This window comes from Mustelus asterias, chromosome 28 (genome assembly GCF_964213995.1).
Source record: "Mustelus asterias chromosome 28, sMusAst1.hap1.1, whole genome shotgun sequence".
Lineage (NCBI taxonomy): Eukaryota > Metazoa > Chordata > Chondrichthyes > Carcharhiniformes > Triakidae > Mustelus > Mustelus asterias.
Window position 1 is genome coordinate 435,397 of NC_135828.1, and position 72,089 is coordinate 507,485.

Consider the following 72,089-nt stretch of genomic DNA (forward strand, 5'->3'; position numbering starts at 1 on the left):
GGGTCTTGCAGAAACTGTGTTGCATCGCTGGTCATTTATAATTTATCACCATTAAATGTAGCATTTGATTTTGGTCTGAGATTGGAGCATTGATATTTCCTGAATGATTTTGTGGTTGATAAAACAGAAGAAGTGCTGCATTTGTTTAATTAATGGACTTGTTCTTAATTTAACATGTGGTTCTGGTACTTTCCATAAGTTTAAAGAGTTAATGTCAAATACTGAGATACAGGGTAGCTTCCTCAAATCAGTCAATTACAAGGGGGAATATCTTCATTTCAGGGAGAGTGTTTTAGTGGAGACAGTGGTGTTGCCACAGGACAAGTAATGCAGAGAATCAGGGTAATTCTCTGGGGACCCAGGTTTGAATCCCACCACGGCAGAGGGTCAAATTTAAATCAATAAAAATCTGGAATTATGACCATGAAACCACCTGTCCTGGCCTATATGTGACTCCAGAACCACAGCAATGTGGTAGAAAATTCGAGGACAATTAGGGATTGGCAATAGGTGCTGGCCAAGCCAGCGACACCAACGTCCCATGAATGAATAAAAGAAAGATGCACATTTGCTGCTGGAGTCACTGTATGGACTCAATCCTTGGTTCACAGGAGTCTGGCCTGGCTAATTCAGAAGTGAGCATGAATCAAAGCTGGAAGCTCTCCTGTAACAGCTATATATCTGGTATCTGAAGCTGTCCATTGCCACCTGAGCAGAGCTCTCAGCAAGCTGTGTTGATGTACCATAGCCTCATAGATCATAGAATCATCATAGAATCCCTACAGTGCAGAAGGAGGCCATTCGGCCCATCGAGTCTGCACCGACCACAATCCCACCCAGGCCCTACCCCCACATATTTTACCCGCTAATCCCTCTAACCTACACATCCCAGGACTCTAAGGGGCCATTTTTAACCTGGCCAATCAACCTAACTCGCACATCTTTGGATTGTGGGAGGAAACCGGAGCACCCGGAGGAAACCCACGCAGACACGAGGAGAATGTGCAAACTCCACACAGACAGTGACCCGAGCCGGGAATCGAACCCGGGACCCTGGAGCTGTGAAGCAGCAGTGCTAACCACTGTGCTACCATGCCGCCCCAGAGGAAAGTTGTCAACAGACAAACCAGAAACTCAGCGATCTCTAAAATTCCCAAGAAATTAAAGTCGAGGATCAAGAGCAAATTTCCCACAGCAGGAATTAACTGCTCGTTGAGTTTAAAATTCTTTCAGTCTACATTTCCTGTGTATGAAATAATATTAATTAACCTCCCCAAGATCAAAGGCTGGATTGCAAATATTTATTTTGATTCATGAGGAACAACAGGATAAAAAAATAAGAGTGGCGGGCACCTCAGGGAACATCAAACTGCACGGTTCCACTGGAATCTTAACAATTTAAACAATACATCCAGTTCCGCAACCCGAGTCCTCTCATTCTCCACCTTTTACCCCAACCACTAAAAACCACATTTTATATAAACTGATCCAGGCCTTCACCAAGCTAGGCAATTTAGAATTATTAAAGCTACAACTTTGCATGCTTGGACACAGGAGTGAGGAAAATTCAATTATTAAACATTCACAGCAGCAACTCAATAAACAATCTTCTCTTCATTGGGCAGAAGAAATACAGTTCATCTCAGACCAAGTCCAACTTGTTCTCAAGTTACACAGGAAGGTTATTCAGCCCATTTCATTTATCTTAGAATGACAACTTGAATATTCCTCATTCTGCTTGGAGTCTCCTTTGAGTATCATGCCCTGCCTGAAAAATCTCCTAATATTATAGTTGCACCCAGTATAATAGTTACACCCTAAAAGCTTTGCGCCTTAATGCGCAGAGCATTTGCAATAAAGTGGGTGAATTAATCATGCAAATAGATGTAAAAGGGTATGATATAGTTGGGAATACGGAGGCATGACTGCAGAGTGACTAAGGATGAGAACTGAACACCTGGGGGTATTCAGTATTGAGGATGGACAGAGAGAAAGGTAAAGGTGGTGGAGATGCATTGCTAGTTAAAGAGGAAATTAACACCATATTGAGGAAGGATATTAGCTCCGACAATGTGGAACGGTGGCACAGTGGTTAGCACTGCTGGCTCACAGCGCCAGGGACCCAGGTTCGATTCCCAGCTTGGGTCACTGTCTGTGTGGAGCTTGCACATTCTCCTCGTGTCTGCATGGGTTTCCTCCGAGTGCTTAGGTTTCCTCCCACAGTCCAAGGATGTGTGGGTTAGGTGGATTAGCCATTCTAAATTGCCCCTTAGTATCAGGGGACTAGCTCGGGTAAATGCATACGGTTATGGGGATAGGTCTGGGTGGGACTGTGGTCAGTGCAGACGCAATGGACCGAATGGCCTCTTTCTGCACTGTATGATTCTATGAAGCTAGATGGGTAGAGCTAGGAAATACCACGGGGCAAACAAAGTTAATAGGAGTTATATATAGAATTCCAAACCGTAGTGATGTTGCTAGGAATGACATTAAACAGAACATAAGAAATGCATGTGATAAATTATGAGTGATTTTAATTTACATTGGGTAAATCAAATTGGTCACAGTACCATAGAAGAGGAATTCCTGGGGTAAGTATGGACCAATACATCGAGGAACCAACTAGAGAGCAGGCCATTCTAGACTGGGTGTTGTGCAATGAGAAAGGAATAATTGACAATCTAGTTGTGCAAGACCCCTTAGAACATAGAACATAGAACATTACAGCGCAGTACAGGCCCTTCGGCCCTCGATGTTGCGCTGACCAGTGAAACCAATCTAAAGCCCCTCTAATCTACACTATTCCAATATCATCCATATGTTTATCCAATAACCATATGAATGCTCTTAATGTTGACGAGTCCACTACTGCTGCAGGCAGGGCATTCCACACCCTTACTACTCTCTGAGTAAAGAACCTACCTCTAACATCTGTCCTATATCTCTCACCCCTCAATTTAAAGCTATGTCCCCTCGTGTTAGCCATCACCATCCGAGGAAAAAGGCTCTCACTATCCACCCTATCTAATGCTCTGATCATCTTATATGCCTCTATTAAGTCACCTCTTGACCTTCTTCTCTCTAACGAAAACAACCTCAAGTCCCTCAGCCTTTCCTTATACGATTTTCCCACCATACCAGGCAACATCCTGGTAAATCTCCTCTGCACCCTTTCCAGCACTTCCACATCTTTCCTATAATGCGGCGACCAGAACTGTACGCAATACTCCAAGTGCGGCCGCACCAGAGTTTTGTACAGTTGCAGCATGACCTCCAGGCTCCAAAACTCAATCCCTCTCCCAATAAAAGCTAACACACCGTACGCCTTCTTAACAACCCTATCAACCTGGGTGCCAACTTTCAGGGATCTATGCACATGGACCCCCAGATCCCTCTGTTCATCCACACTACCAAGTATCTTACCATTAGCCCAGTACTCTGTATTCCTGTTATTCCTTCCAAAGTGAATCACCTCACACTTTTCCGCATTAAACTCCATTTGCCACCTCTCAGCCCAGCTCTGCAGCTTATCTGTGTCCTTCTGTAACCTGCCACTTCCCTCCGCATTGTCTACAACTCCACCAACTTTCGTGTCATCCGCAAATTTACTAATCCATCCTTCTACGCCCTCATCCAGGTCATTAATAAAAATGACAAACAGCAGTGGCCCCAAAACAGATCCTTGCGGTACACCACTAGTAACTGAACTCCAGGATGAACATTTCCCATTAACCACCACCCTCTGTTTTCTTACAGCTAGCCAATTCCTGATCCAAACCACTAACTCACCCTCAATCCCATGTGTCCGTATTTTCTGCCAAAGCTTACCATGGGGAACCTTATCAAACGCTTTGCTGAAATCCATATACATCACATCAATCGCTTTACCCTCATCCACCTCTTTGGTCACCTTCTCAAAGAACTCAATAAGGTTTGTGAGGCACGACCTACCCTTCACAAAACTGTGCTGACTATCCCTAATCAAATTATTCCTTTCTAGGTGATTATAAATCCTATCTCTTATAATCCTTTCCAAAACTTTGCCCACAACAGAAGTAAGGCTCACCGGTCTATAATTACCAGGGTTGTCGCTACTCCCCTTCTTGAACATTTGCTATCCTCCAGTCTTCTGGCACTGTTCCTGTAGACAATGACGACACAAAGATCAAAGCCAAAGGCTCTGCAATCTCCTCTCTCGCCTCCCAAAAAAATCCTAGGATAAATCCCATCCGGTCCAGGGGACTTATCTATTTTTACCCTTTCCAAAATTGCTAACACCTCCTCCTTATGAACCTCAATCCCATCCAGTCCAACAGCCTACATCTCAGTACTCCCCTCGACAACACTATCCCTCTCCTGTGTGAATACCGACAAAAAATATTTATTTAGTGCCTCTCCTATCTCTTCAGACTCCACGCAAAACTTCCCACGACTGTCCTTGACTGGCCCTAATCTTACCCTAGTCATTCCTTTACTCCTGACATACCTATAGAAAGCTTTAGGGTTTTCCTTGATCCTACCTGCCAAAGACTTCTCATGTCCCCTCCTGGCTCTTCTTAACTCTTTCTTTAGGTCCTTCCTGGCTAACCTGTAACTCTCAAGTGCCCTAACTGAGCCTTCACGTCTCATCTTAACATAAGTCTCCTTCTTCCTCTTCACAAGAGATTCAACCTCCTTAGTAAACCACGGTTCCCTCACACGTCTGCTTCCTCCCTGCCTGACAGGTACATATTTATCAAGGACGTGTAGTAGCTGTTCCTTGAACAAGTTCCACATTACAATTGTGTCCATCCCCTGCAGTTTCCTTCCCCAACCTATGCCACCTAAATCTCGCCTAATCGCATCATAATTTCCTTTCCCCCAGCTATAACTCTTGCCCTTTGGTATATACCTTGGGGACATGTGACCAATAGAATTTTTCATCAAGATGGAGACTGACGTAGTTGATTCTGAGACTTGGGTTCTGAATCTTAATAAAGGAAACTACGATGATTGAGGCGTGAGTTGGCGGTGATAGATTGCGAAATGTTGCTTAAAGGGATGATGGTGGATCGTCAATGGCAAACATTCAAGGAGCGTAAGGTGAACTTGTTTATTCCTGTCTGGTGCAAAAGTAAAACTGGAAAGGTGGCCAAACCATGGCTTTCAAGGGAAATTAGAGAGAGTATTAGATCCAAGGGAGAGGCTTACAAATTAGCCAAGGAAAACAACAGACCTGAGGACTGGGAGCAGTTTAGAATTCAGCAAAGGAGGACCAGGGGACTGATTAAGAAGGGGAAAATAGAGTACAAGGGTAAGCGTGTGGGGAACATAAAAGCTGACTGTAAAAGTTTCTGTCGGTATGTGAGGAGAAAAAGATTGGTGAAGACAAATGTAGGTCCCTTACAGTCAGAAACAGAGGAATTTATAATGGGGAACAAAGAAATGGCTGACCAACTGAATATATACTTGGGTTCTGTCTTCACAAAGGAGGACACAAATAAGACACCGGAAATGTTGAGGAACACAGTTTAGTGAGAGGGAGGAACTGAAGAGAATCAGAATTAGTGGAATGACGTTGGGGAAATTGATGAGATTGAAGGTCAATAAATCCCCAGGGCCTGATAATCTACATCCCAGGGTACTTAAGGAAATGGCTCCAGAAATTGTGTTTGCATTAGTGGTCATCTTCCAAGATTCTGTAGACTCTGGAACAGTTCCTACAGATTAGAGGGTAGCTAATGTAACTCCAATATTTAAAAAGGGAGGTAGAGAGAAAAGAGGGAGTTATAGACCTGACGTCAGTAGGTGGGGAAAACTAGAATCCATTATCAAAGATTTTATAGATTTGGAAAACAGTGCCAGGATTGGGCAGGGTCAGCATGGATTTATAAAAGGGAAATCACGATTGGCAAATCTACTGGAATTCTTCGAGGATGTAACTGGTAGAGTTGATGAGAGGGAGCCAGTGGATGTGGTTTATTTGATCTTTCAGAAAGCTTTCGACAAAGTGCCACATAAGAAATTAGCGTGTAAAATTAAAGCGCAAAGAGTTGGGGTGGTGTATTGAGATGGATAGAAAACTGGTTGGCAGACACGAAAGAAGGAGTAGGAATAAAAGGGTCTTTTTCCAAGTGGCAGGCAGTGACTATTGGGATCAGTGCTAGGACCCCAGCTATTCACAATATATATTAATGATTCAGATGAGGGAACTTAATGTAATATCTCCAAATTTGGAGCTGACACAAAGCTGGTTGGGAGGATGAGCTGTGAGGAGGATGCAGAGATCCATCAGTGTGATTTGGACAGGTTGGGTGAGTGGGCAAATCAATGGCAGATGCAGTATAATGTGGATAAATGTGAGGTTATTCACTTTGGTAGCAAAAACAGGAAGGCAGATTACTACCTGAGTGGCCATAAATTAGGAGAGGGGAGTGTGCAATGAGACCCGGGTCCTTGTGCACCAGTCACTGAAGGTAAGCATGCAGGTGCAGCAGGCGGTAAAGAAGGCAACTGGCATGTTGGCTTTCATTGCGAGAGGTTTCGAGTACAGGAGCAGGGATGTGTTGTTGCAATTATGCAGCGCTTTGGTGAGGCCACACCTCGAGAATTGTGTGCTGTTTTGGTCTCCTTCTCTGAGTAAGGATGTTCTTGCTCTGGAGGGAGTGCAAAGAACCAGACTGATTCTTGGGATGGCGGGACTGATGTTTGAGGAGAGATTAAGTCAGTTAGGATTATATTCTCTGGAGTTCAATCATAGATCATAGAAACCCTACAGTGCAGAAAGAGGCCATTTGGCCCATTGAGTCTGCACCGACCACAATCCCACCCAGGCCCTACCCCCATATCCCTACATATTTACCCGCTAATCCCTCGAACCTACACACCTCAGTACACTAAGGGGCAATTTTTTTTTAGCATGGCCAATCAACCTAACCCGCACATCTTTGGACTGTGGGAGGAAACCGGAGCACCCAGAGGAAACCCACGCAGACACGAGGAGAATGTGCAAACTCCACACAGACATTGACCCAAGCCGGGAATCGAACCCAGGTCCCTGGAGCTGTGAAGCAGCACTGATAACCACTGTGCTACCGTGCCGCCCTAGTTCAGAAGAATAAAGGGGGATCTCATCGAAAACTATAAAATTCTAACAGGATTAGAGAGGGTAGATCAAGAATGATGTTCCCAATGATGGGGGTGTCCAGACCAGGGGCCACAGATAGATGGATGACCGCTAGAAGGGGCAGGCAGTCAGTGCAGGAATCCCCTGTGGTCGTCCCCCCTTCTAACAAGTATACCACTTTGGATACTGTTGGGGCGGATGGCCTACAGGAGATAACAGCAGCAGCAGCCAAAGCAGTGTCACCACAGCTGGCTTTGGTGTTAAGCAGGGAGGGATAAAGAGGATTAGAGCAAGAGTTATAGGGGACTCTATAGTTAGGAGTGCAGATAGGAGCTTCCGTGGACATGAAAGAGACTCCAGGATGTTACGTTGCGTCCCTGGTGCCAGGGTCCAGGATGTCTCTGAACGGACAGAAAGCATTCTGAAGGGAGAGGGTGAACAGCTGGAAGTCGTGGTACATATTGGTACGAATGACATAGGCAGGAAGAGTGATGAGATCCTGAAGCAGCAGTTTAGGGAGTTAGGTAGAAAGTTAAAAAGCAGGACTTCGAGGGTTGTAATCTCAGGATTACTCCCTGTGCCACATGCCAGCGAGGCTAGGAATAGGAAGATAGTGCAGCTCAACACGTGGCTAAACAGCTGGTGTAGGAGGGAGGGTTTCAGATATCTGGACCATTGGGATCACTTCCGGGGCAGGTGGAACCTGTACAAGAAGGATGGATTGCATCTAAACTGGAGGGGCAGAAGCTGGCCAGGAGGTTTGTCAGTGTTACAAAGAACAAAGAGAACAAAGAACAAAGAAACAATACAGCACAGGGACAGACCCTTCGGCCCTCCAAGCCTGCGCTGCTCATGTGTCCACTAGACCATTCTTTTGTATCCCTCTATTCCCAGTCTGTTCATGTGGCTATCAGTCTCAAACGATCCCAGCGTGTCCGCCTCAATCACCTTGCTTGGCAGTGCATTCCAGGCCCCCACCACCCTCTGTGTAAAATACGTCCCCCTGACATCTGTGTTGAACCTTGCCCCCCTCACCTTGAACCCATGACCCCTTGTGTTCGTCACCTCCGACCTGGGAAAAAGCTTCCCACTGTTCACCCTATCTATGCCCCTCATAATTTTATACATCTCTATTAGGTCGCCCCTCATCTTCCGTCTTTCCAAGGAGAACAACCCCAGTTTACCCAATCTCTCCTCATAGCTAAGACCCTCCATACCAGGCAACATCCTGGTAAACCTTCTCTGTACTCTCTCCAAAGCCTCCACGTCCTTCTGGTAGTGTGGCGACCAGAACTGGACGCAGTATTCCAAATGTGGCCTAACCATCGTTCTATACAGCTGCAACATCATATGCCAACTTTTATATTCTATGCCCCGTCCAATAAAGGCAAGCATGCTATATGCCTTCTTCACCACCCTCTCCAACTATGCTGCCACCTATAAGGATCTGTGCATTTGTACACCCAGGTCCCTCTGTGTGTCTATACTCCTGATGGTTTTGCCATTTATTGTATAGCTCCCCCTTACATTAGATCTACCAAAATGCATCACTTTGCATTTATCTGGATTAAATTCCATCTGCCATTTCTCCGCCCAATGTTCCAGCCTATCTATATCCTGTTGTATTCTCTGACAATGTTCATCACTATCCGCAACTCCAGCAATCTTCGTGTCGTCCGCAAACTTACTGATCACACCAGTTACATCTTCCTCCAAATCATTTATATATATCACAAACAGCAGAGGTCCCAGTACAGAGCCCTCCGGTCACAGACTTCCAACCGGAAAAAGACCCCTCCACTGCTACCCTCTGTCTTCTATGGCTAAGCCAGTTCTCCACCAATCTAGCTCGCTCACCTTTTATCCCGTGAGATTTAACCTTTTGCACCAGCCTGCCATGAGGGACCTTGTCAAACGCTTTACTAAAATCCATATAGACGACATCCACGGCCCTTCCCTCGTCAATCGTTTTTGTCACCTCCTTAAAAAACTCAATCAAATTTGTGAGGCATGACCTCCCTTATACAAAACCATGCTGTCTATCGCTAATGAGATTATTCAGTTCTAAATGCGCATATATCCTATCTCTAAGAATCTTCTCCAACAACTTCCCTACCACGGACGCTAAGCTCACCGGCCTATAATTGCCCGCGTTATCCTTGCTACCCTTCTTAAATAACGGGCCCACATTTGCTATCCTCCAATCCTCTGGGACCTCACCTGTGTCCAGTGAAGAGACAAAGATTTCTGTTAGAGGCCCAGCAATTTCATCTCTCGCCTCCCTGAGGAGTCTAGGATAGATGCCATCCGGCCCTGGGGATTTGTCTGTCTTAATGTTTCCTAAAAAACCTAACACTTCCTCCCTTGTAATTGAGATTTTTTCTAACGGGTCAACACATCTCTCTGAGACAATACCTGTTCACATGTCCCTCTCCTTTGTGAATACTGATGCAAAGTATTCGTTTAGGGTCTCACCTACTTCCTTTGGTTCTAAGCATAATTCCCCTCCTTTGTCCCTGAGAGGTCCGGTTCTTTCCCTAACAACCCTCTTGTTCCTAACGTATGTACAAAATGCCTTAGGATTCTCCTTAATCCTGTGTGCCAAGAACATTTCGTGACCCCTTTTTGCCCTTCTAAGTCCCTGTTTGAGTTCTTTCCTACTTTCTCTGTATTCCTCCAGAGCTCCATCTGTTTTTAGCTGCCTTGACCTCATGTATGCCTCTTTTTTCTTTTTGATTAGACCCACAATTTCACTGGTTATCCACAGCACTCGAATCCTACCTTTCCTATCCTTCCTCTTTACAGGCACATGCCTGTCCTGCAGTCCTATCAACTGCTCCTTAAAAGACTCCCACATGCCAGATGTGGATTTACCCTCGAACAGCCTCTCCTAATGAACAGCCACCAAATCCTGCCTAATCTGACTGTAGTTAGTCTTCCTCCAATTCAGTATCTTACCTATAGGACAACGCTCATCTTTTTCCATTTCTATCCTAAAGTTTACAGAATTGTGGTCACTATTTGCCACATGTTCCCCTACTGCAACTTTGATGACCTGACCGGGCTCATTCCCCAGGACTAGGTCCAGTATAGCCCCCTCTCTAGTTGGACTGTCAACATATTGTTCCAAAGAACCTTACTGTACACATTTTATAAATTCTTCCCCGTCCAGGCCCCCAGCCCTAAGCGATTTCCAGTCTATGCGAGGGAAATTAAAGTCTCCCACTACAACAACTCTATTTTTTCTGCACCTGTCCAGAATCTCCTTACATATCCGTTCCTCAACTTCCTGTGGGCTGTTGGGAGGCCTGTAGTATACCCCCAGCATAGTGACTGCGCCCTTCCTGTTTCTGAGCTCCACCCACAGTGACTTGTTACCTGACCCTTCCATGTTGTCCACCCTCTGTACCGCTGTAATATGCTCTCGAACCAGCATTGCTACTCCCCCACCTCTCCTCGCCCCTCCTCTGTCTCGCCTAAAACACTTGTACCCCGGAATATTCAGCTGCCTGTCCTGTCCTTCTTTTAACCAAGTCTCCGTCACTGCAACCACATCCAAGTTCCGCGCAAGCATTAAGGCTCTAAGCTCGTCTGTCTTGCCCGTGACGCTCCTTGCATTGAAGCAGATGCACCCCAGACCTCCAGGCCCACTGAGGTCATCCTCCCCCAGAATGCCCTTCCTCTTGGATAGCCTTGTCTTGGCCCCAAACCTTGTCCCCAGCCTCGATGCTTATTGACCTATTGTTCTGATCCCCACCCCCCTGCCACATTAGTTTAAACCCACCCGAACCACACTCGCAAAACTCCCAGCTAGGATATTCGTGCCCCTCCAGTTTAGGTGCAACCCGTCCTTCTTGTACAGGTGCCATCCTCTCTTGAAGACTTCCCAGTGATCCACGAATTCGAAAACGTCCCTCCTGCACCAGTCCTTTAGCCACACGTTCAGCTGTACAATCTCCCTGTTCCTAGCCTCACTAGCACGTGGCACTGGGAGTAGTCCAGAGATCGCTACCCGAGAGGCCCTGCTTTTCAGCCTACTACCCAACTCCCTGAATTGCTCTCGCAGGACCTCCCTGCTCTTTCTGCCTACGTCATTTGCACCAATGTGGACAGTGACATCTGTCTGGTTACCCGTCTTTTTTAGGACGCTTCCTACCCGCTCAGAGACATCCAGGACCCCAGCACCAGGGAGGCAGACTACCATCCTGGAGTCTCATTCGCGCCCACAGAACCGCCTGTCTGTGCCTCTAACCATTTCATCCCCCACTACTATTGCTCTCCTGGTTCCCCTCTTTCCCTTCTGAGCCACAGAGCCCGATTCCGTGCCAGTGACCTGGTTATCGTGGCTTACCCCTGGAGGGTCATCCCCTCCCACAGTATCCAAAACAGTATACTTATTTTGGAGGGGGACAACCACAGGGGACCCCATCACTGACTGCTCTCTCCCCTCCTCTCTCCCGTCTGACACCCATCCCTTACTGTGAAGGGGGACAACCACCGGGGTACTCTCTGGTATGTGACCTTTACCCTTCCTAACCGTGACCCATGTGTCTTCCTCCCGTGGCCCCGGTGTGACGACCTGCCTGTAACTTCTCTCTATTAACTTCTCATTTTCCCTGACTAGACTAAGGTCATCGAGCCGCAGCTCCAGTTCCATAACGCGGTCTCTCAGGAGCTGCAGTTCAACGCACCTGGTGCAGATATGGACTTCCGGGTGGCTAGGCAACTGCCTAGCCTCCCGGAAGTCCATATCTGCACCAGGTGCGTCGAACTGCAGTTCCTGAGAGACCGCGTTATGGAACTGGAGCTGCGGCTCGATGACCTTAGTCTAGTCAGGGAAAATGAGGGTGGGGGAATTGCACTACTGGTTCAGGAGAATATCACAGCTATACTGCAGGAGGACAGCTCATACAGCGAGGCAATATGGATGGAGTTCAGGAATAGGAAGGGTGTAGTCACAATGTTGGAGGTTCACTATAGGCCACTCAACTGCCAGTGGGAGATAGAGGAACAGATATGTCGGCAGATTCTGGCAAGGTGTATAAGTAACAGGGTTGTTGTGGTGGGAGATTTTAACTTCCCCTATATTGACTGGGACTCATGGGACTTAGTGCAAGGGGCGTGAAAGGGGCAGAGTTTGTAAGGAGCATTCAGGAGGGCTTATTGAAACAGTATGTAGATAGTCCAACTAGGGAAGGGGCCATACTGGACCTGGTATTGGGGAATGAGCCCGGCCAGGTGGTTGATGTTTCAGTAGGGGAGCAGTTCAGGAACAGTGACCACAATTCAGTAAGCTTTAAGGTACTGATTGATAAAGGTAAGTGTAGTCCTCAGGTGAAGGCGCTAAATTGGGGGAAGGCTAATTACAACAATATTAGGCAGGAACTGAAGAATGTAGATTGGGGGCAGAAGTTTGAGGGAAAATCAACATCTGGCATGTGGGAGGCTTCCAAGTGTAAGTTGATAGGGATTCAGGACCAGCACATTCCTGTAAGGATGAAGGATAAGTATGGCAAGTTTTGGGAACCTTGGAAAGTGAGAGATATTGTGAGCCTAGTCAAAGAGAAAAAGGAAGCATTTCTCAAAGCTAGGAGGCTGGGAACACACGAAGCAAGTGTGGAATACAAGGAAAGTAGAAAGAAACTTACGCAAGGAGTCAGGAGGACTAAAAAGGATCACGAAAAGTCATTGGCCAGCAGGATTAAGGAAAATCCCAAGGCTTTTTATACATATATAAAGAGCAAGAGGGTAGCCAGGGAGAGGGTTGGCCCACACAAGGACAGGGGAGGGAATCTATGCGTGGAGCCAGAGGAAATGGGCGAGGTATTAAATGAATACTTTGCGTCAGTATTCACCAAAGAGAAGGACTTGGTGGATGATGAGTCTGGGAAAGGATGTATAGATAGTTTGAGTCATTTTGAGATCAAAAAGGAGGAGGTACTGGGGATCTTGAAAGGACCTGATGGGATATAACCCAGAATACTGAGAGAGGCAAGGGAGGAAATTGTTGGGGTCTTGAAAGAAATCGTTGTATCCTCACTGGCTACAGGGGAGGTCTCAGAGGATTGAAGAATAGCCAATGTTGTTCCTTTGTTCAAGAAGGGTAGCAAGGATAATCCAGGTAATTACAGGCCAGTGAGCCTTACGTCAGTAGTAGGGAAACTGTTGGAGAGGATACTTTGAGACAGGATTTACTCCCACTGGGAAATAAGTGGATGTATTAACGAAAGACAACCTGGTTTTGTTAAGGGGAGGTTGTGTCACACTAACTTGATCGAGTTTTTTGAGGAAACGATGAAGATGAATGAGGGTAGGCCAGTGGATGTTGTCTACATGGACTTCAGAAAGGTCTTTGACAAGGTGCCTCATGGCAGACTGGTACAGAAGGTGAAGTCTCACGGGATCAGAGGTGAGCTGGCAAGATGGATACAGAACTGGCTCGGTCATAGAACCTGGTGTTGTGAGACTTCTTACTCGGTCATAGAAGACAGAGGGTAGCAGTGGAAGGGAACGTTTCTGAATGCAGGACTGCAACAAGTGGCGTTCCTCAGGGATCAGTGCTGGGACCTTTGCTGTTTGCAATATATGTAAATGATTTGGAGGAAAATGTAACTGGTTTGATTAGTAAGTTTGCAGACGACACAAATGTTGGTGGAATTGTGGAAAGCGATGAGGACCGTCAGAGGATACAACAGGATATAGATCGATTGGAGACTTGGGCGGAGAGATGGCAGATGGAGTTTAATCCAGACAAATGTGATGTAATTCATTTTGGAAGGTCTAATACATATGGGAAATATACATTAAAAGGCAGAACGCTTAAGAGTATTGATAGGCAGAGGGATCTGGGTGTACAGGTACACAGGTCACTGAAAGTGGCAACGAAGGTGGAGAAGGTAGTCAAGAAGACATACAGCATGCTTGCCTTCATCGGCTGGGGCATTGAGTTTAAAAATTGGCAAGTCAAGTTGCAGCTTTATATTACCTTAGTTAGGCCGCACTTGGAACATAGTGTTCAATTCTGGTCGCCACATTACCAGAAGGATGTGGAGGCTTTGGAGAGGGTACAGAAAAGATTTACTAGGATGTTGCCTGGTATGGAGGGCATTAGCTATGAGGAGAGGTTGGAGAAACTTGGTTTGTTCTCACTGGAATGACGGTGGTTGAGGGGCGACCTGATAGACGTCGACAAGATTATGAGGGGCATGGACAGAGTAGATAGTCAGAAGCTTTTTACCAGGGTGGAAGAGTCAATTACCAGGGGGCACAGGTTTAAGGTGCAAGGGGCAAGGTTTAAAGGAAATATACGAGGCAAGTTATTTATACAAAGAATGGTGGGTGCCTGCAACTCGCTGCCGGGGGAGGTAATGCAAGCAGATATGACAGTGAGTTTTAAGGGGCGTCTTGACAAATTTATGAATAGGATGGGAATAGAGGGATATAGTCCCCGGAAGGGTCGGGGGTTTTTGTTCAGACTGGTAGCATGGTCGGTGCAGGCTTGGAGGGCCGAAGGACCTTGTCTTGTGCTGTAATTTTCTTTGTCCTTTGTTCACAGTCTGAGGATACAAGGTAGCTGATTTAGGACAGATGAGAGAAATTTCTTCACCCAGAGAATGGTCAGCCTATGGAATTCACTCCCACATAAAGTAGTTAAACATAGAAACCCTACAGTGCAGAAGGAGACCATTCGGCCCTTCGAGTGTGCACTGACACCAATGCCACCCAGGCCCTATCCCCGTAATCGCACATATTTTCCCCATGAATCCTTCTAACCTACGCATCTTAACCTACCGGATACTAAGGGGCAATTTCGCTTGGCCAATTAACCTAACATGCACATCTTTGGTCTGAGGCCAAATCATTGTGGCCGGAATTCTCCCACCCGCTGTGCTGCTCGAGCAAGCTGGACAACAGTGGGGGGTCTTTAGCGGGATTTGCAACCAGTGTCCGGCCGATCGCGAGTTTCCGAGGCCCTTTTTTTCAGCGTAATCAGCTGTGCAGGTCTGATTACTGTTAGGAATGGGTTAACAGACCTTAAAATTAAGTCCTAATTTGATGTAAATTATCCAATAGAAGTCACAGATACATAAAGGGGCTACAGGTGGCACTGGGTGTTGGTGGAGAATTGTATGTGGAGTTGGATCTAAGAAATAAAGTTTATGAAGAAACTGGACTCGTGTCTCCTTTACTGAGCTGGAACCTAGAGGTTCGAACAATTAGCTTGGGGAAATAGCACTGAGCAGTGCCAAGGGGATGGGGGTATATTGGGTAGGACATATTGAGGGGAGTGATTGGTGGTGGGGGGGTGGTGGTGGGGGCGGGGGGGGTTGTGGCTGGCCATCTGTGGGAGTGGGGGGGGGTGCGGGGGGTGGTCTGGGCTGGCAAGGGCAGGGTCTGGTGGGCCAGCGGTCGAGGGGGGGCGGCCAACGATCAGAGTGGGGATTTGGGGATAACTGCTTTTGGGAGGCTGGCGATGTGGGGGCCAGTGTTCATGCGCCGACCTCCCCACTGACAGATCAGCACATGCACAGTGGTCGCACAGCCTGCTGATTCTGGCCTCTTCAGTGGGGTGAGGCCCCGCCCCCACTTACTGGCGTGAATCCCCCTGAAGCGCTCTGTGGTACACTGTGATGAGTGCCAGAGATTCATTCAGGCAAGTATGCCCAAAAATCGGGTGCAAAATTCTCTAGTTTTCTGCCCCGTTGGGCACTTAGTTTTTTTGGGGGGAGAATCCCGGCCTGTATATTTTTAATAAGCAGTTAGTTATAGCACTCGGGGGCGAAGTGGATCAAAGGATATGGGAAGAAGGTGGGATCACACTGTTGAGTTGGATGATCAGCCATAATCATAATGATTGTTGGAGCAGACTCAAAGGGTCGAATGGCCGCCTCCTGTTTTCTATGTTTCTCTCTAATAAATAGACCGTACCAGTTTATTTATTAAAGCACAAAAGAATGGCCTATGTGATACTGGGCCAAATCTAATTTGTTATCTGGTTGTTATGGATTCCCCCATCATACTCAGACCCACAGTCAAATGAATTCACAAAGGGCTCACCTTCACTCCCCCCACCCCCCCAGACCCAAAACCGCATCAACCCAAACCCACCCATACTAAGACACTCATACCCTCCAGTCAAGCTCTCTCTCACACACAGGTCAGGATGAACTGGGCCGGTTTACTGATCCCACTGTGCCAGAGAGTGGGCTGATAATACTGTGACTTCCCCAATCCTGCTTTCCTTTCTCTAGGATCTGGGATAGTGAATTCACCTCCATTTGTTATCCTGCTATTATTCCTATCAATCTTGATCTTTTTTTACTCCCCTCTCTTCACCTCCTTCCATCTTCTCTCTTTCCCCTCCCGCTGTGAAAGTTTGCTTGGTCGGAGATGATTTTGGAAAAGGAAGTGATGGTATAGAAAATACATTTTCAAGAAAGAGCCTTTCGTGCGAATGACTTCAGGATTGAAAATTATTCTTTGCCGAAGATATATTGTACTTTATGGCCAAAACCCAATGCATTCTGATGTGAAACAGGCAGCTTTCGACATTCCTGAACGACAAAGTAATGACCCTTCACTGAAGGGAAGATGTGAGATAGCAGTTCACCCTATAACTGAGCACATGACTCACTGCTCTTTTGTGGCCTCCAGATCTGTCCTGCTTCATTTAGTCATCACCTGCACAGCAACCAGCGCACTTGGCTCATCTTTAGCATCTGACTGTTTCTGCTGTGTGGTGTGCTGCCCTATCAGGGAGCCGATGCTGAAAATCCCCTGCTGTTGCGACACACACACATTCTGAGAGTTGGGTGGATTGCAGCTCTGCTGCAAGGATTAGCAGCTGACTGCGTTTCGAATGCAGTCACAGGCCTCGTACAGCTGATTTTTGTTCACTGACGACCAGATTCGTATCAGGTTAGCATCACTTGCTGAGGAACAACAGTTCCAATAAAAAGCCTAATACAGGCCGATTCCTCCTTACTCAACAATGTGGCAGCACAGTATTAATCAGATAGAGTTCTTTCCTTTAACCGCATGTTTCCTGATGCTCTACATCAAGCAGTCATTCAAATAAAAGTCCAGGCCATCGCATGGTCCAGTCGGTGACCCAATGAAGCAAGAACATTGGACATGATCGCAGGAACATTTCCATCAAAGCGTTTGCAAAATTTCAAGATATTTACACTTTTCTTAGTCTTGAAATTGGAACAAATCCAAAGTTTTATTTTAATTCCAATGTAGTAAAGGTTTAGTTCTGTTTCATGTTTATGTCATGAATCTAAACCCGTGCTGTACCTGCCCTGGGAGTTTTTAATGGGGACCGTGTAGAGGAAGCTTTACTTTGTATCTAACCCGTGCTGTACCTGCCCTGGGAGTTTTTAATGGGGACCGTGTAGAGGGAGCTTTACTCTGTATCTAACCCCGTGCTGTACCTGTCCTGGGAGTGTTTGATGGGGAAGTGTAGAGGGAGCTTTATTCTGTATTTAACCTAGTGCTGCACCTGTCCTGGGAGTGTTTGATGGGGACAGTGTAGAGGGAGCTTTATTCTGTATTTAACCCCGTGCTGTACCTGTCCTGGGAGTGTTTGATGGGGACAGTGTAGAGGGAGCTTTACTCTGTATCTAACCCCATGCTGTACCTGTCCTGAGAGTGTTTGATGGGGACAATTAGAGGGAGCTTTACTTTGTATCTAACCCCGTGCTGTACCTGTCTTGGGAGTGTTTGATGGGGACAGTGTAGAGGGACCTTTGCTCCGTATCTAACCCTGTGCTGTACCAGTTCTGGGAGTGTTTAATGTGTTTGATATAGTCAGACTGCTTTTATGGGTGATGCCTTCAGTCTACCCTTGATATGTTTGACAGCGACAAAAAAAAATATTTAAAGAACTGTTAAGATGAGATCAGGGAACAACAGCCATTAAAGGGGGTAATGACTGAAAAGTTCGCTGCTGGTGTATTTAATTACCTACAGGTTGGCTGGTATTGTGCTGATCTTTATCCTGATGCAGTGAAGTACATTCTTGTGTAGGTTTATAGTTGGATGTTGATTCCACTATCACTTCACTGGAACAGGTAGAGCCTGAAGCATGGCACTGGGCCTTGAAACTGGGCTCTGGTCTTCATTTAGTTTGTCTATTGTTGTGACTGCAGTGACAGCTTTAACATCAGGGAAAAGTCTGGAATTACATTTAGTGATCAAATAGAAGCAGCAGATTCCATTGAAGGGAGTTAAATTTCGTGTTATTGTGTGAACTGTACTCACCGAATTATGTGAGACTCTGGCTCTGACACTCTGTCTGTGACTTTGGGTCCCAGCCACTAATTCTATAATTCTCAATTTCTGTAGCTACTGCAACCTACACTACTGAGAGGTCGGAACATTTTAAACCCTGCACTGATAAGGACCTTGCCTACTGCCTGAACGAGGGAGAATGCTTCATCATTGAGACACTGACTGGAAATAACAAACACTGTCGGTAAGTGAATTGAACCCAATGTCTATGAAACTGGAATCTGACTATGCTGTCAGCGACTGACAGGAACATTTTGCATGGCATGTTTCCTCAATATTTGCATAGATATTTGTTCTTTGTTCTTAGATGCTGTAGATTAAAGTGGATTGAACAGTTTTTTATGTGAGCTGGATAATCTGAGCAGCATAGGATCAGACTCAACACCTTGTTTTAACTCATTTGTGTATTAAGACTGAGCTTGAGCCGTGATTGGATGACTGTGGCACAGGAACTGAATCCAAGAAGCAAATATAAAGCTTCTTGCTCTGTGATTGGATGTTCTTGTTTCTTTGAGTGAGTTGACACAGGAAGGTATGAAGCCAATGCCCCACAGGAATCATACCATTGTTGTGACAACCTGTCTGCTGTTGCTGGTCACTTTGTTGAGGGGAGGAGATAAATTGCACAATTTCAAGACGGAAGCATTTGATGCAAAAACAGAAAATGCTGGAAAATCTCAACAGGTCTAACAGCGTCCGTGGGGAGAGAATAGAGCCAACACTTTGAGTCAGGATGACTCTTCATCAGAACATTTGATGGTTTTGTGACATGTCTGTCAGCTTTTTCAAAGAGACAGTTATGGAAACACTGGCTGGATACAGTCACTGTTCTTAGCAATATCTTCTCAACCTTTGAGTCAGTTTAAGGCTTAAAGAAATTTTTACCAAACTTAGTATGAATCTGTCTGAAGGTTGTTGAGTGTTAACTCGGTGGATACCCTTATTATTGGCAAGAATTTAAGGGGGTGCAGTATATAAAACATTAATTACAATATGTAGTTAGCAGATAGATTTTCAACCACTTACCATTTTAATTATGCTAAGAGTTAATGTAGTCCAGCATTGACCAAAAATGCTCTTATTTATTCACATTTTTTATGTACAATAAATTGGGTTGGTTTTGAAAAGCCTAACAAGAATCCTTGTGAAGCATCGAATGGGGAAAATCACTAAAGCAAATTTGAAGATTGGGTTTGTCTCATTCTCCCAGATGTTTGGATGAAGGTAGGGGCCATTTATCAGTACAAGGAACAAAAAACAAGACAGGCTCTTCGTCCCACCAAGCCTGCGTCGATAAGCGATTTCTATCCCTCTGTTCACCTCCCATTCGTGTGTCTATCAAGGTACACCTTGAACGTTGCTAATGTGTCTGCTTCCACCACCTCCACTGGCAGCGCGATCCAGGCACCCAGCACCCTCTGTGTGAAAAACTTCCCCCGCACATCTCCCCTAAACTTACCCCCTCTCACCTTAAACCTGTGCCCTCTTGTAGTCAAACCTTCCACCCGGGGCAAAAGCCTCTGACTATCCACTGTATCTATGCCTCTTTTAGACTTCTGTCAGGTCACCCTTCAGCCTCCATCCTTCCAGTGAAAACAATCTGAGTTTAGAACATAGAACATTACAGCGCAGTACAGGCCCTTCAGCCCTCGATGATGCGCCGACCAGTGAAACCAATCTAAAGCCCCTCTAATCTACACTATTCCAATAGCATCCATATGTTTATCCAATAACCATTTGAATGCTCTTAATGTTGACGAGTCCACTACTGCTGCAGGCAGGGCATTCCACGCCCTTACTACTCTCTGAGTAAAGAACTTACCTCTAACATCTGTCCTATATCTCTCACCCCTCAATTTAATGCTATGTCCCCTCGTGTTAGCCATCACCATCCGAGGAAAAAGGCTCTCACTATCCACCCTATCTAATCCTATCTAATCCAACCCCTCCTCCTACCTAAAACCCTCCAGACCAGGCAACATCCTGATAAACCTTCTTTGCACCTTCTCCAAAGCATCCACGTCCTGGTAGTGAGGTGACCAGCATTATACGCAATATTCCAAATGGGTCTAATAAACTTTTATACAGCTGTAACATGACTTACCAACTTTTATACTCGATGCCCCGACCGATGTGGGCAAGCATGCTGTGTGCCTTCTTGATCATCTTATCCACCTGTGTTGCCACTTTCAGGGATCCGTGGACCTGTACACCCAGATTCCTCTGCATGTCAATGCTCCTAAGTGTTCTGCATTTACTATATAAATCGAGCCTGAATTTGATCTTCCAAAATGCATCACCTTGCATTTGTCTAGATTAAACGCCATTTGCCATTTTTCTGCCCAAATCTGCAATCTATCTATATCCTGCTGTATCCTTTGACAATCCTCATCACCAACTGCAACTCCACCAATTTTTGTGTCATCCGCAAACTTAACAATCAGACCACCTACATTTTCCTCCAGATCATTTATATATACTACAAACAACAAAGGTCCCCCCAACACTGATCCCTGTGGAAAACCACTAGCTACAGATCTCCATTCTGAAAAACACGCTTCCACCGCTACTCTCTGTCTTCTATGATCAAGCTAGTTTTGTATCCATCTAGCCAGGACAACCCGGATCCCATGAGACTTTACCTTTTGTACCAGCCTGTCATGAGGGACCTTGTCAAATGCCTTACCAAAGTCCATGTAGACAACATCCACTGCCTTTCCATATCAATCATTCTTGGCACCTCCTCACAAATCTCAATCAAGTTAGTGAGACATGACGTTCCCCATACAAAACCATGCTGCCTATCACTAACAAGTCTATTCACTTCCAAATGTGAACAAATCCTGTCTCTTAGAATCTTCTCCAACAGCTTCCCCCCCAACTGACATCAGACTTACCAACCTGTAATTATCTGTTTGTTTTCTTAAACAAAGGAACAACACTGGCCATTCTCCAATCCTCTGGAACCTCACCTGTGACCAAAGCGGATGCAAGGATATCTGTTACGGCCCCAGCTAATTCCTCCCTTGCCTCCCACAGTATCCTGGAATAGATCCCCATCCGGCCCTGCAGACTTGTCTGCATTAATGCATTTTAAGACACCCAACACTTCCTCCTTCATTATATTGACCTGCCCGAGAGTATTCACACACCCTTCCCTAACCTCAACATCCCCCATGTCCTCTCTTTAGTGAATACTGATGCACAGTACTGATTAAGGATCTCACCCACTTCCTCTGGCTCCACACACAACCTCCCTCCTTTACCCTTGAGTGAGCCTGCTCGTTCCCTAGCCACCCTCTTGCTCCTAATATATCTATAAAATACCTTGGGATTCTCCTTAACTCTGCTGGCCAAGGATATTTCATGGCAGCTTTTAGCTGTCCTAACTCATTCTCAAATTCAGATTCAAAATTGCATTTAGAGTAAGAAAGATAAAATAAATTTGACAGTTCAACAGTGATGAATATATTGGCCAAATTGTAAAAAAGTGATTTGCAAAAGACTGACGAGAATCATGTTCAAAAAGCTCATTCCATCCACTTTACTGAATGTTTGGCACAATATCTGAAATTACAATTGTAGTCAGTTGGGTCTGATAACTTTGAGGGTGATTCCAAAGGCCAATGTATTGGGTGAGTGGAACAGATTCTGATAGGGTGGAAAGTCCCTGTCTGCTTTTGGAGCTCTTGGCCTGTGTTGTTCATGGGTCAAACATTAATCTTGTGAGTCCCATGCAACAGTGAAGAGAAAAGAAATGATAATGATCCATCTTTGGACTGAGTTAATGAGACAGGATCAGTGCAATCACTTCATCCTCCCCTCACATCTCACAGGAGTGAGCACCCAGAAGGGAAAACACAGTTTGGGCCAGTATTTTTATTTCCCTGTTTTACTGGTGTTCCATTTTAAAGTACACAAGACCAGTTGAGACCAGAATTCTTATTTCCCTGTTTTACTGTTTTTTTCCTTCTGGGCAAAGCATTTGGGATCTTGGGCTTCCTAAATAGAGGTGTTGAATATTAAAACAGGGATGTCATATTGAACATTTATAAAGCTCTGGTGAGACCACAACTAGAGTATTATGTCCAGTTCTGATCACCAGACTTTAGGAAGGATGTATGAGTTTGTGAGTGGGAATTACCACAATGTTTCTAGGGATGGGGAGAAGTTGCAGCTACAAGGTTAGGTTGTGGAGGATAGGGCTGTTCTTGGAACAAAGGAGATTGAGGAGAGATTTGATAGAGGTGTACAAGGTTATGGCAAAGAAAAGCTGTTGCCGTTAGCTGATGATATGGAGACCAGTGGACACAGATTTAAGACTTTAGAACATAGAACATTACAGCGCAGTACAGGCCCTTCGGCCCTCGATGTTGCGCCGACCAGTGAAACCAATCTAAAGCCCATCTAACCTATACTATTCCAGTATCATCCATATGTTTATCCAATGACCATTTAAATGCCCTTAATGTTGGCGAGTCCACAACTGCTGCAGGCAGGGCATTCCATGCCCTTACCACTCTCTGAGTGAAGACCCTACCTCTGACATCTGACCTATATCTATCACCCCTCAATTTAAAGCTATGGCCCCTCATGCTAGCTATCACCATCCGAGGAAAAAGGCTCTCACTATCCACCCTATCTAACCCTCTGATCATCTTGTATGCCTCTATTAAGTCACCTCTTAACCTTCTTCTCTCTAACGAAAACAACCTCAAGTCCCTCAGCCTTTCCTCACAAGACCTTCCCACCATACCAGGCAACATCCTAGTAAATCTCCTCTGCACCCTTTCCAATGCATCCACATCCTTCTATAATGCGGTGACCAGAACTGTACGCAATACTCCAAGTGCGGCCGCACCAGAGTTTTGTACAGCTGCAACATGACCTCCTTGCTCCGAGACTCAATTCCTCCACCAATAAAAGCTAACACACCGTACGCCTTCTTAACAACCCTATCAACCTGGGTGCCAACTTTCAGGGATCTATGCACATGGACACCGAGATCTTTCTGTTCATCCACACTACCAAGTATTTTACCATTAGTCCAGTACTCTGTAATCCTGTTACTCCTTCCAAAGTGAATCACCTCACACTTTTCCGCATTGAACTCCATTTGCCACCTCTCAGCCCAGCACTGCAGTTTATCTATGTCCCTCTGTAACCTGCAACAACCTTCCGCTCTGTCCACAACTCCACCGACTTTAGTGTCATCCGCAAATTTATTAACCCATCCTTCTACACCCTCATAGAACATAGAACATTACAGCGCAGTACAGGCCCTTCGGCCCTCGATGTTGCGCTGACCAGTGAAACCAATCTAAAGCCCATCTAACCTACGCTATTCCAATATCATCCATACATTTATCCAATGACCATTTAAATGCCCTTAATGTTGGCGAGTCCACTACTGCTGCAGGCAGGGCATTCCACGCCCTTACTACTCTCTGAGTAAAGAATCCACCTCTGACATCTGTCCTATATCTATCACCCCTCAATTTAAAGCTATATCCCCTCGTGCTAGCCATCACCATCCAAGGAAAAAGGCTCTCACTATCCACCCTATCTAATCCTCTGATCATCTTGTATGCCTCTATTAAGTCACCTCTTAACCTTCTTCTCTCTAACGAAAACAACCTCAAGTCCCTCAGCCTTTCCTCATAAGACCTTCCCACCATACCAGGCAACATCCTGGTAAATCTCCTCTGCACCCTTTCCAATGCTTCCTATAATGCGGCGATCAGAACTGTACGCAATACTCCAAGTGCGGCCACACCAGAGTCATCCAAGTCGTTTATAAAAATGACAAACAGCAGTGGCCCCAAAACAGATCCTTGCGGTACACCACTAGTAACTGAACTCCAGGATGAACATTTCCCATCAACCACCACCCTCTGTTTTCTTACAGCTAGCCAATTCCTGATCCAAACCGCTAAATCACCCTCAATCCCATGCCTCCATATGTTCTGCAATAGCTTACCGTGGGGAACCTTATCAAACGCTTTACTGAAATCCATATACACCACATCAACCGCTTTACCCTCATCCACCTCTTTGGTCACCTTCTCAAAGAACTCAATAAGGTTTGTGAGGCACGACCTACCCTTCACAAAACCGTGCTGACTATCCCTAATCAAATTATTCCTTTCTAGATGATTATAAATCCAACTCTTAGAATCCTTTCCAAAACTTTGCCCACAACAGAAGTAAGGCTCACTGGTCTATAATTACCAGGGTTGTCTCTACTTCCCTTCTTGAACAAGGGGACAAGATTTGCCAGCCTCCAGTCTTCTGGCACTATTCCTGTAGAGAATGACGACCTATAGATCAAAACCAAAGGTTCTGCAATCTCCTCCCTAGCCTCCCAGACAATCCTGGGATAAATCCCATCCGGCCCAGGGGACTTATCTATTTTCACACTTTCCAGAATTGCTAACACCTCCTTCTTATGAACCTCAATCCCATCTAGTCCAATAGCCTGTATCTCAGTATTCTCCTTGACAACATTGTCTTTTTCCTGCGTGAATACTGATAAAAAATATTCATTTAGCGACTCTCCTATCTCTTCGGACTCCAACTTCCCACTACTGTCCTTGACTGGCGCTAATCCTACCCTAGTCATTCTTTTATTCCTGACATACTTTGGATGAGCTGGAGGGAGGAGGCGAGGAAAAACGTGGTAAAGAGCTGCAACTCTCAGCCTATGAGGTGGTGGAATGGGAACAATCAATGATTTCAGAGGGAAATTAGATGGACATTTCCAGTGACATCACCCTCTCCCCACTCCTCGGCTCAATCAATAATTCCCCAGAGTTCTTGCTACCCATCAGTGATGGAAAGAGTGAATCTGCAATTGATCCAGGATCAAATATGGCCAAACACCTTCGTCCCTCAAACATAAGCCCAACATGTTCCCAGCTCGTTCTCCTGCTGGTGATCTCTCCCCCTCTCTCTCGCCCTCCCTCTCCCTCTTGTCCCAGAACAGAACCCTGACTCAAATGGCCGTCAATTTTGTTTTGTTTCGAGACGTGGATAAACAGTCACGGGACTGCCAATCAACTTTTAACAAAAGATGAAATGACAAGACTGACTGTAACATAATGCTCCTCCGACCCACTTGGGGCTGGTGGATTCTGGACTCCCCGCAACATGTTTCTTGTGGCAGGAGGCGGCGGGATAGTCCCAGGGGGTGGATGGGATGGGTGCATCACCGACGGGACCAGAAGATCCCGCGGGGTGAACTGCCGGAAGTTTCCGGCCTCTATCTTCACAGATGTACACAAGTTGACAGCCCCGAGGTCCGTGAGGGGCATCTGCAGAGCAGCCAGCTGCCACATGGCCGGCAAAAGGAGCAATTTCAAAAATAATTACAGCAACGAAATAAGCCAATCACAGCAAGGCTTGATAGTCAGTCTACCAGCATCTGAGAGGCTTTTCTCTGACCTATTTGATTCATTTCATCGAAAGCTCGTGGCCAACAATGAGGATTGATTGTGAGAATGGAGCCGGCAACAGTTAGAGGCCTCGGAGAGGTGTGTGAGTCAGAGGTGGACGAGGAGGGATTCAGTCTGCAGTGAGGCGTGTCTGAGGGAATTAGGAGGGGGTGGTTCGGGCCCCAGAGAGGCGTGGGGAGGTTCAGGTGTGTGAGAGAATGGTGGAGATCAGGCCTCAGAGACAGTTTTGGACACTGGAGAGGCCTGTGCATGAGAGAGAGGGGGGGTAAGTTTGAGAGAGGAGTGAGTGTGTGTGTGGGAGAGAGGGGGGGAGGTCATGTGTGTGTGAATGTGAGAGAGTGACATGGGTGTTGGTGTGAGGGAACAAGTTGAGTGTGTGCAGAGGTGGATTTGCAATGAAACACACCGTGCCCAGGCACAGTGTCCCGACCAATAGGGATAACCCACATCGGCCGGAGTCTATGGGCACTAGTCGGACCCTGATAATGCTGCATCTGCTGATAGGCTGAAAGCAGGCACTGCACAGTGACATCAGACTTTGGTCGAGTCCACTTGGAGCAGGAAAACTGACTGGTCCAAATTTTGAGGCGTGCGCGAGGAATGAGAGGTGACTAGGCGAGGAGGGAGAGAGAGGCAGAAGATCCTGCGATTTACTGGGGCTGAGAGGGGCTGGCCAGCAGCTGCGAGGCGAGTCACGAGGTGCCGGGCGAAAACCACGAGCCAAGGCCAGCCAGCCGATCAGCAGCCACGGAACAGCGAGGGGAGCAGGCGAGGAGCAACTCGACCCAGCCGGGGCTGAGGAGGGCAGGCCAGCCCAGAACAGCAAGATCCCAAATCAAGCCTTACCAGCACTAGGAGATGACAAGCATGGCAGGAGCTTGCCTTGAAGACCCCAGGTGAGCGAGATTATGAGAAAGGGAGAGTGTGAGGGGTGGGGGGGAGGCTTCGAGGGATGGGAGGTGGAGGGAAAGTGAGAGACTAAGGTAAGCTTTCAGGGAGGGAGATTTGTGAGGGTTGTATTTTGGAGAGAGTGTTGGCGAGTTTGTGAGGGGGGAGTTGACAAGAGGGGAGCAGAGTGAGTATTGTTTGAAATCCAGAGTCACTGCTTCATCGTTAAAAGATGAATCAATTTTTTGCAGAGCTTGAATTAACATGGGATTGACTATAAAAGCCTGCACTTTCAGAAAATTCATTAAAATCACCGTCAGTTGCCGTAGCAATATGAAGCCACACTGTCAATCTGGCTGTGAAAAAAGCAGAAAATTGAAAGTGAGGCAAGAGGACGAAGCGAGGCAAAAAGAGTTTGTTATTTTACTTTAACGAAGTATTGAACAGTGTCCAAACTGCACATTCATTTCCATTCACCAAAAGTAAGGGTGAATTATCTGATGGCTTAGACTCACTTATTTCCAGAGATACCACATTGCCTGAAAAAATTAGAAGTGGCCTCTGAAATGGGAATGGAACTACAAGATATTGCTGATTCTTCTGTTGAAATGAGGGAATAAACCTGTCCTGAAGACGTTGCCTTATGGCCAAAACCTGTTCCACCAGTTATGACAGAATATTTTATACTAAATAAACCAGAAAACATAGGTAATATGGTATATTTGAGAAAAGGGTGTGCCGGGACGGCACTGTGGCACAGTGGTTAGCACTGTTGCCTCACAGCACCAGGGAACCAGGTTCGATTCCCACTGGCCAGCCCCTCTCAGCCCCAGTAAATTGCAGGATCTTCTGCCTCTCTCTCCCTCCTCGCCTAGTCACCTCTCATTCCTCGCGCGCGCCTCAAAATTTGGACCAGTCAGTTTTCCTGCTCCAAGTGGACTCGACCAAAGTTTGATGTCACTGTGCAGTGCCTGCTTTCAGCCTATCAGCAAATGCACTGTCTGTGCAGAGTTTGCACGTTCTCCCCATGTCTGCATGGGTTTCCTCCGGGCGCTCCGGTTTCCTCCCACTGTCTGAAAGACGTGCAGGTTGGGTGCATTGACCCGAACAGGCGTCGGAGTGTGGCGACTACGTTCGTGTAAGCCTTACTTGCGACAAATAAATAAACTTTAACTTTTAACTTAAGGATTTGAGTTTGGAGGCCGAAAGCAGGTTTGAAGTCTTCATAAGTCCAATTTTCTGAGGGTGAAGAGAAATAGAATGATGGAAATTAGAAATTGCTTGATTTTTCTCAGATATCTCCAAGGCAGCCTACTGATATTGCAAATTATTCCCTGACCTTAGTAAAGGGAAACAAGCATTCTTTGACAAGTAGTCTAACTGGAGGAATGTTGGAAGAGATATTGCTGATCATGAAACTTCCAAAGCTCAGATTAAAGCTATGTGTCCGTTTGTTCAAAGATGTAAATTACCTGGAAGAATTGACTCTATGTTATTGGCTCAGTTTGAAAAGGATTGTTCTTATTGGAGGAAAGTGCTGAGACATGTTGTTGCCACAGTCAAACTTTTGTCTTCTTTGGAAATACCTCTAAAAGGACTTGTTGAGTCACCATTGTCAATTTGAAGTAGTTTTTTTTTAGCCTGCCTCGAATATCTCAGTGAATTTGACGAGCTTCTCAAAAAATTTATCTATTTTGTGGCTCAGGGAAGACCAACTTTTTAATGCACCAAACCTATGATGGGGCAGCAGGGTGGCACAGTGGTTAGCACTGCTGCCTCACAGCGCCAGGGACCCGGGGCAGCAGGGTGGCACAGTGGTTAGCACTGCTGCCTCACAGCGCCAGGGACCCGGGGCAGCAGGGTGGCACAGTGGTTAGCACTGCTGCCTCACAGCGCCAGGGACCCGGGGCAGCAGGGTGGCACAGTGGTTAGCACTGTTGCCTCACGGTGCTAGGGACACGGATTCAGTTCCGGCCTTGGGTGAGTATCTGTGTGGAATTTGCACTTTCTCCCCATGTCTGCGTGGGTTTCCTCTGTTGCTCTGGTTTCCTCCCACAGTCCAAAGATGTGCAGGTTAGGTGGATTGGCCATGCTAGATTGCCCCTTAGTCTCCCAAGATATGTAGGTTAGGGGGATTAGTGGTGTAAATACGTGGGGTTGTGGGGATAGGGTCTGGGTAAGATGCTCTACCGGAGAGTTGGCAGAGACATGATGGGCTGAATGGCCTCCTACTGTACTGGAGGGATTCTATGATGACTTTATCACTAAAATGGCAAAGTGTCTCAAAAACTAATTCACTAATGAAGTAAAAGACGCCAAATACTAGGGGCCAGATTCTCTGGCTGCGCTGGGCCCAAAACCAGAAAATTCCGCCTGAGGTCAACGGACCTTTGCATGGTTCCCCCCCACCACCCCCCTCCCAACCGCCCGCTATGATTCCTGTGGCAGGTGGGACGGGAGAATTCCTCCATAGATGTAAGTCATGTGGATCAATTAACATTAATTTTAAGATATGTGATCAGTGATGGTGAATTTGTAGAGCAATTTCTTTGTTTTGTCCAACTACAATCCCACACTTCCGATTGTCTGGAGAAAACTGTTTCGAAAATCATTGCAGATTTAGGTTTGGACTTCAAAAATTCTGACCTCTTCCTTATTTCAAATCTACTTCCCCTACCTGTTCCCCATATCCCTTTAATCCATTTTTTACCAGAAATATATCTATCTCCTTCTTGAAACCATTTAATGATTCAGACTCCACCGCGCTGTGGGGCAGTACATTCCACATATTCACTACCCTCTGCAAGAAGTAGTTCCTCCTCATCTTAGTTTTAAATCTACCGCCTCTCAACCTATACCTGGCATGTATGGATAAAGAGTAGCTGTTCCCCTTAGTTGAAGGGTCAGTTACAAGGGGACAAAGTTAAAAGTGAGGGGTGGGAGGTTTAGGGGGGGATTTGAGGAAAAACCTTTTTACCCAGAGGGCGGTGAGGGTCTGGAATGCGCTGCCTGGGAGGGTGGTGGAGGAAGGATGCCTCACATCCTTTAAAAAGTACCTGGATGAGTATTTGGCACATCATAACATTCAAGTCTATGGGCCAAGTGCTGGCAAGTGGGATTAGGTGGGCAGGTCAGGGTATTTCATGCATCGGTGCAGACTCGATGGGCCGAAGGGTCTCCTCTGCACTGCAGGATTCTGTGATTCTGTGATATCTTTGACATCTTGTTATACATTGCCTCATAAGGGAAAACATTTGGTCTATGTTTACTTTATCAATTCCTTTTAGTATTTTATTTACCTCGAACAGATCCCTTCTCATCCTTCTAAACTCCAGCAAGTACAAACCCAAACTGCTTAATCCCGCCTCATACATTAACTCTTTCATCCCTGGAACTAATCTGATGAACTTCCTCTGAGCTGACTCCAATGCCACCACATCCTTCCTCAAATACGGAGACCAAACTTGGACGCAGTACACAGATGTGGTCTCACCAACACCCTATACAATTGCAACAACAGTTCTCTACTTTTATACTCCAGTCCTATTGCAATAAATGCTAACATTCCATTGGTCTTTTTTATTACATGCTTTACCTGCGTACCGACTTTCTACGACTCATGATCAAAGACACCCAGATCCCTCTGCCCAGATGCCTTTTGAATTTGCTTTCCATTTAGATAATTTGCCTTTATATATTTTATGCCAAAATGGATAACCTCACACTTATCCACATTAAACTCCATCTGCCAAATTTTGGCCCATTCCCCAAGCCGATCTATATCTGTCTGTAAAATCTTTATCTCCTCTTCACAGCCTGCTTTCGCACCTATTTTAGTATCATCTGCAAATTTTGCTGTTACCCTCTGATCCTGCTTGCAGATAATTTATATAGATAATAAACAGTTGAGGTCCAAAGACTGACCCCTGAGGCATCCCACTACTTATCCATGCCACCAGCCAGAGAAGTATCCATTTATCCCAACCCTCTGCTTTCTGTCAGTCAGCCAATTTTCAATCCAATCCAGTACTCTATCCCCAATCCCCTGCAATCTCACCTTCTGGATCAGTCTTTTATGCGGCATCTTGTCAAACGCCTTCTAGAAGTGTCGATATCCCACATCCAGAGGTTCCCCATTATCCACCTTGCTGGTTATGTCCTCAAAGAACTCAAACAAGTTTGTCAAGCATTGCTTTCCCACACTGACAATGGTGGATTGCGCTGTCTTTCCAAATGCTTATTCATCTCCCCCTTAATGATTGATTCCAGCAACATCTCCCCAGAGATCAAGCTAACTGGCCTATAGTTTCCTACTTTTTGCGTCTCTCCCTTTTTAAATAGGGGTGTCACATTAGCGTGTTTCCAATCCACCGGGACCGCACCAGAATCCAAAGGATTTTGAAATATCACAACCAATGCATCCACTATCTCTGCTGCCACTTCCTTTAATACCCCAGGGTGCAGGCCTTCAGGTCTTGGAGACTTATTTGCTTTTAATCCCATTAGTTTATTCAATACCTTCTCCCTAGTGATGGTTATTGCACCACGTTCCTCTGCATTAACTGCAGTTTTTTGAAGAGTGTATTTGTGAAGAATATTGGTTTAGAGCCTCCCCATCTCTGTGTTCCACATTAATACCTCACCAGTCTCGCCCTCTAAAGGGTCAACATTTACTTTACCTAATTCTCTTCCTCTTTATATACTTACAGAAGCTTTTGGTATCAGTATTTATGTTTTCTGCTAGTTTCCTTTCATCGTTCATATGAATAAAGACAGCTATGATGTATAAGGAATGAATTGGCCATGATGGACTGGGAAACATTACTGAAAGGAAAGATAATGGACAGGCAATGGCAGGCATTTAGAGAACGAATAGGTGAACTCCAGAAGTTGTTTATTCCTGTTTGGCGCAAGAGTGGAAGAGAATTGTGGCCAAACCATGGCTCACAAGGGCAATTAGAGATAGTATCAGATTCAAGGAAGAAGCATACAAATTGGCAAGAATAAGCAATCCGCCTGAGGATTGGGGGCAGTTTAAAATTCAGGAAAGGAGAAACAAGGGATTAATTAAGAAGGGAAAAATTGAGTATGAAAGTAAGCTAGCGGGGAGCATAAAAACTGACTGTAAAAGTTTCTATAGTTATGTAAAGAGAAAAAGATTGACAAAAACAAATGTCGGCCCCTTACAGTCAGAAATGGGAGAATCCATAAACAGAGGGATCTGGGGGTCCATGTGCATAGATCCCTGAAAGTTGGCACCCAGGTTGATAGGGTTGTTAAGAAGGCGTACGGTGTGTCAGCTTTTATTGGTAGAGGGATTGAGTTTCGGAGCTAGGAGGTCATGCTGCAACTGTACAAAACTCTGGTGCGGCCGCATTTGGAGTATTGCGTACAGTTCTGGTCGCCGTATTATAGGAAAGATGTGGAAATGTTGGAAAGGGTGCAGAGGAGATTTACCAGGATGTTGCCTGGTATGGTGGGAAAATTGTATGAGGAAAGGCTGAGGGGCTTGAGGTTGTTTTCGTTAGAGAGAAGAAGGTTAAGAGGTGACTTAATAGAGGCATACAAGATGATCAGAGGATTAGATAGGGTGGATAGTGAGAGCCTTTTTCCTCGGATGGTGTTGGCTAGCATGAGGGGACATAGCTTTAAATTGAGGGGTGAGAGATATAGGACAGATGTTAGAGGTAGGTTCTTTACTCAGAGAGTAGTAAGGGCGTGGAATGCCCTGCCTGCAGCAGTGGTGGACTCGTCAACGTTGAGAGCGTTCAAGTGGTTATTGGATAAACATATGGATGATATTGGAATAGTGTAGATTAGAGGGGCTTTAGATTGGTACCACTGGTCGGCGCAACATCGAGGGCCGAAGGGCCTGTTCTGCGCTGTAATGTTCTATGTTCTATAACGGGGAATAAAGAAATGGCCGAGGAATTAAATTTGTACTTTGCTTCAGTCTTCACAAAGGAAGACATGGATCATGTGCCAGGAGTGCTGAAGAAAACATTAGGGTTAGGGTTAGGGTTTATTGAGGAACTGAAGGAAAGCAGCTGTAGAGAAATGGTTTTGGGGAAATTGATGAGATTGAAGATGGATAAATCTCCAGGTCCTGATAATCTTCATCCCAGAGTACATGAGGAAGTGACCCTGGAAATAGTAGATCCGTTGGTGGTTACTTTCCAAAATTCTTTGGACTTTGGAATTGTTCCTACAGATTGGAGGGCAGCTAATGTAAACCCGTTATTCAGAAAGGGGGGTAGAGAGAAAACAGAGAACTTCCCAAGTCCTGTATTCAGTGCCCAGACCGATGAAGGTAACTGTGCGAAACACATTCTTCACCACCCTGTCTACCTGTAACGCCACTTTCAAGGAGCTATGTACCTGCATCCCTAGGTCTCTCTGTTCGACAACACTTCCCAGGGCCCTACCATTAAGAGTGTAACTCCTGCCCTGATTTGTCTTACATTTATCTGAATTAAACTCCATCTGCCACACCTCAGCCCACTGGCCCAGTTGATCAAGATCCCGTGTAGTCTTAGATAACCTTCTTCACTGTCCACTACACCACCAATTTTGGTGTCATCCGCAAACTTACTAACCATGTCTCCTATATTCTCATCGGTCACATCACCAAATCCACAATTGCCTGTTCCCTAGTAAACTAACAACATCTCCCTATTCACAAGTCTCACACAGTCCGTACATACCATAGAACATAGAACAGTACAGCACAGAACAGGCCCTTCGGCCCACGATGTTGTGCCGAGCTTTATCTGAAATCAAGATCAAGCTATCCCACTCCCCATCATCCTGGTGTGCTCCATGTGCCTATCCAATAACCGCTTAAATGTTCCTAAAGTGTCTGACTCCATTATCACTGCAGGCAGTCCATTCCACACCCCAACCACTCTCTGCGTAAAGAACCTACCTCTGATATCCTTCCTGTATCTCCCACCACGAACCCTATAGTTATGCTCCCTTGTAATAGCTCCATCCACCCGAGGAAATACCCTCCAATAATTTCCTCAGTACTCTATTCAAAAGATCTGCACTACAAGCTTGGTTGTAAACAGTCTGTACTCTCTTCCCATAAATGAAGTATGACACAGTCCATGTTGCAGCAGCATGTATAAGCAGGTGTAGGGTTAATGCTGCTCTATGTGGAGCTTTCCCTGCACTCTCACTAGTCTCTTCCACAGGGATCTGCATTAGAGAGACCTGTCATCCATTAAAGTGAATGTTCCCTCAGGCTGCTTATTCACTTAATCTATTGTCTATGAAAAATCAGCTGAGCATGTTTAGAGATTTTGTTTTGAGGTCGAGTGATGTAGAATTGAGGAGAATCCCTGATCACTCGTGAAGTTTGAAGGAGCACAGACAATTCATTATTATTTAACTGGCTGATGTCTGAAAACCTGATGTTAACAATTAAAACATTAAAGTGTGATTCACATCACTTAAACTGACGGAAGAACCAATGCATCTTTTATAGTTTACTTGTCTTTTCACTCAGGCAGCGGAACCCCCCCCCCCCCCCCACCAGGGGATGATCGGTCACACCCCCTCCCCTCCCACCCCCCCTCCCCAACCAGGGGATGATCGGTCACACCCCCTCCCCTCCCACCCCCCCTCCCCAACCAGGGGATGATCGGTCACACCCCCTCCCCTCCCACCCCCCCTCCCCAACCAGGGGATGATCGGTCACACCCCCTCCCCTCCCACCCCCTCTCCCCAACCAGGGGATGATCGGTCACACCCCCTCCCCTCCCACCCCCCCTCCCCAACCAGGGGATGATCGGTCACACCCCCTCCCCTCCCACCCCCCCTCCCCAACCAGGGGATGATCGGTCACACCCCTTCCCCTCCCACCCCCCTTCCCCAACCAGGGGATGATCGGTCACACCCCCTCCCCTCCCACCCCCCCTCCCCAACCAGAGGATGATCGGTCACACCCCCTCCCCTCCCACCCCCCCTCCCCAACCAGAGGATGAACCATTGTGCCACTGCTTTCTGCTATTTTTTTCGCGCCCGGGCACGCTGTCGGATTTTTTTCGAGCTGCGCATGCGCAGTTCAGAGCTCCAATCAGTCCGCCAGCGCTAAGCCCCGCCCACAGCGCGGATCAGGCCGGAGCCGGAAAAACGCATATGGGCGCGCTGGAAAGAGGATTCCAGGCGCGGATCTATTTGACGCCCAGATCCAGCACTTTGACTCAAAATGGTAAAATTCCCCATGCTGGATGATCTGATTGGACAGTCAGGAGAAGTGTAGTGATGGAGCCACACTACCTCCCACATTTTACTTCTCAAGGATTTTGTCATTAAAGAAAAGTTCACAAGAATTAGTAACTTTGGCACAGCCAGACTGGGCGGCACTGATCAGAGAGATTTAATCCCTGCTGAATTCTGAGCTGATGAGTAGAGGACAAAGCTTAGCCGAATGCTCCTGAACACTGAGCAGTGATTCCTGCTGGTACAGAGATCAGATGTCAGTCACTATTACCTACCTCACACCAGCCACGGACAGTGTTTTTAGTGTTGTTCAGTGTCAATAATGTTTGGAGGTGAAGTGTGTGGCTGTTGGTGTTTGTGTGTGTGTGGGGAGAGCTGTGGGTATGTTGTTCGTGGGGGTGTGTGTGCGTGGTTGGGTGTTTGTATGTGTACATGTGGGGGTGGGTGGATGTATGTGTGGTTGGGTGTATGGTGTTGGTGTTTGTAAGTGTGGTCCTGGGATAGGTGTCGGGGTGTGTGCGTGTTGTAGGGTGGGAGTATGTGGGGGCTAGGTGTATGTAGATGGGGGTATGTGTTGGGGGTTAGGGGGTGTGTGTGCGTGTCAGGGGGTGTAGGGGTGGGTGTATGTGTGCGTGGAGGGTGTGGGTGTGTGTGTCTGGGGGTGTGTGCTGAGGATGGGTGCGTAAGAATCAGATTTGTAACATTAGCCTGTTTAGGGAAAGCTCTCAGATGTTTCGCTCTGACCCTGTAAGCTTCTCTCTAGGCTGGGGGCTGGTATTTTGCTATTCTCAGTTCAACCTGCAAAATATGCAGAAGTTAGTGTGACAATAAAATACATGGCTGAGAATCTGGTTCGGAAAACTAAACTCCGTCTGCAACAACCAAAGAGTTGAGTGTGTGCAAGGATGGATTGCCAGCAGTCCTACCTCCAACCAGACACATGTTCCAAGATCTCAGCTAACAGAATGGAACTGAATTGGATAGTTCTTTAAAAGAGCCAGAACAGACATAATGAGCTCAATGGCCTTTGTTTCTGCTGTTTGATGCTGTGATTCTAACTCCTGACACCTTGGTTAGATTACCAGAGAGTTACTCCTGTCACCCATTGAATGCTCAGCATATCTTGAACAAAGAGTGAAATTCCCCCAGGACTGAATCTAGATTGAGACCCCCAGGATACGAATCCGGATTGAGACCCTGGGTCTGAATTCTGATTGAGAACCTCCAGGTCCAAATCCAGTGTGAGATTCCCTGGAGACTGAATCCAGAGTCCCCCCGGTCTGAATCTGAGGTGAGATTCCCCTGGGATCTGAGTCCCGAGAGAAATCTGCAGGGTCCAAATCCAGAGTCAGATCCCCCAGGATTGGAATCCCAAGTGAAATCCCCCCAGAGGCTGAATCCAGAGTGAGATTCACCTCCCAGAGTCTAAACCTGAATGAACCCCCCCCCCCCGGGGTCCAAATTCTGAGTGAGGTCCCCATGATCAGAATCTGGAATGAGATCCTCCTGTTCTGAGTGAGAGCCCCATGATCGGAATCTGGAATGAGATCCTCCTGGTCCGTATCCAGAGTTAAATCCCCCTGGTTTGAATCTGGATTGAGATCCCTCCCCCTTTCCTGTCATTGCTCAGGGTGCTCTGGCCAATGTAAACATCGTAAGAAGTCTCACAACACCAGGTTAAAGTCCAACAGGTTTATTTGGTAGCACAAGCCACAAGCTTTCGGAGCGCTGCTCCTTCATCAGGTGAGTGGGAGTTCTCTTCACAAACAGGGGAAAAAGAGACACAAACTCAATTTACAAAATAATGGTTGGAATGCGAGTCTTTACAGGTAATCAAGTCTTGAGGTTGTACAGTTGTTTGAAGGCAAGAAATGGGGGTGTTGTGAGACTTCTCACTGTGCTTACCCCAGTCCAACGCCGGCATCTCCACATCAGTGTAAACATCAGCATACTCAGCATGGAGAAAGAATAGGAGTTGAAAACCTGTTGGTTTTGGATTGCTCCAGTTGAGAATGTTCCAGAGAGGTCACTAGAGTCTCAGCTTGTTTAATATGAGACAGGCATCACCTTGGAGTTTTGTGTTTGTTGAGAGTTCAATCCATGACACAGGTTCTTCAGTTGTGGCTAGAGACAGCTGTGGGGAGTGTGGTGTCTGTAGCACCAAGCTTTGTAATTAAACCCTGGAGAATCTGACTTGTCTCAAACTCTACTGAACACAGAACTCGTTTTAAATTCTAGGTCATGTCTCCTGCAAGCAGATAAATGGGCTTCTAAAATAAACCTGCTGAATATTCATAGCTGTATCACAGTGCAGCAAGACTTCCTGCACACAAACATAACCAGGATCAGTGAGTCCTCTAATGGTGACTAAATGCTGCTCACTCACTCTCACAACCCCCACACACACAAAGCCCCACCAGTGCTCCTGTAGCACACACACATACACACACACAGTCTTGCCAGTGTTCCTGCAGCCTACACACACGCACACGAATTTTTCAAACTGGAGGCCTGTGACCAGCGGTGTGCCTCAGGGATCGGTGCTGGGTCCACTGTTATTTGTCATTTATATTAATGATTTGGATGAGAATATAGGAGGCATCGTTAGTAAGTTTGCAGATGACACCAGGATTGGTGGCATAGTGGACAGTGAGGAAAGTTATCTCCAATTGCAATGGGATCTTGATCAATTGGGCCAGTGGGCTGACGAATGGCAGATGGAGTTTAATTTAGACAAATGCGAGGTGATGCATTTGGTAGATTGAACCAGGGCAGTTAATGGTAGGGCGTTGGGGAGAGTTACAGAACAAAGAGATCTCGGGGTACATGTTCATAGCTCCTTGAAAGTGGAGTCACAGGTGGACAGAGTGGTGAAGAAGGCATTCGGCATGCTTGGTTTCATTGGTCAGAACATTGAATACAGGAGTTGGGACGTCTTATTGAAGTTGTACAAGACATTGGTAAGGCCACACTTGGAATACTGTGTGCAGTTCTGGTCATCCTATTATAGAAAGGATATTATCAAACTAGAAAGAGTGCAGAAAAGATTTACTAGGATGCTACCTGGACTTGATGGTTTGAGTTATAAGGAGAGGCTGGATAGACTGGGACTTTTTTCTCTGGAGCGTAGGAGGCTGAGGGGTGATCTTATAGAGGTCTATAAAATAATGAGGGGCACAGATCAGCTAGATAGTCAATAACTTTTCCCAAAGGTAGGGGAGTCTAAAACTAGAGGGCATAGGTTTAAGGTGAGAGGGGAGAGATACAAAAGTGTCCAGAGGGGTAATTTTTTCACACAGAGGGTGGTGAGTGTCTGGAACAAGCTGCCAGAGGTAGTAGTAGAGGCAGGTACAATTGTCTTTTAAAAAGCATTTAAATAGTTACATGGATAAGATGGGAACAGAGGGATATGGGCCAAATGTGAGACAATTGGGATTAGCTTAGGGGTTTAAAAAAAAGGGCGGCATGGACAAGTTGGGCCGAAGGGCCTGTTTCCATGCTGTAAACCTCTATGACTCTATGACTCGATGCTCCTACAACAAACTCACTCAGACTATCGAATCTGTTTTGCCACTCACTGAGATCATGACTGATCTGATATAATCTTCAACTCCACTTTCCCACCTTATCCCCATAACTCTTGATTCGCTTACTGATTAAAAATCTGTCCATTTCCACCATGAACATACTTCATGACCCAGCCCCTACAGCCTCTGCGGTAAAGAATTCCACAGATTCACTTTGAGAGAAGAAATTCCTCCTCACATCTGTCTTAAATGGACAATTCCTTTCTCTGAGATTATGCCCTCTGTACCTAGGCTCTTCCACAGGAAGAAACATCCCCTCAGCATCTACCCTGTCAAGTCTGCTGAGAATCCTATATGTCTTAATAAGGTTGCCTCTCATTCTCCTAAATTCCAATGAATACAGACCCAAACTACTTCACAGCTCCTCATCAAAGAATCCCTCCTTACCCGGGATCAACCAAGTGAACCTCCTTTGAACTGCCTCCAATGCCATATACTCCATTCTCTTCGAAATGAAGGTCAGCATTCCAGTTGCCTTCCCAATTACTTGCTGAATTTGCATGCTAGCTTTTTGTGATTTATGCATGAGGACCCCCAAATCCCTCTGTGTTGTAGTTTTCTGCAGTTTTTCCTCCATTTAAATAATACTCAATGTAATGACTTCAACAAGGCCCATGAGGTTGGCCTTTTGGAGTTATGAATTCCCTGATTGAGGACATCACCCGGTGCGGAGGGGGGCGGGGAAGGAGGAGGACCTTCTTGTGAACTTGCTCCTGGGCCTGGCAAGGCGTGCCATCTCCAGATCCAGGCAGCGGGCGATCGAGGGGGTCATCCAACCTGACTGCCCCTCTACCGCGGTTATATCCGCAGCCGGGTGTCCCTGGAAAGGGAACATTCGGTGTCCGAGGGCACAGTTGATGTCTTCCATGCCTGCTGTGCACCGCAGGGACGGGAGTGTATTATTGACCCCTTTAATCACATTTAATTTGATGTGTTAAGTTTCCTATCCATTTTGTTTCTTGTTTCAGGCGGTTCCGCTCCTTTTAGGGGGCTGCCCCTTTCAAGTTGTCCCTCAGTTAATTTGATTTCATTTATTTGGTTGGAGAAAAAAAAGACTTCCCTGATTGAGGACATAATTGCCTGCCCAATCAGGGAGCCTGACCTGTATATCGAAATGGGAGTGTCAGGTCTTCTGGCACTTCAGATTCTGAATATGTACCAGAAGCATTCTGGGAGTGGAAAAGAGTTTGTAAATGAAGGGACACCAGCCTCTGGGATTATTTCACTCAGCTCCTTTCTTCATAGAACATAGAACATTACAGCGCAGTACCGGCCCTTCGGCCCTCGATGTTGCGCCGACCAGTGGAACCAATCTAAAGCCCCTCTAATCTACACTATTCCAATATCATCCATATGTTTATCCAATAACCATTTGAATGCTCTTAATGTTGACGAGTCCACTACTGCTGCAGGTAGGGCATTCCACGCCCTTACTACTCTCTGAGTAAAGAACCTACCTCTAACATCTGTCCTATATCTCTCACCCTTCAATTTAAAGCTATCTCCCCTCGTGTTTAGCCATCACCATCCAAGGAAAAAGGCTCTCACTATCCACCCTATCTAATCCTCTGATCATCTTGTATGCCTCTATTAAGTCACCTCTTAACCTTCTTCTCTCTAACGAAAACAACCTCAAGTCCCTCAGCCTCATACGATCTTCCCACCATACCAGGCAACATCCTGGTAAATCTCCTCTGTACCCTTTCCAACACTTCTACATCTTTCCTATAATTCGTCCAACTAAAGTGCATAACTTCACATTTTAGTACTTGATATTCCATCTGCCAAGTTTTTACCTACTCCCTGAACCTGTCTTTATCCCTCTGTGTCATCCTCTTTGAGTTATTCTCACCACTTGCCTTCCCAGCTATTTTTGTGTCATCCGCAACCTTGGCAATAGTACATTCACTTCCCTCATCTAAGTCATTAATATATATTGTAAGTAATTTTGGCCCCAGCACTGATCTCTGTGGCATTCCACTCATTACAGGTTGCCATCCTGAAATTGCCCCTCTTATCCCAACTCTCTGTCTTCTATCAGTTAGCCAATCCTCTATCCATGCTGATACAGTACACTCAACTCCATGGCTCTTCTCTTATTGAGTAATCTTCTGTGCGTTACCTTATCAAATGCAAATATTCTTGGAAATCCAAGTATATTATATCTACTGCTTCCCATTTATCTATCTCACTCATTACCACCTCAAAGAATTCTAATAAATTTATCAGGCGTGATTTCCCTTCATGAAGCCATGCTGACCCTGCTTGATTATTTTATATATCTTTAATTGCTGTTATTGTATCCTTCATAATGACGGCAAACGTTTTCCCAATTACAGGAGTTAACCTAACTTGTCTGTTTTTGTCTCCCTTCTTTTTTGAATAAAGGTGTTACATTAGCAGTTTTCCAAGCCTCTAGGGCTTTTCAAGAATTTAAGGATTCTTGGAAGATTCCTACCAGTGCATCCATTATCACTATAGCTACTTCCTTTAATATCCTGGAATGCAACCCAATAGGTGCAGGGGGCGCATCGGCCTTTGGCTCCATTAGATTCCCTGGTACTTTTTCTCCAGTGATTGTTATTGTATTTATTTTCTGCCCTTTGACTGGAATGTAATTAGTGGGAGACACGGTGGTACAGTGGTAGCACTGCTGCCTCATAGCTTCAGGGACCTGGGTTCAATTCCAATCTCAGATGTCTGTCTGTGTGGAGTCTACACACAAGTTTTCGCCAGGTGCTCTTGTTTCCTCCCACAGTCCAAAGACATGCAGGTGAGGTGGATTGGCCATGCTACATTGCCCCTCAGTTTGTCTGTGTGCATGTGTGCCTTGTGATGGACTGGCTTCCCATCCTGGGTGTATCCTGCCTAGTGCCCAGTGTCTGTCGGTATAGGCTCCAACTCCCCACAACCCTGAACTGGAGCGGTAAAGTGAAGTGAAGGAATGTTATTGGTGTCTTCCACTGTGAAGACTGATGCAAAGTATTTATTTAACTCCTCTGCCATTTCCTGGTTCTCCATTATTATTTCCCCATTCTCATTCTCTCAGAGGCCTATATTCACTTTGGCCTCTCTCTTCCTTTTGATATATTTAAAGATGCTCTTGCTGTCCTTTTTTATGTTACTTGCCACTTTACCTCCATAGTTTATCTTCTCCCACTTTATTTTGCTTTGGTCATCTTTTGTTAGTTTTTAAAACTTTCCCAATTCTCAGTCCCCCCAAGTGCTCCAACAGCCCATACACAATCCTGCCAGTGCTCCTGTGACCTGTATACACTCACATGCACATGCACACGCACACGCACACACACACACACATACACGCCATTGTTCCTTTAGCCCACATGTAGAATCGCCAGTGTTCTTGTAACCCGCACACAGTCCCACCAATGTTCCTGTAGCCTAAACACAGTCCCATCTATGCTCCTGCAGCTCAGACACAGTCCCACCAGTGCTCCTGTAACCCACACACAGTCCCACCACTGATCCTGCAACCGACATGCAATCTTGCCAGTGTTACTGTAACCCACACATAGCTCCACCAATGCTCCAATAACTGAAGGCACTCCTGCCAGTACTCCTTTAACCCACACCTATTCCTGCCAGTGATCCTTTAACCCATGTGCATGTGTACGTGGACACAAACAAAGTCCCATCAGTGCTCCTGTAACTGACATACATCAGTGTGGTGAACCATAGATGGTTACCACTATGGGTACTGAACCATAGATGGTTACCACTATGGGTACTTGTACCTATGTTACTCTTGTTACTGTTGGGGTTAGGGTTGGGGTGTTCCACCTGTTGGTATTGTTCTGTGGTACACTCTGATTGGCTCCGCCTTCCTATAGGAGTATAAAGGTCACTGCACTTCCTAGTGACCCTTTAGTCTGGGATTGTATTCTTAAGCAGTATGCTCTATTCTTGTTGCTAATAAAAGCCTTTATTTCCCGGGTACGATCCAGCCTCCCGAGTGAATTAATCGTGCATCAATCAGTGCCCCAGAACCCACGCGAACACAGTCTCGCCATTGGGCCAGACTTTTGTGCCTTTTATTGCAGAAGATGGGCAATAGAATGGGGGGAGAGGGCGGAGGGGGGGCAATACTAGCATCCTGAATGACAGAGATGAATGGTCTGTATCATCAGTAGAATATTTTCAGCAGTCCTGTGCATGATGGGATGGATGCATCGCCATTGTTCCATAGTTCTGAGGGTTCCCCTGCAACTATGTAGACACGCTGAATATTGAGTGAAAAGGAAAGCGATGTAATGAAAAGAGGAAAGTGAGTAGAGCAGATTCGGCCTGTCTTTGACGTGTCTGGGCAGGATTTTCCAGTTGTGCTTGCCCCGAGACAGGAGGAGCATCTCATGGACAACATGAGTTCAGAGAGAGCATAAAGAGAAATAGAAAAGAAATTAAAGAATTAAAATTACAGACCAACCATGAGCTTATTGAATGGTGGAATCTTCTGGAGAAAATGAATGACCTCCACCTTTCTATGGAAAAAAAGGTTGAATCCATTTGGGTGGAAATTAGAAATAGTAAGGAGGAAAAGTCACTGATAGGCGTAGTCTGTAGGCCACCAAATAATGACATCATGGTGGGGTGAGAAATAAACAAAGAAATAACTAATGCATGTCAGTCATGTCGGGCGGCACGGTAGCACAGTGGTTAGCACTGCTGCTTCACAGCTCCAGGGACCTGGGTTCGATTCCCGGCTTGGGTCACTGTCTGTGTGGAGTTTGCACACTCTCCTCGTGTCTGTGTGGGTTTCCTCCGGGTGCTCCGGTTTCCTCCCACAGTCCAAAGATGTGCGGGTTAGGTTGATTGGCCATGCTAAAATTGCCCCTTAGAGTCCTGAGATGCGTAGGTTAGAAGGATTAGTGGGTAAAATATGTAGGGATATGGGAGTAGGGCCTGGGTGGGATTGTGGTCGGTGCAGACTCGATGGGCCGAATGGCCTCTTTCTGTACTGTAGGGTTTCTATGATTCTATGTAAAACTGGTACAGCCATTATCGTGGGGGATTTTAATTTACATGTCGATTGGTCAAACCAGGTCGGTCACGGCAGCCTTGAGGAGGAGTTCATAGAATGTATCCACGATAGCTTCCTTGAACAGTATGTAGTGGAACCTACGAGGGAGCAAGCTGTCCTCAAAATGGTCCCGTGTAAAGATACAGGAATAATTAATGATCTCACAGTTCGGGATCCTCTCAGAAGAAGCGATCACGTTATGGTTGAATTTAAAATACAGATGGAGCGTGAGAAGGCAAAATCCAATACCAGTGTCTTGTGCTTAAACAAAGGAGACTACAATGGGGTGAGGGAGGAGTTAGCTAAGGTAGACTGGGAGCAAAAACTTTATGGTGGCACAATTGAGGAACAGTGGAGGACTTTCAAAGTGGTTTTAGTGCTCAGCAAAAGTATATACCAGTGATAAGGAAGGATTGTAGAAAAAGAGATAATCAGCCATGGATGTCTGAGGAAATAAAGATGGGTATCAAATTGTAAGAAAATGCAAACAAAGTGGCAAAGATTAGTGGGAAACTAGAGGATTGGGAAATCGTTAAAGGTCAACAGAAAGCCACGAAAAAAGTTATAAAGAAAAATAAGATGGATTATGAGAGTAAACTAGCTCAGAATATAAAGGAAAGGATGTCCCGAGATCATGCAGACGCTACAATCATGGATGAATGAACACCACTCGACAATCACCAGGCAGGAGTGTTCCCTTCCTGTCGGGGAGCACTTCAGTGGTCACGGGCATTCGGCCTCTGATCTTCGGGTAAGCATTCTCCAAGGCGGCCTTCAAGACACACGACAATGCAGAATCATCGAGCAGAAACTGATAGCCAAGCTCCGCACACATGAGGAGGGCCTCAACCAGGATCTTGGGTTCATGTCACACTATCTGTAACCCCCACAACTTGCCCGGGTTTGCAAAATCCTAATAACTGTCCTGGTTTGAGACAATTCACATCTCTTTAACCTGTGCTTAACCCTCTTTCCACTCACATTGTCTGTACCTGTAAAGACTTGATTACCTGTAAAGACTCGCATTCCAACCATTATCTTGTAATTGAGTCTGTGCATGAATCACAGAAAGTTGGTATGCAAGTGCAGCAGCTAATTAAGAAGGCAAATGGAATGTTGTCCCTCATTGCTAGAGGGATGGAGTTTAAAAACTATCTATATCCCTTTGCAGACTTTCAGCATCCTCTGCACACTTTGCTCTACTAATCACCTTAGTGTCATCTGCAAATTTTGACACACCATACTTGGTTCCCAACTCCAAATGATCGATGCAAATTGTAAACAATTGCGGTCCCAACACCATCCCTCGGCACATCACTAGTCACTGATCGTCAATCAGAAAATTTTCCTTTTTAAGGCAAGAGTAGATAAATTTTTGAACAGTAAAGGAATTAAGGGTTATGGTGAGTGGGCGGGTAAGTGGAGCTGAGTCCAAAAAAAAAAGATCAGCCATGATCTTATTGAATGGCGGAGCAGGCTCGAGGGACCAGATGGCCTACTCCTGCTCCTAGTTCTTATGTTCTTACTTCTGTTGTTGCAGCTGTATAAGGTGCTGGTGAGGCCACACCTGGAGTACTCTGTACAGTTTTGGTCTCCTTACTTGAGAAAGGATATACTGGCATTGGCGGGGATACAGAGGAGATTCGCTAGGTTGATTCCGGAGTTGAGAGGGTTGGCTTATGAGGAGAAACTGAGTAGACTGGGACTATGCTCATCGGAATTCAGAAGAATGAGGGGAGATCTTATTGAAACATATAAAATTATGAAGGGAATAGATAAGATAGAAGCAGGGAAGTTGTTTCCACTGGCGGGTGAAACTAGAAGTATAGAATCATATAGAAATCCTACAGTGCAGAAGGAGGCCATTCAACCCATCGAGTCTGCACTGACCACAATCCCACCCAGGCCCTACCCCCACATATTTACCCGCTTATCCCTCTAACCTCCGCATCTCAGGACTTAAGGGGCAATTTTTAACCTTGGCCAATCAACCTAACCCGCACATCTTTGGACTGTGGGAGGAAACCGGAGCACCCGGAGGAAACCCACGCAGACACGAGGAGAATGTGCAAACTCCACACAGACAGTGACCCAAGCCGGGAATCGAACCCAGGGCCCTGGAGCTGTGAAGCAGCTGTGCTAACCACTGTGCTACCGTGCCACCTTTAGCAGCTGTGCTAACCACTGTGCTACTGTGCCACCCCTAGGGGGCATAGCCTCAAAATAAGGGGAAGCAGATTTAGGACTGAGTTGAGGAGGAACTTCTTCACACAAAGGATTGTGAATCTGTGGAATTCCCTGCCCAGTGAAGCAGTTGAGGCTAGCTCATTGAATGTTTTTAAGGCAAGGATAGATAATGTTTTGAACAGTAAATGAATTAAGGGTTATGGTGAGCGGGCGGGTAAGTGGAGATGAGTCCATGAAAAGGTCAGCCATGATTGAACAACGGAACAGGCTCGAGGGGCCAGATGGCCTAATCCTGCTCCTAGTTCTTATGTTACTTCAACTTCTGCTGAGTCTTGGACAGAGTCAGCAATCATCCAATACACCAAAATTACATTAGCACAGAGACGTGGAAAGTGAAGGCCATTGCATCACTCTGGACCTGATTGGACCTGATCTGATCTGATTGTTTTCTGTTTTCATGTATCTTTTCTGTTATTGTCCAAAGTATATAATCTTATTTTGTAAAAGCAGCTGCTGAGTTCAAAGAGATGTAATGTTTAAGGAGAATCACGATGCAAAGAATACGGGATATGACTGATCTGTTTTGAGAGGACTGAGCAGCACGTGATGATGTGACAGGCTGGGTAAACAACCTGAATATCAATTATTTTTATTTTTTTCAGTAGCCAATAGCTATTCACTATTCCCCTGTTTTGGGGTTTTTGGGTTTGGATCTTTGGGTCTTTCCTGCTTTGTCTGTAAGGAAGAGATTGTGGGCGGAATTCTCCCCCAAAAATTCCAAGTGTTGAATTTGTGTGAAAATGAGGAATACACGCTGGTTTTATCAGTGGGAGTTCAGAGAGGAATCTCCCACACTCCGTACACTGCAGAGGCCACCAGCGCAAATATCATTAAATTTCAGGGCGCGGAGCCTATCCCCGCTGGAGAGACTGAAATCAGTGCGCTGAGTGGGCCACTGCGTACTGTCGGCCTCCCGAACTCCCCACTCCTGGCCCGCCCTGATCTCTAGATCCCTCCCCCCCCTCAACGATTTTCCCCCAGCACACCCCCCCCCCCCCCCCCCCGCCCCCCTACCGACAGTTACCAACCCACCCCGATCATTGGCCTCCCTCCTTCCCCCACCGATCCCCACTTCAGAGTGGCAGCGGGACTCCTGCCCCCTTGGCACTGCCCCATGCCTGATGGGCAGGGCCAAAGTGCCCCCTGAGCATTGGTACTTTGCCCCTTGGGCAGTGCCAGGGGGCACAGGCTGGCAGTGCCAGGGTGCCAATGCCCAGGGGGCTCCCACTCCCGGCACCCAACCCTCTGGGGGCCCCCCGATTGCCCCCCCCCCCTTCACTCCAGTGGGGTCAGGTCGCTGGCTCCCCATTAGTGAGTTGCTATTCTGAACCCTGCTGGAATTAAATACTCTTCGGTGGGGAGATGCTCGTGGGCCCGGAGACTTCAGTCCCAGGCTCGCTAATCTCATTTAAATTCTATTCAAATGACCATTTGAACAGTCTTTGCGTCTCCCCGCTGATTTCTGGCGCAGAGCAGATGTCGCCGGAAATCTGGTGCTGGGAGATGCTCGAGGGACACGAACCCCACAAATCACTACTGTGGGATTCTCCCGGCCCACTGTGGTAAATAATTAGTGCAGCGGGATGAGAGAATCGCCCCCTGTATTTGTGAATTCTGAACAGAATGCAGATCCACTGCTTGTCTGTATCATGCTAATCTTATCACTTGGTAGTATGTCTGCAATACAAGGGGACTTTTAGTCAGATTATAGCCAAATCCTGATTGGCACCCTTGAGAGAGTGAAGGTCATTGATCTGGGTCTCAAGCTCTGGAATTCCCTCCCTAAACCTCCCCACCTCTCTACCTCTCTTTCTTAAACTGTCATCCTTTTTAATTTCACCTTATCTAGCTCAGTGTATATTTTTATCCGATTGCAGCTTTTGTTTGTTAATTGGATGTGGATGGCGCTACCTGGGCCGACATCTATTGCCCTTCAGCACCCTTGAACTGAGTGGCTTGCTCGGCCATTGCTGTGGGTCTGAAGTCACATGGAGACAAGGTGAGGATGGCAAATTTTCTTCCCTCAAGGACATTAGTGAACCAGAAGGATTTTTACGACAATCGACAATGGTTTCATGGTCATCATTAGACTTTTAAATCCAGATTTTTTATTAAATTCAAATTTCAGCATCTGTTATGTTGGGATTTGAAACTAGGTCCCCAGAGCATTGCCCTGGGTCTCTGGATTACTAGTCCAGTGACAATACCACTACACCATCGCCTCCCTCTTGCAATATGTCCTCTGATAGATGATTGTTCGTTAAAATCATAGACACTTATCGCACAATTAACTCCTCATGCCTGTGCTGGTTCTCTGTAAGCGCAGTTCATCTGGTCCCATACCCTCACCTTTTCTCCATAGCCTTGTCATTTTTTCTCTTCAACTAATTCTCCAGGACCCTATTGAATTTGCCCTTACCTCACTCATAGAATCATACCATACAGAAGAGGCCCTTCGGCCCATCAGGTCTGTACCAACAAAACCACACAAAGTCTACACTAATCCCACTTTCCAGCACTTGAATATTGTGACATTTCAAGTGCTCATCCACATACTTTTTAAAAGTTGTTTAGCCTATTACATGTATCAAATGCCATTTCAAAGTCCATATATATATCAATAGCACCACCCACATCAGCCCTCTGTTATTTCTTCAAAAAACTCAAGCAAGTTAGCTAAACCAGTTTGCCCTTAATTCCATGCTGGCTTTCCTTAAATAACCTGCATTTGCCCAGGCGACTGTAATTATGCCCACTTTGATCATTTCTAAGATCTTTTCCTCTTCCAAGGTTAAACTGACTGGCCTGTAGTTGCAAGGTTTATCCTTACACCCTATTTTGACCTTTGTTGTAATTTTTGGAATTCTCCAGTCCTCTGGACCATCCCTGTATCTTAAGGATTGGAAAATTATAACCAGCGCCTCGACAATTTACATTCTTGCTCCTTTTGGTATTTTCAGATGCATCACATTCCATCCTGGGGATTTATCAACTTTTAAGTACAGACAGTCTATCCAATACCTTCTCCTTATCAATTTTTAACCTATCCAGTATCTCAACTAATTCCCTTTCTGCTATAATTTTGGCAGCATCTTCTTCCTTGGTAAGGATAGATGCAAAGTATTCATTTAGTACTGTACTTCAGATATGCTCCTGCCTCCATGTACAAATCCACTTTTTGGTCCCTAATCGGCCCTACTCCTTTTTACCACATTTATTATTTATATGCCTATGAAGACTTGTTGCTGCTTCAATGATCCCTGGATATTGAGCTAATGAATTCTGTGTATAAACTATTCTATTAGTTGAATGGTGAAATGAAACAGACTTCAGTGTGAAAATATCCTTTAATTGAAAAGCACAAATGGGTTTTTTGTTGAATTGTTCATGCAGTAGTTTAATTATCAGATAGCAATCCACACACTAAGGAATGCAGCATCTCAACAGCATCTAGTTTGTTTTTAAATGAATCTGTCTGAGTGGGGTAATGATTTTTATAAATATCCCTTTCGGCAAAGTTTGCAGTGAATCTTGGTGGACAGAATGCATTGAAAGTGAATCATTTATAAGCTCCGTATCTAACCAGACTAAACCCTGTGGAATCTGCTATTGCCTGCTTGATTCCTTCCTCCACTTTAGCACAATCTGGAAAGGACATATAGATGGAATTTAGGACCAAAGTGTCTGTTTAACTCTTTACTGGAATTTGAGTTATTCTGTTTCTGATTAACATTTTCTGTTTGGAAATTGTTAGCTACTGCCATATCCATTGTCTCAGAACCCTAGGCAGGATTCGGCCCTTCATCTCCAACAGGTACCTCAGCCATTGCTGTGGTAAGCTCAGGCTCCCAAATACACAAACGTTTGCAATGTAACTTCTATTTTGTTTTTAGCTACTGTGAAGTCTGGGATGATCCTGATTTTGATCATTTTGTGGAATCATTTGGCGAGAGTTTAATGCTGCTCAGTGGAATCTCCCAGCTGAGGTTCGCAAACTCCCTCAATGAAGCCAGGCCGACAATTTCTTGCCCATATCTGTTCTTGTGCTGAAGAATGGGAGAAGATAAGTGTTGGCAGGATGTCAGAAAACTCCTAGTAAAAGGGAGACTTCCATTTAACTCCAGAAACAGTGTGACAGCACAGAATGCTCTTGCTTTCTCTCATTGTGAGTGAGGGAGTCTGCACCAATCTGACCAAAAAGCAGAAGAGATCAAAGGGAAGAGGACGTGAATGAGGAGTTAACCAAATAATATCACTTTGATGTACCCTGATGTGTCAACAGCATCATAGAACTTTGGTACCAGCACTGAGCGAAAGAAATGACTCTTGGCTGCTGGCATGCTGATTTTGGAACACAACAGTGCAGAAAGAGTTAATGACATGATGCTCATAAAGCAGAGATTTCTAGCATGAGCCCAAGATCTTTCCAGAATATTCCTAGCATTAGTGGAAAATTATTGTCTTTTACCAGCTGACTAATTGAATGTTTGATGACATTTTCACAGATTCCTGCTTTGATTCTGTCATTGACCTGGTTCTATTGGCACCAACCTTGATCTCTCACCCCTTGACCTAGCAATGACCCTAGGACTCAGTCTCTAAAGCAGTGTGAGGGGGGAGCTCATGATCTTTAGGGGGCCAATGCTAACTATGGAGGAGGTTTTGTAACTCTTGTCAGGAGAGGAACACAATGAAACAATTAATATTCTGTATAAATCTCAGTTACCTTCTTACTTAACTACGTTGGCCCTTACAACTCAGCAACGACCGCTAAGGATTTCATAATGACCGCCACCTACCACCCCCCCCACCCCGCCCCTGCCCCCCGCCGGTCACCAGTTCTCTCCTTCCTCTGCTTTCCCTGTCCAGCTGAATTAGATTTAATGCCTTTGCTCTTGTGAAATGTGTTAAATTATTTTAACATTTTTCTAACTACAATTTATGATTAACAGTTCAGTAATTCCCAGTTCATGTGGCCCATCATTGTTTGAAACATAAAACATTCACTATTGTGCAGCTGATGAAACGTTTCATTCAGAGCTATGCCACTCACTCCTCTTTTCGTGGAGTATTTTTGGATTTATTCCATCTGCTGATATTACTGACTTAGCGGGGGTGATTGTACCAGCTCACCCTGCCCGTCAATGGGTGGGGCAAGCCAGTAAAATCACGCAAGAGTCGAGAAATCAGGTTTGAGCCCAATTTCTCACCTCTCGTAATGTTACCGGCACCGGATATCCGCCACGTTGAGCAACCCGCCCATTCCGGAGAGAGGTTGAATAAATTATTTAAATATACGTAAAGGCTCATTTCCAGGCGATTCATGAGCCCAGGGGGCAATTGGCCGGCTCACTTGCTTTTGTGGCCTCGCCCGTGGAGGTTCTTTTCAGCGAGGAAAACACCTGGTCCCTGTGAACGGTGACCAGTCGTGATGGCCTCGCCGGTAGAACTGCAGGCCATTGAGACTCGCTGGGAAGGTTGAGGGTAAGGATGGGGGTGCCCCTTAGGCATTGCCAGCCTGGCAGTGCCAGCCTGGTATCCTGGCACTGCCCAAGGGGCACTTTGGCATTGCCCACTGGGTGCCTTGGTATTGACACTGCACGGTGGGCAGAGGGTGGGGCCTATGGGGGTGGGGCCAAGCCAGGGTGGGTCAATTGGGTAGGGGGGGATCCCGCTGCCAATCTGCAGATCACTATTGGGGGGAGGGAGGGACACTGTAACCACTCTGCAGGAGATCAGTGGGGGGGGGGGGGGGGGAGAAGGGCATGATCGGTCTGGGTGGTGGGAGGGGTTGGTATTTCCAGGTGCTGTGGGGCCCACGAGCAGGCAAAGGGCCCCCGCGATAGCAGAGTTCGTTGAGGCCGGCTGCAGCAGCAGAGGCCTGATAGGTCTCTCCGTCAGACCTGTCAGGCCTCTGCTGGTTGCTATTGCACATGTACAGCCACAGAGACTGCCCTCTGCTATTACAACTGGCTGGCTAGTGATTTAAGCCCCGCTCCCTTCCCCTATAGATGAGGAATGGTTTAGCCCATTTTTGCATTCATTAAGTTCATAAAATTCTGCCTTTGAACTCACCCCAAAAAAGGGTGAGAAACTCTCTCATTTTCTTGCCCATTCTGGACTTAGAATTTTTTTGGTAAGATCTGTTATGATGCGGATGTTAATCTCCTTTTGAGAAGTAACGCCAAATCCTCAAAAGAGGAATCCCTCGCCTCGTAATCTGTTAAAAGTGTGTGGGAAGGTGTGAACTGTCCCTCAGTAACGTTTAGTGGGTAACTAACAGAAATACCCCACACTCACTTTAAAATGAACATTTAACAGTTTATTTATTTTATTAACAGGGAACCCTAACTAAACGAGTAATATACCGAATAAAATAAGGTTCCAATGGAATGCTGTTCAAATAAATACAATACTCATTCGTTAACCAAAAGAATAATAAAGAATTCAGTCACTCTCTAAAAATACAACCAAGTTTGTGGCTTTCGGAATCTTTTGGAGTTCCTCTGTTGACTCCTCTGTCTGTAAGTTCTTTCTGATTTGGTATCTTTCGCTAGTTAGATGATGTGTTCTCTGAAGAGATATCTGAAGCTGGCAGAGTTGAGAGCTGCTCTCAACTCTCTCAAAGCTTGAGAAGTGGCAGTTCTTTGTTGCACTTCTGTTTCTCCCCTCTGCACTCTCTTTTATACCTGTGATGACCTATCAATTTTCCCACAATAGGATTGGTCTGATGTTGTCAACACCATCAAATTCACATTGTATAGGTTCCTGGTAGCTGACTGCCTGCTTCAAATTCATTGGGCAAAATTCCTAGCCCCATCAAATCAAATAAAACAGGGAGTTTTGTTAAGACTACTGCTTGACTTTTTGATACAAATGGTTCAGTCTGGGACTCTGTAGGTACTTTACATTTTAAACCTCCAAGCACCTAACCAAAATACCAGCTTTTAAATGGACAATGCAATGTTTTTTTTCCCTCTAGCATTTTTATAATTTTTTTACATCTTTACCAACGTCAAATTCCAACTTCACAAACTCAACTCCGCAACAGATCACCCCCATCATGTGTTTAGGGTCTAGACGGGGTTCTCTGGGGCTTGTCTATGAGACTAGTTTGTTGAAACCATTTACAGCTACAACATACATATTGGGAACTCGGCATGAGATTGGAACTTGTCCCTTCATATCACTTTTGCTCAATCCTGTGATTTGACATCAACATTGCATCAGCACCATGTGCTTCTGATGTTAAATCTTTACACTTACAAATGTTCCCAATTTAGTTTTTAATGGCCACTTAAATACTCTTCACCGATCAGAAATGTTTTCTCAGTATTCAGTCTAGACTGTTGAGATTCCCAGCACTTTATTCCCCTCTCACTCCATCTCCTCTTCTTCCATCTGTCCTATCCCTCCTTCTCACCTCTCTCCCTCCATCCCTCCTCTCTCTCACCTTTCCTCTTTCCTTCCATCTATCCTTTTTAAGGAGCCATTGAACTTGAATCTCTCAAACTCTCCATTTTCAGATCGTCGTGTCATATGGAGTTCTAATCACCTTGTTCCTATCTTTGGCAGCTGTCTCCAGCCTCCCTCTGAATTCCCTTTGTCTCCTCTCAATCCCTACTTCAGCCATTCCCCTATCCAGCCCCTTCCCAATTGTGTCTTTTCCCATCCAACCACCCTCTGCTGGTAGCAAGAAAGGTTTAAACTAACAAGGTTCCCTTTTCCTTGCATACCTTTTCTGGACCAATAGTCTTGTTTAAAAAGGAGCCATTTTAACTAAGCTTTGTTACTTTTAGAGTAAGCTTATTAACTACTAAAAAGATAAGGGGAAATGGTAAAACATACACATCTACATTCATACAGATTAGAAACAAGAATTGAACATAGAACATAGAACATAGAAAGCCACAGCACAAACAGGCCCTTCGGCCCACAAGTTGCGCCGATCATATCCCTACCTCTAGGCCTATCTATAGCCCTCAATCCCATTAAATCCCATGTACTCATCCAGAAGTCTCTTAAAAGACCCCAACGAGTTTGCCTCCACCACCACCGACGTCAGCCGATTCCACTCACCCACCACCCTCTGAGTGAAAAACTTACCCCTGACATCTCCTCTGTACCTACCCCCCAGCACCTTAAACCGGTGTCCTCTCGTAGCAACCATTTCAGCCCTTGGAAATAGCCTCTGAGAGTCTACCCTATCCAGACCTCTCAACATCTTGTAAACCTCTATCAGGTCACCTCTCATCCTTCGTCTCTCCAGGGAGAAGAGACCAAGCTCCCTCAACCTATCCTCATAAGGCATGCCCCCCAATCCAGGCAACATCCTTGTAAATCTCCTCTGCACCCTTTCAATGGCTTCAACATCTTTCCTGTAATGAGGTGACCAGAACTGCGCGCAGTACTCCAAGTGGGGTCTAACCAGGGTCCTATAAAACTGCAGCATTATCTCCCGACTCCTAAACTCAATCCCTCAATTAATTGAATCCAATAGTAAGTCCAAAGATCATAGAGAAATCATAGAAACCCTACAGTGCGGAAGGAGGCCATTCGGCCCATCGAGTCTGCACCGACCACAATCCCACCCAGGATCTACCCCCACATATTTACCCGCTAATCCCTCTATCCTACGCATCCCAGGACTCTAAGGGGCAATTTTTTACCTGGCCAATCAACCTAACCCGCACATTTTTGGACTGTGGGAGGAAACCGGAGCACCCGGAGGAAACCCATGCAGACACGAGGAGAATGTGCAAACTCCACACAGACAGTGACCCAAGCCGGGAATCGAACCCAGGTCCCTGGAGCTGTGAAGCAGCAGTGCTAACCACTGTGCTACCATGCCGCGTTAGGTTAATTGGCCATGCTAAATTGCCCTTTAGTGTCCCGGGACGCGTAGGTTAGAGGGATTAGCGGGTAGCATATAGGGATATGGGGATAGGGCCTGGGTGGGAGTGTGGTCGGTGCAGACTCGATGGGCTGAATGGCCTCTTTCTGCACTGTAGGATTTCCATGATTTCTATGATTTTTAAATAAAAATAAAAGGCTATACGGAGCAGCCCCTGAGCTGCAAGAAGTAGATGATGTGTTGTGGCCAATACAGATTGATTCCAGTAGTTGTTATTCAGTTAAGGCATTCTATAGCCTGATAGAAAGATTTTAGTTCCTTTTCCAGCTGTAAATCTTCCGTAGGCTGATTGACTTTCACAGTCAGAGAGAGAGTTTTAGATGTTCCTGTAAAATGTGGCTATTCTTGCAGTGGTCCCACGTCGGTTTCAGCATCACCTTCTATGTGGTAAACTTCCACCTGCTTTTCTCACAGCACAAACATACAGACAGACTCTAGGCAGCTCTCTTGGCTAATTTTTAATCTCTGTTTTTGTATTCAAACTGGAGTCCACTAGTCGGTCTCAGCAATTGTACCCAGGATCTTTGGATGAGGTAGCCATTCTGTTTCTTGGTCTTTACCAGGGCTGGTAATCAGTCATTGGGTTCTTTTAGAATGATCTCATCTGGAACAACAGGGAAGAGTTCCATTGTTCCTTCGAGAAACTCCCTGTAGCCATTCCAGTGGCTAGGTGTGCATCCATTCTTAAAATGTAAAACTTAGTTATTTATAGTCCAATATTTTTGTGTATAAATTCAGGGTTTCTTTCTCCATCATCATAACATTGGGCCAGTGTGTTACGTTTCGGATTGATACAGGGCTTTCGGGAGAGTGGGGCAGTGTGATTAGGTTGGGGCATGGCCTCAAAATAAGGGGGAGCAGATTTAGGACTGAGTTGAGGAGGAACTTCTTCACCCAAAGGGTTGTGAATCTGTGGAATTCCCTGCCCAGTGAAGCAGTTGAGGCTACCTCGTTGAATGTTTTTAAGGCAAGGATAGATACATTTTTGAACAGTAAAGGAATTAAGGGTTATGGTGAGTGGGCGGGTAAGTGGAGCTGAGTCCATGAAAAGATCAGTCATGATCTTATTGAATGGCGGAGCAGGCTCGAGGGGCCAGATGGCCTACTCCTGCTCCTAGTTCTTATGTTTTTATGTTGGGATTGGTATAGGGCAATGGGGAGAGAGCATAGCAGTGGGATTAGTTTGGAAATGGTACAGGGCTATGGGGAGACAATGGAACAGTAGGATGAGTTTGAGATTTATACAGGGCTATGGGGACAGAGCTGAGCTGTGGAATCAATTTGGGATTGACATTGGGCTATAGGGAAAAATTGGGGCAGTGGGATGAGTTAGGGATTGATGCAAGGATATGGGAAGAGAGCAGGGAAGTGGGATTGGTTTGAGTTTGATACAGAGCTATGGAGAGAGAGTTGGGCAGTAGGATTAATTTGGGATTGATACAGGGCTATGGGACAAGCACAGGTAGCGGTATTAGTTAGGTATTGATACAGAGCTATGGGGTGAGAGTGGGAAGAGTTTGGGTTTGATACAGTGCTATGTGGAGAGTGTGCGGCAGTGGATTTAATGGATTTAATTTAGGATTGATTCAGGACCATGGAGAGAGAGCTGTGCAATGAGATTTGTTTGGGATTGATACAGAACTTTGGTTGGGGGAGGGGAGGGGGAGGGGGGATGGGTCATTTGGACTAGTTCAAGACTGATATAGGTCCATGGGAAGAGTGGGGCAGTGGGATCAGTTTGGGATTGATATAGTGCTATGGGGAGAGAGCTGGGCAATGGGATCAGTTTGGGGTTGATCGTGGGTTATGGAGCATATGCGGCAGTAGGTTTAGTTTAAGATTGATACAGAACTACAGAGAGATACTGGTGTGGTGGGATTAGTTTGGAATTGATACAGGGCTACAGTGAGGGAGCAGGTCAGTGGGATTAGTCTGGGCTTCATACAGGACTGTGGGGGAAGACCAGGGCAGTTGCATCAGTTTGGGATTCATGCTGGAAATGGCGAAAGAGTGGGGCAGTGGGATTAGTTTGGAATTTATGCAGGGTCAAGTGACAAGCATATAGTCATATTAGTTTGGGATTTATACAGGGCTATGGGATGAGCACAGTGGGAAGATTTTGTCATTGATACATTGCTATGGGAGAGTGTGTGGCAGTGAGTTTGATTTAGGATTGATTCAGGACAACAGAGAGATAACGGTGCAGTGTGATTTGCTTGGGATTGATATGGGTGGAGAGGATGGGTCATTGGAACTAGTTTAACAATGATATTTTGAAACATAGAAGATAGGAGCAGGAGGAGGCCATTTGGCCCTTCGAGCCTGCTCCACCATTCATTAAGACCATGGCTGATCATCCAACTCAATAGCCTAGCCCTGCTTCTTCCCCATAACCTTTGATCCCATTCGCTCCAAGTGCTATATCCAGCTGCCTCTTGAATACATTCAATGTTTTGGCATCAACTACTTCCTGTGGTAATGAATTCCACAGGCTCACCACTCTTTGGGTGAAGAAATATCTCCTCACCTCCATCCTGAATGGTCAAGCTGAATCCTCAGAGTGTGACCCCTGGTTTTGGACTCCCCCACCATCGGGAACATCCTCCCTGCATTTACCCTGTCGAGTCCTGTTAGAATTTTATAAGTCTCTTTGAGATCCTCCCTCATTTGTCTGAACTCCAGCGAAAACAATCCTAACCTAGTCAATCTCCTCATAAATCAGTCCCACCATCCCCGGAATCAGCCTGGTAAACCTTCGCTGCACTCCCTCGAGAGCAAGAACATCCTTCATCAGAAAAGGAGACCAAAACTGCACACAATATTCTAGGCATGGCCTCACCAAGGCCCTGTATAGTTGCATCCCTGCTCCTATACTCGGAACCTCTCGCAATGAAGGTCAACATGCCATTTGCCTTCTTTACCGCCTGCTCCACCTGCATGCTTACCTTCAGTGACTGGTGCACAAGGACACCCAGGTCCCACTGCACACTCCCCTCTCCCAATTTACAGCCATTCAGGAGATGTTACATTTTGTTTCCTCATCCAAATCATGAATATATATTGTGAATAGCTGGGGTCCCAGCACCAATCCCTGTGGCACCCCACTAGTTACTGCCTGCCAATTTGAAAAGCACCCATTAATTCCTACTCTTTGTTTCCTCTCTGCCAACTAGTTTTCTATCCATCTCAATACACTTCCCCCAATCCCATGCACTTTAATCTTGCACGATAATCTCTTGAGCGGGCCTTTGTCCAAACGCTTTCTGAAAGTCCAAATATACTACATCTACTGGTTCCCCCTTGTCAACTCTACTAGTTACATCTTCAAAGAATTCCAACAGGTTTGTCAAGCATGATTTCCCCTTCATAAATCCATGCTGACTCTGTCTGATCCTGCCACTGTTTTCTAAATGCTCTGCTATAAAGTCCTTGATAATGGATTCAAGAATTTTCCCCACTACCGATGTTAAGCTTACTGGTTTTCTCTCTACCTCCCTTTTTGAATATTGGAGTGACATTCGTTACCCTCCAATCTGCAGGGACTGTTCCAGAGTCTATAGAATCCTGGAAGATGACGACCAATGCATCCACTATTTCTCGAGCCACTTCCTTATGTCCTCTGGGATGTAGATTATCAGGCCCTGGGGATTTATCCACCTTCAATCCCATCAACTTTCCCAGCACCATTTCTCTACTAATATTGTTCTCCCTCAGTTCTTCCCTCTCACTAAATCTTGCATTCTCCAACATTTCTGGCATCTGATTTGTGTCCTCTTTTGTGAAGACAGAACCAAAGTATGTATTCAGTTGCTCGGCCATTCCTTTCTCCCCTCTTATACATTCCTCTGTTTCTGTCTGTAGGGGACCTACATTTGTCTTCACCAACCTCCTTCTTTTCACGTTTCTATAGAAACTCTTAGTGTCAGTCTTTATGTTCCCTGCAAGCTTACTTCTGTACTGTATTTTCCCCTTCTTAATCAATCCCTAGGTCCTTCTTTGCTGTATTCTAAACTGCTCCCAATCCTCAGACCTATTATTTTTCTTGGCCAATCTGTATGCTTCTTCCTTGGATCGGATACTCTCTCTAATTTCCTTTGTAAGCTATGGATTGGCCCTCTTACCCATTTTGCTTTTGTGTCAGACAGGATTAAACAGTTGCTGCAGTTCCCCCATGCGTTCCTTGAATATTTGCCATTGCCTATCCACTGTCATCCCTTTACGTAACTCTCCCCAATCTATCAAGGCCAACTCACGCCTCATATCCTCATAGTTTCCTTTATTAAGATTCAGCACCCCAGTCTCCGAATCAACGACTTTACTCTCCATCTTGATAAAAAATTCTGTCATGTTATAGTCACTCATCCCCAAGGGGTCTCGTACAACTAGATTGGCAATGATTCCCTTCTCATTACACAGTACCCAGTCTAAGATAGTCTGCTCTCTAGTTGGTTCCTCCGCATACTGGTCAAGAAAACCATCCCGTGTACACTCCAGGAATTCCTCCTCTACGGCATTGTGGCTAATTTGATTTGCCCAATCTATGTGCAGATTAAAATCACCCATGATCACCGATATTCCCTTATCACATGCATCTCTAATTTCATGTTTAATGCCATTCCCAACATCACCTGCAGTTTGGGGGTCTATATATGACACCCACTAATGTTTTTTGCCCCTTGGTATTTCTCAACTCTACCCATACAGACTCCACGTTGTCAGAGCTAATATCCTTTCTCACTGTTGTATTAATTTCCTCTTTAACCAGCAGTGCCACTCCACCACCTTTTCCTTTATGCCTGTCCTTCCTAAATACTGAATATCCTGGGACATTCAATGCCCACCCCTGGTCACCCTGCATCCATGTCTCCATAATCCCAATTATATCGTACCTGTTTATATCCATCTGCACGATAAATGGGTAAATGGGGAGCGAATGGGGCAGTGGAAACAGTTTGTGATTGATACAAGGCTATGGGGAAAGAATGGGGCAGTGAGATTAGTTTTGAGTTGATACAGATGTATGGGGAGAGATTTGGACTTCTGCAATCCCTTGGTAATACAGAACTTGCGTGTTGCTGAAGTTTCTGTTTTGGACTCATTGGGACAAAAATGAGGATGCCAAATTTCAAACAATGACAACAATTTATATTACAGGAGAAAAGATTGTTGATTGGCATGTCTAAAAGTTTTAAAGTTCATTTATTAGTGCCACAAGTAGACTTGCATTAACACTGTAATGAAGTTACTGTGAAAATCCCCTAAATCACCATACTCCGGCACCTGTTCGGGTACATTGAGGGAGAATTTAGCATGGCCAATGCACCTAACCAGAGTGTCTTTCAAACTGTGGGAGGAAACCGGACGGCACCCGGAGGAAACCCATGCAGACCCGGGGAGAATGTGCAGACTCCACACAGACAATGACCCAAGTTGGGAATCGAACCCAGGTCCCTGGTGCTGTGAGACAGCAGTGCTAACTACTGTCACCGTGCTGCCCTACTCTGCTTGGCCACTTACTCTGATTGGCCAAGGTGTTGCTGTGGAGAAAGTAACAGGAACTATTGGCTCCCAAAACTTCTGGGCAATTCAAAAGTGCTATGTATGAATTTCAGTGTCAGTGTGCTGCCAGGTACATAGACCATTTATACAACAATTGGCTGATTGAATCAAACAACATATTCTTTCTGTTGTTTGCAATAGGCAGAGTACAGACTGTGCTCATCCAGCCCACAATTGTTAAAGCTGAAACAAAACACCTACTGTTAGATGTGATTCATAAATTCCTTGCTGAACAATCCTGCATGCACTAATAACCACACACACAATCAATTTAAGATGATCAGTCAAGCTTATAACGTAACTCATTTACGCTTGCTAAAATTGACAGGGACCCTTCTCTGCAAATGTTGGCCTTCACAGCAAGAGGATTCGAGTACAGGAAAATGATATCTCATTGCGATTGTATAGGGTGTTTGTGAGGCCACACCTGTGTGCAGCTTTGGTGTCCTTATCTGAGGAAGGATGTCCTGGTTATATTACCTCTGGGCATGAGGGGCCGATAGTTTCTTGTGTCTTTCATCATGGCAACGGCTCGGACAATCAAAGAACAAAGAACAGTACAGCACAGGAAACAGGCCCTTCGGCCCTCCAAGCCTGTGCCGCTCCTTGGTCCAACTAGACCAATCGTTTGTATCCCTCCATTCCCAGGCTGCTCATGTGACTATCCAGGTAAGTCTTAAACGATGTCAGAGTGCCTGCCTCCACCACCCTACTTGGCAGCGCATTCCAGGCCCCCAATCAGCGTTGACTTGCCAACCAATTAACACCTTTTTCTCTTGCAGCCTAAATTCTTGTGATCATTTGAAATTTGGCACTTTTTGTCTTGATGAGTGCAAGGCAAAAAGCTTTAGCAACATGTCCTTTTCAGCAATACTGGTGCAATAATTAAGAAATATTGCACGTTGCAATGTTAAACTGTGATCTGGAGTGAAGGTGCCCCCGGTAGGCAGTGACCCCCCCGCTGCCCCCGCATGACTCCTATACATTCCTTGGCAGCTGGACAGTTCTACGTGAACTCTGGTCAGAAGCTTTACAATTTCTCAAGCTGCTTTCCCTTCGGCTGAATCTTCACAAAAAAGAATGAAAGCTGCAGGTTCTTTGGTTCCTTTCACCACCTCCGGAGAGTGAAAGGCTTTTGAAATGTTGTCATTGCTGTAATGTAGGCATCCAATTTGTGGAAAACGTAATTTAACAAACATCTGTAACAGAATTGAAAAATTCAGCTGTGTGTGGTATTGTTGGTTGAGGGATATATGTTGGCCAGAATACAAGCAGATTATTGTTGTTGTGTTTGTTGGTCATACGAATAAACAGTTGTATTTTATGGAACTTCCAATTAACACAAAGTCAGTCACTGGCCAAACAAGTCAAAGGGGAAAAATAAACCCACAGCTTAATGATTGATGAGTTACAATGAGGATGTACTTGCAATAATGGTTAAAATTGTAACTAATCACTTCCATCATTAACAGTGTTTGGGTAATTTGGCAGAAAGACACATCCGGGGTTTTTTGGGATGATTTGGTGTTACGGAGTAATAGGGTATAAGCACCTCGGACATATGGCAGACCTGGACTGCCCAGCACACCGTAACAGCAGGACTTGTGCTGCCTTTCTCCCTACCGCCCCCCCCCCCCCCCCCCCCCCCGTCCGCCACACAAACCTGGTCCAGACTACCATTAGAGGAACATGTTTGCTGGAATTTGCCATCTTCTAATGGCAATCAGTAGCTGTTTAATCTCTGGCATGTTTTTAGCTAAAGCAGTAACAGCATGTGGGATCAAACATGTTTGTGTTAAAGGTTCATTCTAAATGTTTCTCTCAGTTTGAAACCAGGAAAACCTATGTGAAAAATACTTGTACAAATCCTAAATATTTCCCCACTCAGGTCCATATTCTGTGCCCAGTCAGTTAGTAGGCATCAGGCTTCTGTTCTCTCACACATTAACAGGTCAGGAGAGAGAGTTTCACACATGGTGCTCATTACAAACTACTTAATTTGCTCAGCTGTTGATGCCGACACAGTTTCCATCAGGAGCCCCTGTTTAATAATGAGGAGTGGACACTGGGTGAGTTATCCTTCCCTCATTGGGCTGCTGGAATTGGACACTGGGTGAGTTATCCTTCCCTCATTGGGCTGCTGGAATTAAGTCTAATTACATTCAGAACCTGCTCCTAGGCCTGGCCACACTTGCCATGAATAGGTTCAGGCAGCAGGCTATGGAGGGGGCTGTCCAACCTGACTGTCTGCCTCTCTATCATGGATACATTCACAGTCGGGTGTCCCTGGAGAGGGAGCATGTGATGTGCACAGGCACTATCGAAGTCTTCTGTGCCCATTGGGCACCGCAGTGACTGGAGTACGTTATTGACCCCTTTACTTTTGATTTGCTGTATCTTCATTAGGGATTTGATTTTGTTTTGGGTGGTTCCCTCTTTAAGAGGCAGCCCTTCTTGCTTTCTCCCTCAGTTTATTTAATTTAGTTTAATTGTTTTAGCTCAAGAGCCAGAGCTGAACTCCATTCCCCTTTAAGGGACTGTCCCTTTTATTTTTTTCCCTCATTTTATTTAATTTAGTTTAATTGGTTTACTCAAAAGCGTACATCGTGATATTATCATAGCTCCATCGTGGCATACCCTCAGCACTGACCCTCTGACAGTGCGGCACTTCCTCAGTACTGACCCTCTGACAGTGCGGCACTTCCTCAGCACTGACCCTCTGACAGTGCGGCACTTCCTCAGTGCTGACCCTCTGACAGTGCGGCACTCCCTCAGTACTGACCCTCTGACAGTGCGGTACTCCCTCAGTACTGACCATCTGACAGTGCGGCACTCCCTCAGTACTGACCCTCTGACAGTGCAGTACTCCTTCAGTACTGACCCTCTGACAGTGCGGCACTCCCTCAGTACTGACCCTCTGACAGTGCAGTACTCCCTCAGTACTGACCCTCTGACAGTGCAGCACTCCCTCAGTACTGACCCTCTGACAGTGCGGCACTCCCTCAGTACTGACCCTCCGGCACAGCGGCGCTCCATCAGCACCGCTCCTCCAACAGTGCAGCAGTCCCTCAGCACTGCACATCCGATTGAGTGGCACTTCCTGAGTACTGACCCTCCGAAAGAGTGACACCTCCTCAGTACTGACCCTCTGTCAGAGTGGCAGTCTCTCAGTGCTGACTCTCCACAGAGCTGCACTCTCTCAGTACTGGCCCTCCGACAGAGCGGCAGTCCCTCAGTACTGACCCTCCAATAGTATGGGGCTCCCGCATCACTGTTCCTCTGACAATGCGATGCTCCCTCAACCCTGCCCCTCTGACAGTGCGGCATAGCCTCAGCACTGTTCCTCCGACTGTGGTTCCTCTGAACCGTGCCCAGGGAGCAAGCTATTTTAGATCTGCTATTATATAATGAAGAAAGGTTGATAAATAGTCATGTTGTTAAGAAGATCCCCTTGGAAAGAGTGATCACAGCATGCTAGAATTTCAGATTCAGATTAAGCGAGAAAAGACAGAGTGCCATACTAGAGTTTTGGCGTTGGGCAAAGGTAATTAAAAAGGCCTGGGGAAAGAGTTGGCCCAAGTAAACTGGGCACAAATAACTGAGGGCAGGACAGTTGAGGAACAATGGCAGGTGTTCAGGGAGACATTGAATACCTCTCAATTAAAGTATATTCCTGAGTGGAAGAGGAACTGTATAAGGAAGAAAAGTCTTCCATGGCTGGACAAGAAAGTCAAAGAGGACATAAAGGCAAAAACTAGGGCGTACCAAACTGCAAAAGCTAGTGGTAAGTTGGAGGATTGGGTGAACTTTAAGGTTCAGCAAAAGGCTACTAAAAATAGAATCAAAAAAGCTAAGATGAACTATGAAAGGAAACTAGCAGAAAACATAAGCACAGGTGCCAAAAACTCCTATAGGTAAAGGACAGAAAGAGAATAACTAAAGTAGCTGTTCTCTTCTTTAGAGGACATTACTACTGGTGAGGTATTTACTTTTACTTTTTTTTAACTTTTGGTTTTGTTTTGGGAGAATCCCGCCTAGATTCTTTGCCTCCCGCAGTGCCCCCACCCACCATGATTTCTGCTGCTCCTGGGAGCAAAATATTAATTCTTATTTCTGTCAATCAATAGGTATTAATGGGGAATATAGAGATGGCAGAGGCACTAAGCCAATATTTTGCCTCTATCTTCACCGCAGAAAATAATAGAGATTTTCCAAAAACTGCAGTTAATGCAGAGGGACTTGGTGCAATAACCATCACTAGGGAGAAGGTATTGAATAAATTAATGAGATTAAAGGCAAATAAGTCTCCAAGACCTGAAGGCCTGCACCCTGGGGTATTAAAGGAAGTGGCAGCAGAGATAGTGGATGCATTGGTTGTGATATTTCAAAACTCTTTGGATTCTGGTGCGGTCCCGGTGGATTGGAAAGACGCTAATGTGACACCCCAATTCAAAAAGGGGGAGACGCAAAAAGTAGGAAACTTTAGGTCGGCTAGCTTGACCTCTGTGGTGGGGATGTTGCTGGAATCAATCATTGAGGAGATGAATGAGCATTTGGAAAGACAGCTCAATCCACCATTGTCAACATGGTTTTCTGAAGGGAATGTCATGCTTGACAAACCTGCTTGAGTTCTTTGAGGACATAACCAGCAAGGTGGATACTGGGGAACCTGTGGATGTGGTATATCTAGACTTCCAGAAGGCATTTGAATAGGTGCTACATAAAAGACTGATCCAGAAGGTGAGATTGCATGGGGTTGGGGATAGAGTACTGGATTGGATTGAGGATTGGCTCTCTGACAGAAAGCAGAGGGTTGAGATAAATGGGTCCTTCTCTGGCTGGCGAAATGTGGGATGCTGCAGGGGTCAGTCCTCAGACCACAACTGTTTACAATCTATATAAATGATCTGCAAGCAGGGACAGAGTGTAACATAGCAAAATTTGCGGATGATACTAAAATAGGTGGGAAAGCAGGCAGTGAAGAGGAACATAAGAACATAATAAGAACATAAGAAATAGGAGCAGGAGTAAGCCATCTAGCCCCTCGAGCCTGCCCCGCCATTCAATAAGATCATGGCTGATCTGACGTGGATCAGTACCACTTACCCGCCTGATCCCCATAACCCTTAATTCCCTTACCGATCAGGAATCCATCCATCCGCACTTTAAACATATTCAGCGAGGTAGCCTCCACCACCTCAGTGGGCAGAGAATTCCAGAGATTCACCACCCTCTGGGAGAAGAAGTTCCTCCTCAACTCTGTCTTAAACCGACCCCCCTTTATTTTGAGGCTGTGTCCTCTAGTTTTAACTTCCTTACTAAGTGGAAAGAATCTCTCCGCCTCCACCCTATCCAGCCCCCGCATTATCTTATAAGTCTCCATAAGATCCCCCCTCATCCTTCTAAACTCCAACGAGTAAAGATTTTACAGACAGATATAGATAGGCTAGTCTGAGGTTATCCATTTTGGCAGAAAAAATAGAATGGCAAATTATTACCTAAATGGAAAGCAGATTCAAAATGCGTCCGGGCAGAGGGATCTGGGTGTCCTTGTTCTGGGCAGAGGGATCTGGGTGTCTATGTTCTGGGCAGAGGGATCTGGGTGTCTGTTCTGGGCAGAGGGATCTGGGTGTCCTTGTTCTGGGCCGAGGGATCTGGGTGTCCTTGTTCTGGGCAGAGGGATCTGGGTGTCTATGTTCTGGGCAGAGGGATCTGGGTGTCTGTTCTGGGAAGAGGGATCTGGGTGTCTATGTTCTGGGCAGAGGGATCTGGGTGTCTGTTCTGGGCCGAGGGATCTGGGTGTCTGTTCTGGGCAGAGGGATCTGGGTGTCTATGTTCTGGGCAGAGGGATCTGGGTGTGTGTGTTCTGGGCAGAGGGATCTGGGTGTCTATGTTCTGGGCAGAGGGATCTGGGTGTCTGTTCTGGGCAGAGGGATCTGGGTGTCTGTCCTGGGCAGAGGGATCTGGGTGTCTATGTTCTGGGCAGAGGGATCTGGGTGTCTGTGTTCATGAGGTGCAGAAAGTCAGTGTGTAGGTGCAGTATGTAATAAACAAGGCAAATAGGATTTTGCCTTTTATTACAAAGGGACTGAAGTATAAAAGTAGAGAAGTGTTGTTGCAATTGTATAGGGTGTTGGTGAGACCACATCTGGAGTATTGTGTCCAGTTTTAGTTCCCTTACTTGAGGAAGGATGTGGTGGCATTGGAGGCAGTTCAGAGGAGGTTCACCAAATTGGTTCAGTGATGAAAGGGTTGACGAATTAGGGAAGATTAAACGGTTTGGGTTTATACTCACTGGAATTTAGAAGAATGAGAGAGGATCTGATCGAGGTATATAACATTTTGAAAGAGATTGATGAAGTAAATGTGGACAAAATGTTTCCTCTTGTGGGGCAATCTAGAACAAGAGGTCACAGGTATAGGCTGAGAGGGGGTGGATTTAAAACTGAGATGAGGTGGAAATACTCCTCGCAGAGGGTGGTGAATTTGTGGAACTCGCTGCCCCATAGCGCGGTGGAGTCTGAATCATTGAATGGTTTCAAGAAGGAGATAGATATATTTCTGATAAAAAAGGGATAAGGGGATATGGGGAAGAGGTGGGGAGATGGATTTGAGATCAGGGAAAGATCAGCCATGATCTGATTGAGTGGCAGAGCAGGCTCGAAGGGCTGAATTTGCCTACTTCTGCTCCTAATTCTTTTGTTCCTATGACCCCCCCCATAATGTAGTACTTCCTCAGCCCTGTCCCTCCGACAGTGCCACGATCCCTCAGCACTCTCCTACTGACAGCAAGCGCTCCCTCAGCACTGCTCCTTCAACAGTGCAATGCTCCCTCAGTATCACCCTTTAGCTGTTGTGAGGTTGTTTTGTTTCTCACTGGAGGTGTGATTGAACATAAGGCGGGAGAGTGATTCTCGCACCCCGCCACGCTAATTATTTAGTGCTGTTGGGTGGGAGAATCTCATGGCCAGGCTTTGATGTGTTCCCACCATGCCATATCTCCCAGCGCTGGAGTTCGGGGGGACAGGTAAGTAATTTAAATCTTTATTTAAATCTAATTTTAACGTAATTAGCGGGCCTGGGACTGAAGCCTCCCCGCACCCCACCCCCCCCCACCCCCCCCCCCCCCCACCTCCCCCTCCCCCTGCCAGAGTGGTTCACTCCAGCGGGGTTCAGACTAGCTCCCCACTTTCGGAGAGCTAGCGGCCTGACCCCTCTGGAGTGAATGGGGGGCAATCGAGCCCCCAGGAGGTTGGGCAGTGGTGCCCCTTGGGCATGGGTGCCCTGGCAGTGCCAACCTATGCCCCAGTACTGCCCAAGGGGCACCTTGGCACTGCCCATTGGGAATGGGGCAGTGCCAAGGGGGCAGGGCTTATGGGATGGGGCCGAGGGGCAATCGGTGGGGGGTGGGAGGGGGATTCCTGCTGAGCTGGCTGGCAAACAGGAGACTGATTAGTTTCTGCCTCCTGGGCAGGACTCGGCCCCACCCACTGATTTATAATGATATTCACACTGGTGGCCTCTGCAGTACACACAGTGTGGGAAATTCTAGTCTGAACTCCCACTGAACAAACCAGCATGAATTACTCCAGTTTTCCTGCAAATTTGACACTGAATTTTTTTGGGAGAATTCGGCCCAAGCTGTTTATTGGTAACCCATAACTATCTCAGCATCTCCAAGGTTTGTCTATGTGCTATCATCATTCTGACTTCTCTCAGACTCTTTCTATACCATTCTGTCTACTATCTAACTGTCATATGTCTTTCTGCAACATAATGTGGGTGCCACTGTTTCCTCGATCCCACATTAACCCTTGCTGTGCTGAACATTCTTATACTACACCTCCCTCCAAGTATTTACCCAACACACTAACAAAACAATTTTCATATACATGCTACTCATTGACCCCTGCTTAAGTGTTTGACTTTATAATTTAGATGGTCTCGAGGGTTGACTAACTTCCCGACGATGTTCTTGCCAGGTTTGGAGAAGTGGTAGTCTCAGTTGCTTTGGGTAAGCTTTGTTGACTTGGAATTGAAATTGCAGGATTCTGTGTTTCTGGAAGTTGGGATTCTCCATCTGATTTGCTTTTGGTGCTCCTTTGTGTTGAAATCCTCTTTATCAACCTTCCAACTTCTGTGGTCAGGCACCATTTGATTATCCCCTTCCCAAAGGGAATGTTTGCTTCGTTCATTCACTGAGTGTACTCCAGTTTTAATTTCCCATGGGATCCACTCTGTTCTTCCTTTCTTTCAAAAATGGAACCTTCATTTCCACTTATTCCACAATTTCACCCAAAAATTTCTTTACCCTCTTATTTGCCAATACTTTATCAAGCTGATGAACCTTTTCACTCAGTTCAGCAGCTGATCTGGTGAGTTCAGTCATCTTTGTTTCAGAGTTATCTGTGGAGTCCTTACCTAAGCTTAACAACTTCACCTGGATCTTCAGTTTCTTTTGGAATCTTTCTTCCATAGTCACTAATGCTCCTTAGACTTGTTCAATTAACTCGTTAGACCCTTAATCAGTTTCTTAAAGTTTTCCTTTTCTGCTTTTAGAGTCTGGATTTGCTCTTCCATATTACATATCTCGTAGAATCATAGAATCCCTACAGTGCAGAAGGAAGCCGTTTGGCCCATCGTATCTGCACTGATCACAATCCCACCCAGGGCCTATCCCCGTAACCCCACATATTTACCCTGCTAAGCCTAACACAGGGGAGAATTTAACATGGCTAATCAACCTAACCTACACATCTTTGGACTGTGGGAGGAAACCGGAGCACCCGGAGGAAACCCACGCAGACATGGGGAGAATGTGCAAACTCTGCGCATGCAGAGACCCGAGCCGGGAATTGAACCCGGGTCCCTGGCTCTGTGAGGCAGCAGCGCTAACCACTGTGCCACCGTGCTGGAAGAGTGAAAGAGTCATCTTCCATATTGTTCAGATTGGATCAAAGTTCAAGAATTTCAGTAGTTTTGGTTGCTAATTCTGCATTCAACTTCAATTCCTTTTCCTGTTCCAGGCATTTTTCATGATATTTAACAGAGACTTCCAATACTTGTAGTTCATCAAGTTTTAATTTTTCATTCTCACACTCATCTTCCATATGTGAAAGTTGATTCTCTGAACTGAATAGCACAGCCCTAATTCCTCCGGTGCTATCCTTCAAGCTTTCATTCTGCAATCGCACTTCTTCTAATTGTTTCAAAGATTCTTCATACTCCTTTGTGAGAATTTCTACCTTCCCTTGCAACCTTCAGCTTTTTCTTGCCATTCTTGATGTTCATGTCAGCCATGAGTTTTTCAACAAATCAATGGTTTTCAGTGCTTTTCCTTCTAATTCCTTGATTCTCATTTTCAAAAAACACTGGGGGCGATTCCTGCTGTGTCACCTGTGTCGCGCAGTGGGCCGGGAGACTTGAGCAGAGGCCATTTTGCGGGCTCCCTGCTGGGTGCCACAGCCTGCGGATGTTTCTGGCAGCCGGATTTCTAGCGCAGAGCTGTGTAATTTGACGTATTGGTGAGAGTGAGGGGTCCCGCTGCCACTCTGCATATGGGCTGAATGACAGAAGGAGGAAGGCCAGCAATCAGGACAGGCCATCGGGGTGGGGGTGGGGGGGCTCAGCCTGCTGGGAAGGGGGGGGGGGTCGGGACTGCCAGTGGGGGAGGGGAGGCGAGGCTGGCCAGGGCATGTTCGGGGGGGCCAGCGATTGGGCCGTGAGGGCATCATATGGCCAGTGATGGGGGGTTGTTGAGCTGGCCAGCAATCAGGAGGCTGGCAGTGCGGGGTCACTGCGTTGACAAATCGGCACATGCGCAGTGGCCTGCTCAGTGCTATGCTGCCGACCTCTCGAGCAGGAACAGGCTCCACCCACTCATTTTCAACAGGATTTACACTAGTGCAATCTGCAGTGCAGAGTGTGGGAGATTCAGTTTGAAACTCCTGCTGAAAAAGCCAGCGTGATTTTTACGCGAATTCGACGCTTAGAATTTTTTTGGGAGAATCACCCCCTCTATTTTTAACCTTTGGACTGCTTTTCAGCCTCTTCCTTCCTTTGCATGAACGTCTTCAGTTCATGCGCTTCATTGCGCTGACATGGTCTGTCACCATCTTATGGTTTTCTTGGGTATTATCTCTTCATCTTGGGTTCTCCTGGCCCTTTGGGTGCATTATTAGTGCTGTTCTGTAAGACTGCACTCTCCACAACTTTGAGTTTAAAATATTGGTCAAAGGTTTTTAATATCCCACCAAATGTGGTTGAGGAATCATCCATATCTTGTCTTATGATTACATTATCGGCAAATTCACCAAGTAAGTACAATAATGTATTAACTTACACTTCTTCTGATATATTTCTTTAATCTAAACATTTTCTTCTCCATGATGGTCAATTTTGCATCTGCTTTGGACCATGAATGAGCCCAGATTGGTGTGGAAGTTTTTGTTTCCTATCCAAAGCAGTTTTTCAGAGCAAGGAATAGAGTCATAGAGGTTTACCGCATGGAAACAAGCCCTTTGGCCCAACGTGTCCATGCCGCCCCTCTATTTAACCCTAAGCTAGTCCTGATTGCCCGCGTTTGGCCCATATCCCTCTATACCCATCTTACCCATGTAAATGCTTTTTAAAAGACAAAATTATACCTGCTTCCACTACTACCTCTGGCAGTTTGTTCCAGACACTCACCACCCTCTATGTGAAAAAATTGCCCCTCTGGACACTTTTTTGTACCTCTCCCCTCTCACCTTAAATCTATGCCCTCTAGTTTTAGACTCCCCTACCTTTGGAAAAAGATATTGACTATCTAGCTGATCTATGCCCCTCATTATTTTATAGACCTCTATAGGATCACCCCGAAGCCTCCTACGCTCCATAGAAAAAAGTTCCAGTCTATCCAACCTCTCCTTATAACTCAAACCATCAAGTCCCGGTAGCATCCTAGTAAATCTTTTCTGCACTCTTTCTAGTTTAATAATATCCTTTCTATAATAGGATGACCAGAACTGGCCTTACCAATGTCTTGTACAACTTCAACAAGACGTCCCAACTCCTGTATTCAATGCTCTGACCAATGAAACCAAGCATGCCAAATGCCTTCTTCACCACTCTGCCCACCTGTGACTCCACTTTCAAGGAGCTATGAACATATACCCCTAGATCTCTTTGTTCTGTAACTCTCCCCAACGCCCTACCATTAACTAAGTAAGTCCTGCCCTGGATTGAGCTACCAAAATGCATCACCTCGCATTTATCTAAATTAAACTCCATCTACCATTCGTCAATCCACTGGCTCAAATGATCAAGATCCCGTTGCAATCCTAGATAATTTTCTTCACTGTCCACTATGCCACCAATCTTGGTGTCATCTGCAAACTTACTAACCCTACCTCCTAAATTCTCATCCAAATCATTAATATAAATGACAAATAACAGTGGACCCAGCACTGATCCCTGAGGCACAACACTGGTCACAGGCCTCCAGTTTGAAAAACAATCCTCTACAGCCACCCTCGGTAGCATTTTGGTAGCTCAATCCAGGGCAGGACTTACTCAGTTAATGGTAGGGCATTGGGGAGAGTTACAGAACAAAGAGATCTCGGGGTACATGTTCATAGCTCCTTGAAAGTGGAGTCACAGGTGGGCAGAGTGGTCAGAGCATTGAATACAGGATGTCTTCTGTCATCAACCCAATTTTGTATTCGTTTGGCTACAACCCTATCACTTTGGTGTACTCTAGACCCCCAAATAGTTGGCGGGAAATTGAGGAGCAAAT